Genomic DNA, 72,089 nt, shown 5'->3' with positions numbered 1-72,089 from the left:
TCAGATCTTATTGCACAAAGATTTTGCTAGGCACACACAAATAAATTGCCTACTGTGTCCATGAACTGCAGCATTTTTTTCAAAACATGACTATCTTTCTGTAAAAGGAAATGGAAAAATGCCAGTGATGTTATTTTATCGTGTTACTATAAAGAATTATCTTAAAGTTAAGCTGGTCGTTGTTGAGCTGATCATATTAATTCAGTTTGTTTACACTATACAAGTCTATTAGATTAGGATAGTGTTGTATATTTTATTTTTAGAAAGACTATTGACATTAAGTTGATAACAGGAATATTGTTTATTGAGAAAGGAGGTGTACAAAATAGTACTGAAACACATACATATATGTCTATAACAGATCCAAACATTACAAATCTACTACTAATTCTGTTTGAGACTCATAATTTTTGTAGGCATCAATTCTTAAGGGCTAAGTAGAATTCAGGGGAAAATGGAACACTCTTCAAACAGGTATATTTTAACAACGCATGCTAGTGTTACAAGCCATTGGCTTATCAAGACACTCGTGAGACAGTCAGTTGGTTAGAAGAAGTATTATGTGTCTTTTTGGAACAAACTTGAAAATGCTTGGTTGATACCCAAAGATCCGTTTAATGTCATTGAAATGAAATTGTGTGGATTTGTATGATTTGACATATTTACTGGACAATTTTTTGTGTGTCTTATACAATACCTCAGATATAAGCGGTCATTGAACATTTGATTTCGTGGTTGAGCAATAATACCCACACAAATTAATAGTATATAACAAAGCGCTAAAAGCACAAAAGTTGTTCACTGTTGTCGTCCTTGATTAGCTTGTGCACATTGCACAGGCTAATCAGTGTGCACAGGCTAATCTTATGTGACGTGCATTAAGCCCCGTTTTCCCTGAAAGCAGCCAATATGTACAGATTTCAATGATAAACACTAGACTGGCTTATGTCGTCTTACAATCTGGTATATACACTCGTTGCTAGAGCAGAATCATTTGTCGTCTGCTGCAGACAGGCAGCAGTAATCGTTCCTAGCAGAGTGAGTTGCGGTTCTTACCGTACTTAAGGCTTCTAAGCACATACTGATTTGCAAAATATGCTCTGTAAATTTAGTCGGCCGCTAACGCGACCAACTAATAACAAGGAACCTTTCTCTTTTTTTCCTCCTGTTCTTCCCAATCAATGAATTTTCTCTTCTGTTCAAAGTTTGCTGGCAGTTTCTTACGCCTGTCTTCCTCAACAACCTCTTGGTGGTTCATCTTGCGAGCTTCATTCTGATAAAACAAGGACCAGATAGTACTAACAATCTATGTAATGATGTATTGTAATAATTACTACCAGTATACACTGTAACTCCAATATAACGTGCTCCATTATAACGCAAGTATCCAATATAACGCAAGGGTGCTTGGATCCTGTTTTTTTCCAACCTTCCATTTCTGATTCAAATCGGGGTAAATCCATGTTATGCAACTTCATGTATTTTCAGAAAATTGGTGGTGATCACATCTTGATTGCTTTATTCAACCGTTCGTTTAACTGATTTCAATCGCTAAGAGGTTAAACGACATCGACAGCTAATTGGTGTTAATCTGTTGTGTAATGTCAATTAAGGTGTACAAAACTCGTATGTCAGTGCTTATTACATATATTCCTATCAGAGCCATTCGGTGCACTAATTTCAATAAGTAAGTGCAAGCGAAATAATTATCAAATTAAAGTTATTCAAAATGATTAAAACATTTTCTGTAACACTTAATGTAGTCTAATGGTACTTCAGTTAAAGATGCAATGCTGGATTGTTGGTGCTTCTATTGGTCAGTTCACCATATCATAAGCTCTCAAGTCTTGTTATGGATTCATTGATAAATTATTGCCTTATGATAATTGCTAATTTTTGTTGTTGTTATATACATAAGTGTTTTATGGATAAAATGCAAATCTTAAAAAAAAAACTGATAAGAAAAAAAACATGACATTTTCCACCCATGAAATTATATACAACAAAAATGCATATTTTTAATGAGCAAATCAATCAACATTTCTTACCATCTTCAACTCCAGATTTTTAAATCTATCCAGTCGACTCTTCTTCTTGTGAGGGTCATCATGAGATGTACTTGCTTCTGTAGACTGAAAGATATTAAATAATTAACACATGTAATTTCCTTCACTAAGCAAGGATTGTGAAAATCTGAAACCATTTCTCTCAAATGTTAAAGCTCAATTCCAATTTTTTACATTATACAATATTTTTTTAGAAATTGTTTCAGAACCCCTCCAGTTTTTATTTGTATACAAACATACAGTATAATTTTTCATCTATAGACCAGTTGAATGTTATTGTTAGCATTCGGGATTTTCTGCGCATGCACACTCACTGGTTGGCAAAAACACTGGTTACAGAAACGTAAAACATGTATAAAGGGCTCTCGTTAAGTCAATAAATTGGTAATAAGATCGAACTAAACATTAAAACTATTAAAATATAGTGCAAATAGATCATATTTAGTACCAAATAGATGTATACCCGGTATTCACAAATCAAATTTCCTCGTCATAAAAATACGAAGTAGTTATAACCATAGGGTAAATGTGATCGGCGGCCAATTGTATAAATCAATAAATCTGGATAACTCTTATCCAGCGGATATATTTTGGTTATCTTCAATTTTATGATAAGATAACCAAAAGGTATCCACTGGATAAGAGTTATCCAGATTTATACAATTGGCCACAGAAGACTAAATACTGACAATTCCACAAAACAAAACAATAAATTAGCTGTATTTTTTCTGATAGTAAGACTTTAATAAATTATATTTCAACAATAATAAAAATGTATTAATTTCATTATACTTGTAGCTGTTTGTGTGGATAATGTTATTTTTCATCAGCGATCGATAGTGTCAGAGGTGCATTTAATCAATTATAAAACAAAGCCCTAAAAAGCGTAATACATTACAATTTTTAAATATTGTGGTGATTTTCTTTTACATTAAATGACAATATTAATACAATTTAGCATACAAACGGAAAAACCCTGCATATTATGCAAATTAAACTGTCTTTGCATGTATATTGAAATCGCTTTACTAGTAATAGGGAGTGATAAAAATAGCATGTTCTAATAAATGTATATATTTTGTGTTTTTTTTAACGCAATAATGTTTTACCCTATTGTGATTGATTTTGTTCATGATTGGCGTTTCTTACACTGCAGTAATGTACAATATCTTTACACGTAATAGATGAGTTTACTTTTGCTGGTACCCGTAAAATACCTTATTTGCGTATTATCAGCGTATATAGCAGTAAAATGTCACAATATTTTAAATGTATAGTTATTAAACAATGTATTATTATGATTAAAATGCCGAATATATATATATAGTTCCTGTTAATCCATTTCCGACAAATGTCTTCATTTTTTTAATGTTCACATATTTTCTTGAAGCAACTGTTCAGTATTTTAGCTTTAAAATTTGGCTTAAATGACTGCTCAATATGCCAATAGAGCATGTAGATGGCATGGAGGTATCGTAACTTGTGTTTAATGACCAGACACTCGTCTGCCACATGTGGTTTATTCAGGGACCCAAGTTGTGGTCCCTGGGTTTTACTTTATGACACCATGTTTTCTTTGTAATTGTCTGGACAGTATCCGATCATAACGAGATAATCGGTTTGTGATGAACAGAGGTGCAATTAAACACCAGGATATAAAAGCTGCAACTAAGAGTGTCAAAATAAGTGTGAACAATTAAATAAAACAATTACATTTGTCAAGAGAATTTATTTAATGTGTAACGAGGTAAGTTTTTTCAGACATAAAGGTTCAAATCAGTTACCCTATGTTGCGTACAGAAAAAAGACCTATTGGTTGTTTGTTTTCATCCTTATTTGTTTTGGTTCATTAAATTTAATTTATTCTGAAAGAATTTCAATGTCCGAGATTTTTTTTAACTAAAAATGGTCGCGAAGAAGTGCCAAGTAGAGAGATTTTTGTGGTAACCACATATCAAGCTCTTAGATTGTGTTCCACTCCCGAGTTCGTTTAACCATTCCAAAGATGCATTCCCTTGCATGCTAATGTTTTATATAGACATAATTAGTAAAATTATATTTGATATTGTGCATGATTATCATTAAAAACGATGATTTTGTCAACCTTCTCTATATGCGCTTATATGAATTCCACCTCTTTTTGCCAACCAGTGGGCGGAGTCTAAACTGTGCAGGTGCGCGTGACGTCAATTGTCAGTTTTTCTATTACATAAATTCCTCTGGAAATATTGATCAAAATACAAAGAAATAGGTTAAATAATAATTATTTGGTAATTTGTAATCCACATATTATGTACGTGTTTGTAGATAAAATGTATAACATGTTTCCAAGTTGACTGACTATACTGGGATTGTTCCATATCTAAAAAGTGTATTTTGGGGGGAACTGCATGTCTTAAGATACAGTCAGAGATCTCCGGATTTATTACCAATAAAGTTATTTCAGAGGTTTTTCGATGTAATTAACAATAGCCAAATTAGTACTTTCTGTTGTTTCCCTCCGACGTCTGAATGTTCTTGATTTTGGACTGCCTGATTTGCCTTGTTATGACATTTTTTTAATGATTAAGTAAGTGTAGGGAAATATCTAATGTGAAAAAAAACAGGGTGCAGCACACTTCTCTTTTATGGTAATCCCATCCTGTTTCTCTATGTGGTCAATAAAAAAGGGAAAATCGATTGAAATGTATTTTTGCAAATATTTAATTACAAGGGAATAGACTATTATCTCAAAGTCAAACCCCTAAATTGAAGGTGTTGGAATTATCTTCTACTGGGGTATGTGCAACTTTTAGCGGATTAAAATTATTTTGAAAAACTGGATTGACCTTTTATTTACCATTTTCATGTTACATTCATGCCAAATTACATTAGCTGAACATGAAAAGGACAACTAATCGAATCATTTCCATATTTGCTCCAATCCATGTAGTTAACATGAATAAATACTATACGAATATGTGAATATGTAATATTCATTAAGAAATTGAATAATGGACATTTAACGACAAAATCAATTATTATTATACAATATTAAAAGTTACTGTCCGAAAACTCTATCCGAATTTCATACAAATAACAAAACAAGCTGCAATTCAAATTAATCAAACGGTAAATTTGTAATTAATAATGGTTAATATTAGAATAAAATATGGATAACAAATCTTACATACATGATTTATTTGTTTTATATATAACATCAAAGAAACCTTACTTATTTGTAAAATAATAACAATTTACTCACTGTCGACGCCATTTTCTAATTTCCAAGATGGCGGCACCCATTGACGTTAGCAATGAAATATTTTCGACAGATGTTCACACAAATCTTGAAAATAAAGGCAACAATTGTCATTTTATTAAAGGCCATTATGACTATATTCATTATGGTTGCAATATGTTTGATGATAGGGTACGTGTAAGCGATTCAAACCATTAAACTTATTTTAACGGTGCAACTGTTTACATATGTCGTGCGATTTGTCCTGTGTATGTGTGTTATGACATTTGGTGCATCAAGTTGTTCGTGTGATATCATTTTCGGCTGATTTGAGTGAAATTATTAAACATTTGCAGATGATATATATTCAAGATTTTACCATTACTTAATAGGATTAGGATCGTTTTAATAGGATTTTGTTAAACAATTGCCAAATATGTTCAAAAGACACACCAGTAAGGCTGAATTGGTCATTGTCGGCTCGAGTACAACTTAAATTTAACCGCGGGTACTCTTAAGTATGCTTACATGTACCCCGGTATGGTAAATATACTTTAACGTACCCTAGAAATTTAACGCTAAATCGGTTGTTGTCGGCTATTTTTTTAAATTAATAATATTTACATTTATGTCAATTTTCTGTAAAATGGCCTCTATATTATCGAAACTCATACTCAAAAAGCATGTTGATGCAGGTTTTTTTTTTATAGAAGTTTGTTTTGGGTAATCGTTAGCGCGTTTTATCACATCGGATTTTGGATGGGAATACAACTCAGGTACAGTCTAATATTGACCGGGTACGATTAAGTATATTTACCGTACCCGGGGTACATGTAAGTATACTTAAGAGTAACTGGGTACATGTAAGTTTAAAGTAGTACCCGAGCCGACAATGACCAATCGAGCACCAGTAAGCGATGATATTCTCATATATGTTCATAAGACATTGTTGATGTCATGGCCAAATATGCCCGCAAGACAATACGGATGGCGATCCCAAAAATGATGTCTGTCAATAAGATATTGCTGATGACATTTAAAAAAAAAATATTAAAAAATTGTGGATGCCATTTGCGAATATCCTCATAAAATATTGCTTATGTTATTCCCACATATGTTCACAAAACGTTGGTTATGACATTTTCAACCTGTTCATAAGACATTGCTTATGGCATTTCCAACATGTTCAAACGGCATTGCTGATGTCAATCCCAAATAAATTCATAAGATATTAATTGTTGACAACATTTCCAGAGTGTTTATCAGAAATTGCTGATGTCATACCCAAATTATATGTTCATTAGACGGTGCTTATTACATTCCCAAATAGCTTCATCATACATTATTTTATATATGTCCCAAATATGATCATTAGTTAGACATTGCTGATGTAAGTCTCAAAGAAGTTTATAATACATTGCTGATGTTGTTCCCCAAATATTTTCATAAGTTTGCAAATATATATTCTTAAGACATTTTTAATATTATTCCCTCTAAAATAAGTTTTCAAACCTTAAAACATTCTAATGCCTTTCTAACTTTGTTCATGACAAATGTTGGATTTTTATAGCAAAACAATGTTTTGATAAAATATTGTAAACATTTCCAAAATATTTTCATAAAACATAAACAGAATCTGGTCTCGGTTACTTTACTCTAGGGATGGGGTTGTGGATACCGAACTCTACAGACACTTTGCTCTTGGGTGAAACACCAGAGGACCTCAACTGGTCAGGCTGCCTGGGAGGTTCCCTCTATTCTGGACATTCAGCAAGCTCTAGTCACAATGGGGGATAAGCCTGCCAGATTTTTAAACTCTCGAGAATGGATTGGGTCTTTTGAAGTGTGCCTGTGTTTAGACTATTTTTACGACGTATGTTGAAGATTTAGTTGTTGGAAATTGCGCATTTTATATTTTGAATCTTCCAAAATATTCTGCTTGCGTAATACTTACATGTTATCTTGTTTTGCTCTAAGTGATTGTTCTTCTGCAGATAGAGTAATAAAACAAAATATGTTTTTGCTTAACACATCTTGAGCACTTGTTTGATTGAGAAACCACCAAATATTCTCAAAACCTTTAGGGATCCAATTTCCCGGTAAGATTAAGGTCAGGTTATGCCAGTGGTCACTGCAGTGATGCACTAATCCAATAAATTATAATAAAGTGTTTCTTCAAAATATAAACAATTTTATTTGGTTACCCAATTAATATGTCTTCAGAACTTGTTTATCCTATTACCTACCAAAATTTGTTTTTACTCCAATTTCAGGTCCCATGCAAAATCATTCACATCAACTCAGGTTCAGAGTTACCTCAATATTTAAATGAAATTGCTGAGCACTTCAAACAATTTGGATCTCCTATTATGATGGGCAAGTAGTTTTAGCAGTATTTAAATGTGGTGTTAAAGCACACGATTTCATACATGTTTCATAGTGCCGAACAGTGCATGTTTGTATTAACTGTAATTTTATAATGTATTCACAGAATTGTGTAAATGGTCTTTATATTTGATTACAATGCAAACTTGTAAATTCTTTTTACCACTATGATAAATGATACATTTATGAACCTTTCTTTGAGGTCAGCCAACATATACTTATTCTATATTAGGTTCAGCTGTAAATAAGCCTTTTTGAAAAATTAAACATTTAAGAATTTTTTATGCGTATACCTTCACAGGTGGTGAGAGTGACGCTTCTTCTAAAGGAATATTTGGAGTCTGTTTGGATCGTCCAGCTCTACTTATACTGGTATGGTGTAAAACATTAGCATATACTGGTATGGTGTAAAACATTAGCATATACTGGTATGGTGTAAAACATTAGCATATACTTCACTTGTTTCTTTAAATATGCAATCTTTATTCTTTGGCAGTAGACACATTTGTATGAAATGTAGCTGTCCAGGAAATCCTTGTCTTATTTTTAAGCTGCCTATGGGACTTTGATGAATGTTTCATATGTTTTAAGATTGTGATACAGTTTTTGAATGTTTCTAACAATAATAAAAAGGAAATAAGTTTAATTTTGATTTTTTTTCGGGTAAAAAACAAAGTACCTTTATAATTTGGCATTCTGATAAAAAATAAACAGTGATTACTGATAAAGAAACAAGAGATGATAGTAAAACATGTATGCTTTCCTGCTCGCAGCAAAGACGTCCTTTTGACATTGACCTTAGATCTCTTTATTTGAAAATCAAGTGTCATCCTTGTATCAGGCGATCCCAATACTAATTTACATGATTTGTGACATTCTGTAGATATTGTGTGGAAGTAAAGTTTATGTTACAACTTACAATTGACCTTAATTTTTGGCCTGTTGACCTCAAATTCTAAAGGCATCTTTCTTTCCTACCAATTAAACAGCATATGAGATGATATAGGTCAACACGTTCTCTATTTATTATGTGGAAACCAATTTCACTACATGTAAACAAGCCCTTGTGACTTTGGCATTTGGTCTGATGTCCTCAAACTTGTTAAGCATCTATCTTTGTACTCATGTTACTGCTTTACCATTTGTATGATTGAGGTCAAAGTATTCTCACGATATTGTGCAGAAATGAATTTCCTGTTACCAGCTCCTGTGACCTCGACCTTTGACCTAAAAAATCGACTCTTTCCTCCCAAGTAACCAGTAGACCAATTTAGAAATCTGAGAAGATGACATCTGATTTGTTAGATTGAAATAAAAAGGTGTCTTCTTTTTCTCCCATGTTATCACTTTACCAAGTTGCAAGTTCATAAATTAAAGTGTTCGTAAGATACAGTATCGTGCTGACCCAAGCCTCTGTGACCTTGACCTTTTACCTGTAACCTCAAAAAAGTCTTAAAAGATAGGTGTCTAACTTTCCTCCAAAGTAACATTCATACAAGCACTTGCATGATTATAGGTAAAATGTTCACATGATAGTTTGTGGGAAATACATCCTGTTAAAAGCCCTTGTGACATTGGCCTAAAATAGGCCTCTTCTATCCCCCCCTTCCCAAGTATCAATCATACAATCATGTGCATGGTTGTAGGTTAAAGTGTTCTATAGATATAGTGCAGAAAGAAACGGTCTATAGACCAACATACTGACCTTCCCATGGACAGGTTCCAAGCAATTTACCCCTGACTTGTTCAGAGTGACACAAATAAATTATCACTCCTAGCTGCAGAGGTTTCATTAAGACCTTTGAAGCGTGCAAATCACTGACACTTTGACCGACAATTTTTTTTAAACAAACAGCTGCTTTTTTAAGCTTCTGTAAAAATAAACTCACAATTCTCGTCTACTGTTTTAAATCGCTGGTTACTTGAAAACTCAATTACTGTAAACCACTATCATTAGCAATACAACAATTGTGATTGTTCATCTGTGCCTATAAATTACTTTTAATTGAATAAATAACATCTTGAGCTAAGCCATCTAGACTAAATGTATACATTTATTTATAAGGAACCTTAACTTAACTTGACATGAATTTCCTGTTCTAAACACATTTTGTGGGTACAAGTTTACATAGCTGCCATTTAAAGGGGCCTTTTCACAGATTTTTGCATTTTTTAACTTATTCATTAAATGCTTTATATTGATAAATGTAAACATTGGATCGTAAAAGCTCCAGTAAAAAATCAAGAATAAAATTTAAAAAAGGAAAAGAACATTGCCCGGAGCAGGTTTCGAACCAGTAACCCCTGGAGTCCTGCCAGAGTCCTGAAGTAAAAACGCTTTAGCCTACTGAGCTATTCCGCCGAGTACACATTCGCTACGTATTTTATACCTTATATAAGCAATCTTCGTAGTTATACAAAATTTAACGACAAAAACAGAACTCTCCAAATTATTCAATCGTTTCGCGTTGCAACGCTTTATAATTTTCAGGTTTTATAATCGTCAAAAGATGCATATAATGGCTATATTAAAGCATGGTAAATGTTCAGTATTACTGTTTCCTCACAAATATCATAACTAACACGATAATTTGCGAATCTGAAACAACTTTTTTCAATTTTGTCAATTTACCAAAGCGTGAAAAGATCCCTTTAAGTATCACAAAATACCAGTGTATTTTTATCAAAGCGTGCAAACTTTATTTCCTTCAGGATCCCCACTATTATGGTCCCACACAGAGCCGAAATTTCCTGCAGCAAAATGGTTGGGTGGCATGGCATCCCATGGAGATATTTTCACATCACACATTCTACAATCTGTGTCTACCACAATTAAAAGCAAACATGTTAACATAATGACAACATTACTTTAGTTGTTGAATATATTATGTTAGATGTTTTATTGTTATAATAAATTTACTATGCAAAACTGCATATTTGTTTTTTGTACCCTGCCTTTTGGTGCAGTTTATTTAACAGTTAAAACTAAGATTGGGATAAGTATTGTATAGACTACCGTACTTTACTATGTATAACATACAGTTTGTATCCTCCAAAGTTGAATTAAAAGAGTTGGTCCGCATATGTTACAGTACACACAGGAATCACGATTAACAACTACCAATAGTTCTTAAGTAACTGTCACAAGATGTAAAGCGAAATGGCAGGACAGCTGCTTAGCACCAGGTTAATCAGGGACCGCACTTTCATCCTTAACCCTTTCAGTGCGGGAACCGAATTTTGAAGGCCTTTGCAAACAGTTTGGATCCAGATGAGACGCCACAGAACATGGCGTCTCATCAGGATCCAAACTGTTTGCTATTCTGATAATATTCTTTGAAAAAAATCGAAGAAAATGCTAATTTTAGAAATTCAGCAGACGACATTTTAGCAGACGACCAATTTCCCAGCATGCAAAGAGTTAACTTGATTTTGGCTAAGAAGATACTTGCTTTAAACAATAAAGTGGAAAGTGATGTGCCTGACTAGCCTGTGCGGACTGCAAAATTTAATGCATTTAGCCCTGTTTTCCAGGAGCGCTGCTCATGCATCTTGAAAAACTCTTAGTTTTCTGATACTTGAAAATAATTTTTAGCTCATCTATTTTTTGAAAAAAAATTATGAGCTATTGTCATCACCTTGGCGTCGGCGTCGGCGTTGGCGTCCGGTTAAGTTTTTCGTTTAGGTCCACTTTTCTCAGAAAGTATCAATGCTATTGCATTCAAACTTGGTACACTTACTTACTATCATGAGGGGACTGGGCAGGCAAAGTTAGATAACTCTGGCGTGCATTTTGACAGAATTATGTGCCCTTTTTATACTTAAAAAATTGAAAATTTTGGTTAAGTTTTTCGTTTAGTTCCACTTTTCTCAGTAAGTATCAATGCTATTGCATTCAAACTTGGTACACTTACTTACTATCATGAGGGGACTGGGCAGGCAAAGTTAGATAACTCTGGCATGCATTTTGACAGAATTATGTGCCCTTTTTATACTTAGAAAATTGACAATTTTGGTTAAGTTTTGGGTTTAGGTCCATTTTATTCCTTAAGCATCAAAGCTATTGCTTTCATACTTGCAACACTTACTAACTATCATAAGGGGACTGTGCAGGCAAAGTAATGTAACTCTGACTGGCATTTTGACAGAATTATGTGCCCTTTTTATACTTAGAAAATTGAAAATTTGATTAAGTTTTGTGTTTAGGTCCACTTTATTCCTACAGTATCAAAGCTATTGCTTTCATACTTGCAAGAATTATGAACTATCATAAGGGGACCATGCAGGCAAAGTTATGTAACTCTGACTGGCATTTGGACGGAATTATGGGCCCTTTATACTTAGAAAATTGAAAATTTTGTTAAGATTTATGTTTTGGTCCACTTTACCCCTAAAGTATCATAGATATTGCTTTCATACTTGGAACACTCACAAACTATCATAAGGGTACAGTAAAAGGACAAGTTGCATAACTCTGGTTGTCATTGTTACGGAATTATGGCCCTTTTTTGACTTAGTAACTTTTAATATATGGTTAAATTTTGTGTTTCGATCCACTTTACTTCTTAAGTATCAAGGCTATTGCTTTCAAACTTCAAATACTTACATGCTATCATGAGGTTACTGTACCTGGCAACTTGAATTTTACTTTGACCTTTGAATGACCTTGACTCTCAAGGTCAAATTATTAAATTTTGCTAAAATTGCCATAACTTCTTTATTTATGATTAGATTTGATTGATACTTTGATGAAACTACTCTTACCTGACATACCACAATAGACTCCACCCAAACCATCCCCCGTGCCCTCCCCTGTGCCCTCCCCCCTCCCCCCCCTATTTTTTTTTTATTTTATTTATTTTTTTTTTTAAAGATCATCTCACAAATGACCACCACACCCTCACACTATACCCCCCCCCCCACCCCACCCCCCCCCCCCAATTTTTTTTTTTTTTTTAAGATCATCTCACTAATTACCATCACACCCTCACACTATACCCCCCCCCCTCCCATTTTTTTTTCAAACTGTTATATTTGAAATACCGTCCAACCATCGCACCCAAACCCCCCCCCCCCCCCCCCCATCGCCCCCCCCCCAAACCCCCCCCCCCCGATTTTTTTTTTTTTTTTTTTTTTCGCTTTTTGGAAGATAATGTAATAAATGTCCACAACCCCACACTATACACCCCTCTTCACTCCACTCCTCCCTCCTTTGTGATTGAAAATGAGAGTCCCTTCACCTTTAAAAAGAAAATAGATGAGCGGTCTGCACCCGCAAGGCGGTGCTCTTGTTATAAATTTGTGTCACAAAATTTTGCTAAAATTTTTTTTTTTTAAATACAGATGTCAGAAAATTTAGAGACACGTATGGTTGTTTGTCAATTATTATATTGAAATAAGACAATAAATCCATGTGCAATTTCTTCATTGTTTTGTACTATTCTTTCTTTGCTTTGAAATACATGCAACTTCATATCTTTGCAATCTCTTTCCTTGAATGATATTTTATTTTAACATTAAACACACTTCTTCCATAATCAATGTGAATTCTGTTGGCTGAACCTATTGTTTATAACTGGAAAACATAGTAATTTACCCGATAAAGCAAATGTTACAGTCCATTGCCCACAGGCATTCATCCATCAGGTTTTATGACCTTAATCCAGTTGTAAAAACCCTTCATCGAAGGGTCTTCTGTGAAAACTGTGCAGAAATCAGGTAAAATAGCGCTGTAAAATATATGATGTCCCAAAATTTTGTCATTACATATGGACCAAAACCTGTATGTCCGAAAATTTAGTGTCGTGAAATATAATTATTTAGGCTAAAAAAGGGGCTGTCCGAAAATTTAAATTTCCGAAAACATGAGTAATTACGGTAATGCTTAACAAGAGCACCGCCTTGCAGGTGCAGACCGCTCATCTATTTTCTTTTTAAAGGTGTAGGGACCTATCTCAATTTCAATCACAAAGGAGGGAGGGGTGGAGTGGAGAGGGGTGTATAGTGTGGGGGTTGGTCATTTATTACATTATCTTCCAAAAATGAAAAAAAAATGAAAAAAAAAAACAATATTTTTTTTTTGGGGGGGGGATTCTTTGGTGGGATGGTTGGACGGTATTTCAAAAATAAAATAATAAAAATAAATGTATGTGTTTTTTTAACCATGTTTGAAAAAAACAAGAGAAGTGTTTGTCAGAAACACAATGCCCCCTATTGCGCTGCTTTGAATTTTTTTACCTTTGACCTTGAAGGATGACCTTGACCTTGAACTTCCACCACTGAAAATGTGCAGCTTTATGAGAACGCCGCTTTGAAATATATTTTTTTTTACCTTTGACCTTGAAGGATGACCTTGACCTTGAAGGATGACCTTGACCTTGAACTTCCACCACTCAAAATGTGCAGCTTCATGATAACGCCGCTTTGAATTATTTTTTTTTGACCTTTGACATTGAAGGATGACCTTGACCTTGAAGAATAAACTTGACCTTGAACTTCCACCACTCAAAATGTGCAGCTTCATGAGAACGCCGCTTTGAAATATTATTTTTTTTACCTTTGACCTTGAAGGATGACCTTGACCTTGAAGGATGACCTGGACCTTGACCTTCCACCACTCAAAATGTGCAGCTTCATGAGAATGCCGATTTGAAATTATTATTATTTTTTTGACCTTGAAGGATGACCTTGACCTTGAACTTCCACCACTCAAAATGTGCAGCTTCATGAGAACGCTGCTTTGAAATTATTATTATATTATTTTTTTACCGTGAAGGATGACCTTGACCTTGAACTTCCACCACTCAAAATGTGCAGCTTCATGATAACGCCACTTTGAATTTTTGTATATTTTTTTTTTACCTTTGACCTTGAAGGATGACCTTGACCTTGAAGGATGACCTTGACCTTCCACCACTCAAAATGTGCAGCTTCATGATAACGCCACTTTGAACTTTTTTTTTTACCATTGACCTTGAAGGATGACCTTGACCTTGAAGAATGACCTTGACCTTCCACCACTCAAAATGTGCAGCTTCATGAGAACGCCCCTTTGATTTTTTTTTGACCTTGAAGGATATCCTTGACGGATGACCTTGACGGATGACCTTGACCTTCCACCACTCAAAATGTGCAGCTTCATGAGAACGCCGCTTTGAATTTATTTTTTTTTACCTTGAAGGATGACCTTGACCTTGAACTTCCACCACTCAAGATGTGCAGCTTCATGAGATACACATGCATGCCAAATATCAAGTTGATATCTTCAATATTTAAAAAGTTATGGCCAACGTTAAAGTTTTCGGCAGACAGACGCCATATATTTGATATTTAACCTTGAAGGATGACCTTGACCTTCACCTTTCACCACTCAAAATGTTCAGCTCCACGAGATACACATGCATGCCAAATATTAAGTTGCTATCTCCAATATTGAAAAGTTATGGCCAATGTTAAAGTTTTTGGACGGACAGACAGACACCATAAATTTGACATTTGACCTTGAAGGATGACCTTGACCTTTCACCACTCAAAATGTGCAGCTCCATGAGATACACATGCATGCAAAATATCAAGTTGCTATCTTCAAAAGTGAAAAAGTTATGGCCAATGTTAAAGTTTTTTTCAGACGGACGGACAGACTGACTGACATACTGACGGACAGTTCAACTGCTATATGCCACCCTACTGGGGGCATAAGAAGTATTTTTTTGGGATGGGGGAAGGGGGCGGGTATAGTGTAAGGGTGTGGTGGTCATTTACTAGATGATCTTTAATGAAAAAAAATAATGGGGGGGGGGGATTGAGGGGGGGGGCGTGGGGGATGGTTTTGGTGGAGTCTATTGTGGTATGTTAGGTAAGAGTTGTTTTGTCAAAGTATCAATCGAATCTAATCATAAGTAAAGAAGTTATGGCAATTTTAGCAAAATTTAATAGTTTGACCTTGAGAGTCAAGGTCATTCAAAGGTCAAGCTAAAATTCAACTTGCCAGGTACAGTACCCTTATGATAGCATGAAAGTATTTGAAGTTTAAAAGCAATAGCCTTGATACTTTAGAAGTAAAGTGGATCTAAGTGGATCTAAACACAAAATGTAACCATATATTCAAAGTAACTAAGTCAAAAAAGGGCCATAATTCCGTAAAAATGACAACCAGGGTTTTGGGTCACTGTGACCTTGACCTTTGACCTAGTGACCTCAAAATCAATAGGGGTCATCTGCGAGTCATGATCAATCTACCCATGAAGTTTCATGATCCTAGGCGTATGCGTTCTTGAGTTATCATCCTGAAACCATTTTACTATTTTGGATCACCGTGACCTTGACCTTTGACCTAGTGACCTCAAAATCAATAGGGGTCATCTGCGAGTCATGATCAATCTACCCATGAAGTTTCATGATCCTAGGCGTATGCGTTCTTGAGTTATCATCCGGAAACCATTTTACTATTTCGGGTCACCGTGACCTTGACCTTTGACCTAGTGACCTCAAAATCAATAGGGGTCATCTTCGAGTCATGATCAATGTACCTATGAAGTTTCATGATCCTAGGCCCAAGCGTTCTTGAGTTATCATCTGACAACCACCTGGTGGACGGACCGACAGACCGACCGACAGACCGACCGACCGACATGAGCAAAGCAATATACCCCCTCTTCTTCGAAGGGGGGCATAAAAAGTGGACCTAAACACAAAACTTAACCAAATTTTCAATTTTCTAAGTATAAAAAGGGCACATAATTCTGTCAAAATGTCAGTCAGAGTTACATAACTTTGCCTGCACAGTCCCCTTATGATAGTTAGTAAGTGTTGCAAGTATGAAAGCAATAGCTTTGATACTTAAGGAATAAAATGGACCTTAACACAAACTTAACAAAAAATTTCAATTTTCTAGGTATAAAAAGGGCACATAATTCTGTCAAAATGCAAGCCAGAGTTATCTAACTTTGCCTGCCCAGTCCCCTCATGATAGTAAGTAAGTGTACCAAGTTTGAATGCAATAGCATTGATACTTTATCAGAAAAGTGGACCTAAACGCAAATCTAAACCGGACGCCGACGCCAAGGTGATGACATTAGCTCATAATTTAAAAAAAAATAATAGATGAGCTAAAAACCTAAAATAGGGGCACTTTTTGATGAAAGCAAGCCAATGGCTAAACCATTATCTATTCATGAAGAAATGTCAATAGAACTTGTCCTTTTTTTCTCTAATTTTGAACTGAACGTTGGCAATTAATTTTGTTATCTTAACTTTTACTTTACAATGCCTCACTTTAAGTGGCTACAATCAAAACCGTATTAACTCTGATTAGTGTAAAATACATGTACAGTAGTTTTGTGCTCAGTATTGACAATGTTGGCTGCCTAGCTGCTAATGCCACAATTCTTCTTCAAAGCAAAAATAGCAAACAATGCAATGTTTTTGGAAACACTAGAAAATATAAAGCACTTATCTTTACCTTTTATTACATACAAAACAACACAATTATCCAATTCAAAATATATCAGCATTAATCAAATAAAAATCATGTCCTTTGAAAAAAGGCATTGAAAACATTTATAATTAAGTTGTTATCCTACAAAGCTACCCACAGGAAATCTAGTATTTCAAAATGTGAATACTATTGAATTCATGTTTATCTCATAATGTTTGTACGAAGGTGGTAAATCACAGATACCCCTAATGCCACATACTTTGTCAACCTATATATCACCAATTACATTCATCATGTACACAAGCAAAGGAAGAAACTATGGCAACTGCTTGACCTCCCTACATAAGATACAATATTTTCAAACTCAACACTTCATAAGGAACTAGGCTGAATATATCAATTCTGCTTCCACCGCATGTGTAGAACAAGTTCCACTGCCATCCCTTTATTAATGTTGGTAACTCATTTGGCTTACATCTTATTCATAACCCTTTTAGACACTAGTTCTGTTTCATTCAATTGATAGCCACCTGTTATTTTCTATTGAACTGCCGAGCACAAGATACATTCCTGCAACTTTTTAGACACCAATCCCTCTCCATTTCTTAGTCACACTTTCCCGTGACTGTCTAGACAACAGTTTAGTTAATTTTTTTTACACATCTTCCATTCCTATCAGCACAAGTTTGACCCTTTAAGCATGAGTTCCATTCCTATCAGAATAATTCCATTCCAATCGGCACAAGTTCCATTCCAAACGGCAGACATTCCATTCCAATCAGTAACAAGTTCCATTTCTACCATTTGTAAGGCACAGGTCATTGCCAATCCTATAGCTGGTTGGGCACCATCTCTGTTCGTGGTATGAGCCCCAGGATCTGCAGACACACAGAGGCCGCCTGAGCCTTGGCCAGCTTCTTGTTGTTGCTTGTGATGGAGGGCTGATAGTCTGTGCCATTCACATGCACCTGTAACATCATGGGATATACATTTGTAATGATAGTCTGTGCCATTCACGTGCACCTGTAACATCATGGGATATACATTTGTAATGATAGTCTGTGCCATTCACATGCACCTGTAACATGGGATATACATTTGTAATGATAGTCTGTGCCATTCACGTGCACCTGTAACATCATGGGATATACATTTGTAATGATAGTCTGTGCCATTCACTTGCACCTGTAACATCATGGGATATACATTTGTAATGATAGTCTGTGCCATTCACGTGCACCTGTAACACCATGGGATATACATTTGTAATGATAGTCTGTGCCATTCACATGCACCTGTAACATCATGGGATATACATTTGTAATGATAGTCTGTGCCATTCACATGCACCTGTAACACCATGGGATATACATTTGTAATGATAGTCTGTGCCATTCACATGCACCTGTAACACCATGGGATATACATTTGTAATGATAGTCTGTGCCATTCACGTGCACCTGTAACACCATGGGATATACATTTGTAATGATAGTCTGTGCCATTCACGTGCACCTGTAACATCATGGGATATACATTTGTAATGATAGTCTGTGCCATTCACATGCACCTGTAACATCATGGGATATACATTTGTAATGATAGTCTGTGCCATTCACATGCACCTGTAACATCATGGGATATACATTTGTAATGATAGTCTGTGCCATTCACATGCACCTGTAACATCATGGGATATACATTTGTAATGATAGTCTGTGCCATTCACATGCACCTGTAACATCATGGGATATACATTTGTAATGATAGTCTGTGCCATTCACGTGCACCTGTAACATCATGGGATATACATTTGTAATGATAGTCTGTGCCATTCACATGCACCTGTAACATCATGGGATATACATTTGTAATGATAGTCTGTGCCATTCACATGCACCTGTAACATCATGGGATATACATTTGTAATGATAGTCTGTGCCATTCACATGCACCTGTAACATCATGGGATATACATTTGTAATGAACTTTTCACTATGGTACACTTTGTTTTGAAAAAAATAATTAAGCTGCAATATTGTATTTACAAGAAAGTCGTTTTTCAGCCCTGAAAAACCAATATTGCCAGTTATTTTCAAAATAATCTGAAAACTAAATGCAATGTGTGTGTGTGGTTTGGTCTTTCCTTTCATATCAGTGGCATCATTAAGGTGTACTTGCCTCAGGAATATCAGTTCACATCTTGAACAGACCTTACTACATGATTTTCATTTTACTGCTTTGTTTTTTCACCAATTGACCACAATAGCCCAACAGTTCACCAAACGGAATGCAAAAGAATCTGCCCCTTGAGGTGAATCCAAGCCTTGGGTAGCCCAGCATACCTTAAATAGAAAGTCCCTCATATGCGAGGGCCCACTCTCGTGTATCATGTCGTATCTCGGAGCTCCCCACTTCCTCTTGTTACACAGTTCCCCCAATGCAGACACAGGGTGTTTGCCTGCAATGAAACCCATACCAAGTGTTAATAGGAGATATGTGGACTTAGTTTAAGTCAAATATTATTGGTGTGTGGTTGTACCAATTTTGATTATTTAGTACCATATACTTCTGCAATTAATTAGCATAATCCTGAAGTCTGTAAATGGTTGTTTAGTTAACTCCACAATGGTAAGGAATTAATATGAGCATACATATAAGTGGTTTCCTATCTATGTCTAGTAGAATGTGTTGTTTACTGTATGCACATTATATTAACATCAAACAAACAAAATATGAAGTCCACAGGTCAATCATATGTTTCTAAATTACTTATATAAATTAATACATCTTGTCTAAAAAATCTATATAATTCTTTACGAAATCTATAGAAAGCACTAAGACCCAATTTTTCCCCCGGACATTTTGAAAATCTGCAAAAAAGTTATCACAATTTATACATCCATCTTTCAAATGATTCATACCACAAGAATCATGCATATACACGTACAATTAACCTGAATGTCTGTACCTGAGAGGTCTTTAACCACTGGAGCCTTGGCAGCTGGCTTCTTTCCTTCTCCTTCTGTTACCAAGCCTAAAAAAAGTGAATTTGGGGTCCTGGTAAATCGAAGACCTTTCGACATATTTAAGTGTGGATTTTTTTTTTAAACAAATCAGACATTCCAAAACTTAACAAAACACCTGAAATAACTTAAACATAAAAGTTAATGCTAACCACTTGCATTCCTTCTTAAAATGTTATGCAATTCTACAGTATTGAGTAGGACTGGCCCCTGGACCTTTATTTAGCAATAAAACAGGTCCCTAGACCTTTATTCACCAAAATGTTCCTCAGACTACAGAATATTCTTAAAATCCTGATTATTCTATACTGTTTAATGCACATTTGTTGATGCTTACTTGTCATTCACCACCTCTAATTAAAATATTTTTCATTGCAAACAATTTGATGCAAAGATAAGAAACATTTGTACAATTGTAATATGCAAACTCTGATGTCATTTTCCTCGAGTCTAAGTCTATTGTTTATACTTACATCCAAGTTTGTGTTTGGGAATACGGACCTAGTGCAACTAATCTGAATGTGGCATACAAGTAGTTTAAAAAAAACAACATTTTGTACCAACACTTTTTGTTAATAAACGTAACTACCACATAAAATATAAATTTTGAAAAAAAAGGTTGTCCTGACTATGGCTATGACTTAACATAGCAGATCTCGTTATTAAAGTAGCAATCTAAAACAGACACCAAGGCAAGGCAAAGCATGTTTTTCTGACTGGTCAATTGTCTGATAGTACCATCAGCCCCCGCCCAATTGTTTAAAATTTGACCTCCTCTGAGAAAACTGGGCTTAATGCATGTGCATGACCTGTTGTCACAGTTTAGCCTGTGCAGTTTGCACTGGCTTATCAGGGACGACACTTTCCAGTTTAATGGTATTTTCCCCTTAAAACTTGGTCTCTTCTTAGCGAAAATCAAATTCATGTGAAAAGTATCATCCCTGATTAGCATGTGCAGACTGCACAGGCTAATCTGGGACGACACGTTACGCTCAAGCATGAAAAACCGATTTTCCCACAATGAAGCTAAAATGTCTACCCTTGGCAACTGCTATACCTTTTCTGTCAACCTTGAAGTCCAGCATGAGTGGTTCCTTCTGCCCCTCGTTGTTCTTGCCAAGTCCCTCTCCCTGCTTCCAACCCATCTTCTGCAGCAGGTACATCCCTATCCCTCCCCTCACGGGCGCTGCGCTCGTGAACACGTCCTGAAGATATCCATGAACTCTGTCATAGGCTTGAGCTTAGAATTTTACTCTGACAAAAACTGGAAATCCTTGCGACAGTTTTATTTCATTTGAGGTAAATATTTACATGCCAAAATGCAATCGATTTTTCCACACCCAAAAAATGATTGCTACGTACAGTAAATATTTTTGTATGTTTATTTACATGCATAATTACAATAGAAACCTTCTATTACAACTTGTTGTTTTTTTTATTGATATAAGCATGTTTAAATACTATGTGTGGCATAAAATGTACAATGGATTTAAATTTTCTATGATTTCAATAACAACACTGTTAGAATATTAAATACTTCACATGCCTTTTGAAATTGAGATTGATCATAGACCTTTAATCAATTCACTCAACAGGCCCAATAATAATGCACAATATCGAATTTAAGAAGAGTTTCAACCAAAACCTCTTTTTACCCAGAAATAGCAGATATACCCTAAGAAAACTTTTTAAATTAAAGGCTTAAGTTGACTTTTTCTTAATTTTTTTTTTAACTAAGAGCTCCACTGTACCCAAGAAACTTTTAATCCAATCTTATTTCAAATTTAAAACAAAATATTTTGCCTGACAAACCAGCAGAAAACGCAATAACACTTTGTACATGTTTATAAGAGTAGATTTTTGAAAGAAGTGTAATCAAGGGTATATACTGCTATTTCCACTTACCCCTCTGTGTGTTCCGGACAGATCAGACATGGGGAATTATGTCTGCTGCTAATGCGCCCTGTCCATGAAGCCGGACATGCTCAACTGTACAAAGTCATCAAGGGCCTACAAGGTCAGGAGCAGAAGCAATACTGAACTAAGTGCACTTGATACTTGGTTACACTTAGATCAGTTTTGCTGCCAGCCCTGAGGTTTGTGATCTCTAAGACAATGTATGGTCAGAAGGTTCTGCCATGTGCTTGCAATTGTTTGGCTTTCTTAGAAACAGGTGCAATTTAAATTATTATGCTTAGCTCTTTTTAACCCTTTCAGTGCGGGAACCGAAATTTGAAGGCCTTTGCAAACAGTTTGGATCAAGATGAGACGCCACAGAACATGGTGTCTCATCTGGATCCAAACTGTTTGCTATTCTGATAGTATTTTTTGAAAAAAAATCAAAGAAATGCTAATTGTAGAAATTCAGCAGACGACATTTTAGCAGACGACAAATTTCCCAGCATGCAAAGGGTTATGATTGTAAAGGCAATAAAAAATATCAGCATCACATGGCAAGACAAGCTGTATACATTATCTTAGAATCACTTAAATCAGCCTCATGTTGCATGTTCATGTACCAATCGATTGTTAAAAATGGAATTTGGTTGTACGCCTGTAATTTTTTAAGAGCTCCTGAAATAAAAGAACTCCATAAAGAGCCCACATTATCTCTCAAGAAACTGACATCATTCCCGTACAGATGTAACATGTATTTTTATTTGATTCATGCTCTAACTAAATCAATGTGTGTGTATTGTGTCAATTATAAACAAGAGTACCATGCTGGACCTGAGTTGCTCACCTAAGTTTGAGGTAAACCTATAATCAAAACTGGACTAAGTGACATAGTTTTTGGACACACATGACTTGGCTTAAGTATTGTCAAAATTAATATTTTATCAAAATTGTGTTACAAATGTAGCTTCTGTAGTAGTCACGAGTTTTTTTTATAAAATTTAAACAGATGGCCTAGTTTTAGAACGCACTTGACCCTGATTTGAACTGAGCCACATTTTGTCAAGATTGAGTCATGAAACAGAAAGCATGAATTAGCTTCGTTTCAGGACTAGTATTAGACCAGGAGTTCAGACCAAGTTTCTTGTAGATTGGGGGTAAAAATAAGACTTCTAACAGGTAGCCATATATAAAACAATGCCCTGGCCCCTGGTGGCCATCTTTTCAATGAAACAAACCATTTTCAAATTTAACTGAGCTATCATTAGATAAAATGTCCTGACCAAGTTTCATGAAGATTGGATCACAAATATGACTTGTAGAGTAATCCTAGGTGTCGCTATAGCCATGTAAGGAAACAAAGTTTTAGACACTTAATAAACTATTAACAAGCATGAATCAAGCACAAATAAATGTTACATATGTACGGTAAATTGAAGCTGTATGTTTAGAGATAATAAGGCTCTTGTCACAAACTGATCGGAGTGTCTCGACAGTTGTTCTGGGAATGCCTCGAATTCTGCAAATAAAATGCAAGTGATTCCAATTTAGAGATGTCTGCTTGTATATACAAGATTAATGAAATTATTCAGATGATACGAGTCCAGTAGGAAAATCAAAGATGGAGAATTGGGAAGAAACTGCAGTTTCGGAAAATGAATTATACGTATGGATTATCTCTGATAAAATTTTAGTACAAACATAATCAAAGGACAAAAAAATAATGAATTTCATTGTTCTAACAAGAAACAGTCGGAGACAGGTGATGCTCCCCAAAGTTTTTTTTGTCACAATATTGCACTTTATATTCAGGCCCCGTGTTCACAAAACGATTTTGCAATCAAAAATCGATTTTAACTGACATCGATTTTCATTTTTGCCTATCAACTACAATGGAAATCCATTTTCTATGACAAGCAAAATCGATTTTCGATTGCAAAAAATGTTTTGTGAACACGGGGCCAGATAAAAGAAAACGTCTTGAGGGGCATAACTTTGGGCAAAATAATACAATTGATGGTTTAACAACTTAAAAATTTCAAAGGGGCCATAACTCTCTAAATAAATAAACTAACCATAACCCACAAATAACATGCGCATCTCCTCAAGGTAGTTAAGCTTCCCATAAAGCTTAATTGAATTCCAGTCAGTAGTTGGGGAGAAATAGCCCGGACAAGAATTGCACTATATGTACAGTTTATAGAAAATTTCAAAGGGCCATAACTCTGTGAAAAATCATCCGACCATAACCGTCTTATAATATGCACATCTCCTCTTGGTAGTGAAGCTTCCCATAAAGTTTCATTGAATTCCGGTCATTAATTGCTGAGAAATTGCCCGGACAAAAATTGTGCATGGACGTACACACGGACGGACGGACGAAGCGGCGACTATATGCTCCCCCCAATTTTTTTTTGGGGTAAGCATAATAAAGGAGTAAGAGTTATGGTTCTAGTGCACTAAACATACTCCTTCATGAGATCTACCTTCCTATTAAATTTCAAGTTGATAACTCTTTTAGTTGTTGCCATGTGCTCCAATAAATTCAAGCACACAAATTAGCAAAGGGCAATAACTATACAAATAGTGTAGCTAGAGTTTTTTTTTGTTCACTGCACTTTTCCTGATTGAGATCTACATAACAATGAAATTCCTATTAGTCAAGCATTCTTCATATTCCAACAGAGATTATCAGCTGTTTGGGGAAATCATACCCATGTGATATTATAGACTTTTCTATATCCTTGCGACTTTAAAAATGTATTTACAAGCAGGCAAGTCTAAACAAGAATCACAAATAGATTCACATAAGTTAATACCACAGCACCTTGCCCCACACAGTACCTTTTTCACCCAGGCCTGTCGCTTCTTGTCACCCATGAGCTCTTCAGGAGACAGGATATTGGCCCCTGTGCTCCCTATAAACTTCCCCGGAAGGTTCTTTGACTGGGCCCACTGGCTTGCCTTATAATTAACACGGCATATTGTTAATACAGATGCCACAAAACTCTTCAGACAATCTAACAATTTTTTTTTTAAGTTGTGCAAACATTTGAGATATTCTCACCTAAAAGCATGTGTTTCTCATAAGATAGACCAAACAATTGACAAGATTATTACAAAGTCAGACAATTTCACCATGTTTCTGACAGATTCTCAGCAGTAATTACAGAATTTTTATTTACACCTTGCATTTTTTTACACTACATATTTAATAAAACAAACTAAGAACTGTATTGATTTCATTGACAATCTATTGTATCGACAGCATACATTTAAAGATCAAGGTTTTCATTTTTTATATAAAGCACACATTTTATTTCCTCACCTTACTTAAGTAAAGTTTGTTTCATAATTTGAAGATCCGGCCATAAATAATATTATAGATATAAATTTAATTGATCATAAACAAATACATGTATTAACAAAGTGCAAGTTCAGCTGCCGCAGCAGGAGATAAACGTTTTTTATACCATAAAATTGTTTTTTGTGTGCAAAGAACCAATTGCAAACAAGATGTGTTTGTGAAACACTATGTCCCCATATATTTGACCTTTGACCTTGAAGGATGACTTTGAGCTTTCACCACTCAAAATTTTCACCACTCAAAATGTGCAGCTCCATAAGATACACATGCATGCCAAATATCAAGTTGCTATCTTCAATATTGCAAAAGTGTACATTAAATGAGCGACTTTGACCCATGTATTTGACCTTGAAGGATGACCTTGACCTTTCACCTCTCAAAATGTGCAGCTCCATGAGATACACATGCATGCCAATTATGATGTTGCTATCTTCAATATTGTAAAAGATATGGCAAATGTTCAAGTTTGACGCAAACAAACAACACACATACCACACTTTCTAATACACATATTTTACTGGGGTGAAAATCCTGCCAGAGGACTGTAAACAACACTTATGCTTTATCCCAAAGGTATGTAAATCCTTGAGAATATTGTACATCTGCAACTGGTGCAGGCGCAAAACTGCTCCATTTGCAGATGCATTATTTTGAAACCAAATGACAGTTGACTGTCTAAAAATTTTAATAGTATATGATCTCAATATTATGAACAGAGATAATATATAAGAATAGCAGATTGAGCTGGTTTACCTTGCTTTGAGCCTGGCTCAAAATCATTTTAGCCCTGATATCATTCGGATTCTCCTGTAGTTTCCTCACTGCATTCAACCGTTCAGACACAATAGCACTAATATCTACTGGCTGAAAAACAAAACAAAATATAGTTAACAAATACATGTCTCCTTCTGGTCTGTATTAACATTATTATAACCACCGGATTTACACTGAATGATCATCTCACAATGTTTATGTTCCTTTCATGTTAAGAAGCATTCCTGCACATGGAAATGTTATGGCTAATGAACTGAATAGACATTTTAAGTGCTTCAAAAGCTATCTATCCAGCTGTATGAGATGAAAAATTTGAAAATATAAGGTAAAAACACACACAATTATTATCAATTTTAAAATATTTGTAACAAAAATAAAATAAACATTTCAAAATTTTAGGATAAGGGCCCTATCAATAGAATAATGGAAACATAGCTAAAGTATACATGATGATCATAATTTACACTTGGATATCAAAACATTATGCATAGTTGGATAATGGAACAGATACATTTGACTATAATCAGATTAACTAATATGAAAATAAAAATCATAATCATCAAAAAAACTGACATATCACCTCAACAGGTGGTTCTTCAAACACTTTGACTTCAGGAGGCGGGGGTGGGGGAGGCAGAATTGCCGCAAATCCACCAACAGAGGGAGGAGGGACACCAACAGGCATTGGAGTGACCTTGGGTTCAGGCTCTACTGGTACCCACTCTTTGTCTCTATGCTGGGAACCGCTGGAGACAGGAAATGTTAGGCGGAGCGTGGCAGCATTCGTAAGCCTCTCCTGAGGAGTCACCACTGGTAGGGTCTTGGCATTCTGGCAATGGACAGATATGGAAACTGTCTTATCAAAAGCTTACAACAAATTTTAATAATGACTGAAATTTTAAGCTCACAACAATAATACAATGAAGAGAATATGTTTTTTATACAAAGGCCAAGTGAAGGAATAACATAAAATGAACAGAACAAGACTATTATCAAGCAATATTGTCCCCTACCGGTGAAACTCCACCATTGTCAGATTTTTTTATATTTGTTGCCATAGCAACCAGAATTTTTGACGTAGGAACAAAATGAAATGATGTGCATAATCTCCATATTGCCATCTAACCATGTTTCAAGTTTCATGAAAAAATATTAAGAACTTTTAAAGTTATCGATCCAGAAAAGTGTGACAGACTGACTGACTGACTAACTGACTGACCTACTGACGGACACACAGAGTGCAAACCATAAGTCCCCTCCGGTTTCACCGGTAGGGGACAATAACTAAACAAGACCTGTTTTTGTGAAACACAATTCCCCCTACTGCATAAAAAACCTCCGGCAAACGGTAATTATAGAGAAAATGTCTAAGTACAAGGACAATAACTTTGCCAAAAAAAGAATGGACCTGAATAAAACTCACACTTCATCTGTAACTCATGTAGGTTGACTCACATACCTAAAATCAGCTCAATATCTTAAAGCATTTCTTAAAAAAAATAATCCGGAAAACAGAATGCCAGACAGACAGATGGCTTTATGCCATCCTACCCGGGGCATAAAAAACACTTATCATATAGTTCTTATCACATATTTAGGGATTAAACTTTGTCTTAAAGTGAATTGAAATTTGAATTTGTCTTAAAATGTTTTACAAAATGACTCCAGAGTTTTTACACAGAATGTGTGGGATCACTAGCAAATAGCCTATTAATTTTGCTCAGGGCACCTGTAATTTTCAACAATTTCTGTCCTCAGTATTAAAAGTTTTCAATTAACAAGGTGACTAACATGAGGTAAAAAATGTAAGTTTTAACCCTGATTTTGAAGGGGCAAGATCTCTTAGCCACTTCGTATATGAATAATGCCCCTTTTCTTAAAATGTGACACATCTGGGCTTAGTTTTAAACTGCCACTATCATGAGAGAATGTTTGGTTAATACCAGTAAAACTATCATAGTTTCCAATTCAAAATTAACATAACAATTTCTCTCAGGAGCAAAGTGAAAAAGGGCTATATGCAACCAACAAAACCAGAGTAACTTGCAGTCTGTTTAGGTTTTAACCCTTTCAGTGCGGGAACCGAATTTTGAAGGCCTTTGCAAACAGTTTGGATCCAGATGAGACGCAACAGAACGTGGCGTCTCATCAGGATCCATACTGTTTTCTATTCTGATAATATTCTTTGAAAAAAATCGAAGAAAATGCTTATTTTAGAAATTCAGCAGACGACATTTTAGCAGACGACAAATTTCCCAGCATGCAAAGGGTTAATCTTTTTGCTGCTCATTAATACTTTACAATTGGAAATAAAGCTTTATAAAGTTTATTTTAGTAAGAAAGGTCTTAAATTAGATTTTCTAAAGGACTACAAACTGGGTCAAAGTGCGTTTCTGAGCAGTAAAGAGTTAATGTATAAGATAGCTTGCCACTCACTGGAATATCAAACTTGATAGCAGGCCCCGCCTCCTTGACCTTGAAGGGGTGGTGAAAGTCATCTTCATCCCCTGAGCGCGCAGGCTCCTCTGAGGACGATGACTCGTATCCCTGGTCGTAGCGGAACTTCTTACGCTCCTGCTCCTTCTGCTGGATCTTCTTGCAGTATTCTGGGGGCAGAGATTCAGGAAAAAACCATGAGTGATGTAAAACAATAAGCACCACCAATACAAGACATGTGTTCGTCAGAAACACAATGCCCCCTACTGCGCCGCTTTGAAATAAAATTTCTATTTATCATTTGGCAGGTATAGAAATAATCTCCCTTTAAAGCTTATTACTTCCTTTGGATTTTTGTCCAATCCATCGGGGGGGGGGACATAAGTCCACAGGTATGTAATGAACCCTACCATTCACAAATTAGTACAGGAAAGAAATGATAATTATATTATAAAAAAAAAACTTTGACAAATCATTTGAGTTATAAATAATCAAAATAGACAAGAAAAATGTGTTTGTCAGAAACACTATGTCCCCTTCTGCGCCGCTTTGTTTTTTTTATTTGTTTGACCTTTGACCTTGAAGGATGACCTTGAACTTTCACCACTCAAAATGTGCGGCTCCATGAGATACACATGCATGCCAAATATCAAGTTGGTATCTTCAATACTTCATGAGATACACATGCATGACAAATATAAGGTTGGTATCTTCAATATTGCCAAAGTATTCATAAAATGAGCAGTTTTGGCCACATATATATAACCTCTGACCTTGAAGGATGACCTTGACCTTTCACCACTCAAAATGTGCGGCTCCATGAGATACACATGCATGCCAAATATCAAGTTGGTATCTTCAATACTTCATGAGATACACATGCATGACAAATATAAGGTTGGTATCTTCAATATTGCCAAAGTATTCATAAAATGAGCAGTTTTGGCCACATATATTTAACCTCTGACCTTGAAGGATGACCTTGACCTTTCACCACTCAAAATGTGCCGCTCCATGAGATACAGATGCATGCCAAATATCAAGTTGCTATCTTGAATATTGAAAAAGTTATTGCAAATGTTATAGTTGGAGCAAACAGACCAACGTACAGACCAACAGACAGGGCAAAAACTATATGTCCCCCACTATAGTGGGTGGGGGACATAAAAATCTGTACAGTAACTGTGAACAGAACTTAAATTCTTGGTAAGGAAATATATAATCTGAGATTTATATTTATATAAATTACTACACTTGAAAATAATTGTCTCTAACAAATCTCTATTTTTAGAAGCAAATAATTAAAAGCCACTACCGTGACTGTAGATTCACCACTCAAAATGTGCAGCCCATGACATACACATGCATACCAAATATCAAGTTGCTATGTTCAATATTGAATAATTATCTTCCTTTAAAGCTTATTACTTCCCTTGGATTTGTATTTTTGACCTTAGACCTAGAAGGATGACCTTGAGCTTTTACCACGATGTGTTTGTCAGAAATACAATGCCGCCTACTGCGCCGCTTTGATTTATTTAACAAAAATATATAATTTGGCGGTCAGATAATTATGTCCATTTAAAGCTTATTACTTCCCTTGGATTTGTTTTTTCAACCCCGTGACCTAGTTTTTGACCCGGCATGGCCCGTATTCGAACTTGACCTAGATATTGTCTAGATACAACTTCTCACCAAGTTTGGTAAAGATCGGATGAAAACTATTTGAAATAGAGAATAAACGAAAAGTGTGACAGACTGACAGACAGACTTACAGACAGACTAACAGACGGACAGTGGGAAAACTATATACCCCCTTTTCTTCGAAAGAGGGCATAAAAAGGCCACCAGCCGTTCACTTGTAAATTTAAGCCCAGCTCTGCAAAAACAGGGCTTACTGCATCCCAAACAACACAGGCCAATCTGGGACAACACTTTACGCACATGCAGTACACCATGTTATCCTAAAGAGTTGCTCATTTTTGTGCTCAATTCATTTGAAAATTTTGGCTTGCTGAGTCAAGTGCAAATTTGATTAATATAGCAGAGCTCCAGATAAGGGTCGCATTTTTGTAATTACGAATTATTTTCAAGTCCGTTACGCTTTTATTTTAAAAGCTTGTCGTACCATTAAGAATGACACAATCAAGTTACGAATATTATTTAACATCTGTTCGAATTGATTTTTATTGAGTTCTTTTCGCGTATTAAAAAAAATATTTTCAGTACTCATATAGAATGGTTATCGGGTTTGTTTAACAAAACGCATTTTTTCCAATAAAAGCGGCGTGTTCTGTCAAAAAACAATGGCGGCGCCCAGAGAGCGTCCTAAAAAACTGCAAAGCGTGCAAAAACACATTTTAAGATATTGTACTCAAAGTTAGCCAAAGTTAAATGTTAAGAAAGACATTACAGAAAAGATCTTTTACCATGATCATGTTGTATGTTAAGTTGCCCACACAGTCGGAAAAGCTAAAAAAATGCGACACGACGGGTCCAAACTTAAACAAAAAAAAACATTGAACGAGTGGAAGGGACAATTCCCGTGGCTAATCGTTGAAAAGATTGAAGGGGAGACCAGTTTTAATTGTGAAATATGTAAAAATTCATCGAAGGCATGCAATCTAAGTACAGTTTGGGCATATGAAGGTATTTGAAAAATAAAATTGTATAATACTGAATAGACACTGTTGAACTCGTATAAATAAAGTTGCTAGTATGTTTATTTTGATTTTTTGCATGAAAGTAACCATTATTATTTATTTTTAGGTCATTTAGAAAAGTTAAGAATTATTTTCCAAAACTTGTATTAAGTTATTAGTCTATTCCAACAGTACTTCTTTTAAAAAACAATTAAAGGATAATTGTGATGATATTATGTCTTCTGGTAACCTTCCTTGTGGGTTCTGTTCGGCAAAACACAAATACAAAAGAGTCCATATAAATTCTTCTTTTTTTTCAGAAATGTGTTAAAAGAACCAACCCAAGTGGCCAATTGGTTACAGAGTAGTTAAAGTGAATTGTAAACTATAACAATAACAGACTATGATGTCCAATGCCAACTCATCAGAGAATCTTAATCTTGAACACAAAATGCTCAAGGGAGCTATTAGCTGAACAATCTTTTGAGCTCTGAACAATCTGTATTAGTGGTGTGAAAATGTTGTGATGGTCCTACCTGTTAACTCTTCCACTGACTTCCCCCCAGCCTTGACTGTGACATCCAGCTTGACTCCCACTGCTTGGGCATTGTTCAGTGCATTTGCCCTGAAAAATCAATGGGTTAAAAATTACTATGGATTATATTGAGAACTAGCAATTACTAGAACTGCACCATATCAAAAATTCTATATTAATTTGCTTTGGCCAAATTTTATCTAAATTTGTTTAAATCATGAATACTTTCAAAAGCGAAGAATGTAGCAGTTAAAATGTATTTATTGTACACAAGTTATTCTGATTTGCAAAGCTGGCAAACAAGTGAGATCACGGATATCTTTAAGACATAAGACGTTAAATTAATCAGCCAAAAGTGTTTGTTTACAGATACTAAAGCTTTTGATAATGCTTTTTGAAGATATGGGCTCTGGATTAACTAACTTACATGGCAATCTCCCGCAGTTTAGCCTTGTCAATCTTCAAACGAAGATCTTCCTTTCGTTTCTTTTCCTTGTCTGGACTTTTGCTTCGAGAACGGTGACGATTCCTTAAATTAGCAAAATATGCAGCATCAATGCCACTGTTGCATGGCAAACTGAATATGTTAGCCCCCCCCCTCCCCTCTCCCCTATAAAGTTGCATAATCAACTCAGTTTATTGTAAATCTGTAGAAGACAAAAAATTCGAATTATTATACAGAATTATAAATTATAAAATAATACAGTTTTGATATGAGCTTTTTTAAACAGGTACGTTTCAACTAATGATCAACTAAGCCAAATAATATTTTTATTAGCACGTAATGCTTTGATTTGTAAATAAATACCATATCCTTCTTTATTAATACTTTTCCCATGTGTGCAGTGCTTTTCCTGAATAGACCTTCATCAAATGAATTATGTTTAACACTCACTTTTCTTTTGAAAACTTGAAGGCATCAAAATCTCCATATTTACTTCGCCAAAATCGGTCAGGGCTTTTGCTCTTTGATCTTTTACTTTTTGACCGTGACCTGCGATGTCGTGATTTATCTTTTGACTTTGACCTGTGATCTCTTGACTTTGCTGATCTAGATCTACGACTTCTTGACCTGGAACGCTGACCCTTTGACCTTGACCTTCTACCTCTTGATTTTGACCTCTTATCCCTGGATTTTGACCTCCTCTTTTCTCTGGATTTTGACCTCCTCTTATCCCTGGATTTTGACCGTCTAGACCCTGTCCCTCTACCGTGTGACCTTGATCGTTTCGACCTTGACCTTTCCTTGGATCCTGATCTATGTCGTGACCTTTCTTTGGAACGTGACCGTGACCTTTTGCTTCGCTTAGGCGATCGAGATCTACAAACAAACAGTGTAATTAAACAAGAGGGCCAAGATGGCCCTAGTTCGCTCACCTGAGAGGAGTCGTTTCATTCAATCTTTACCAAATGTCAAACTTGACCTAGATATTGTCCAGACAAACATTCTGGTCAAGTTTCATCATTATTTCATCTGCGAGTCATGATCAATGTACCTATGAAGTTTCATGATCCTAGGCGTAAGCATTCTTGAGTTATCATCCGGAAACCATTTTTCTAAGTTAAGTCATCGTGACCTTGACAGCCATTGTGTGAATACGTTTTTTGGCACTGTGACCTTGACCTTTGACCTAGTGACCTGATTATCAATAGGGGTCATCTGCAAGTCATGATCAATATACCTATAAAGTTTCATGAACCTAGGCATAAGCTTGATTTATCCTCCAGAAACCATTTTACTATTTCAGGTCACAGTGACCTTGACCTTTGACCTAGTGACCTCAAAATCAATAGGGGTCATCTGCGAGTCATGATCATTGTACCTATGAAGTTTCATGATCTTAGGCATAAGCGTTCTTGAGTTATCATCCATAAACAATTTTACTATTTCAGGTCACCGTGACCTTTGACCTAGTGACCTGAAAATCAATAGGGGTCATCTTCGAGTCATGATCAATGTATCTATGAAGTTTCATGATCCTAGGCATAAGCCTTCTTGAGTTATCATCTGGAAACCATTTTACTATTTTGGGTCACCGTGACCTTGACCTTTAACCTAGTGACCTGAAAATCAATAGGGGTCATCTACAAGTCATGATCAATGTACCTATGAAGTTTTATGATCCTAGGCCTAAGCGTTCTTGAGTTATCATACGGAAACCATTTTAGTTACTATTTCAGGTCATCGTGACCTTGACCTTTGACCTAGTGACCAGAAAATCAATAGGGGTCATCTACGAGTTATGATCAATGTACCTATGAAGTTTAATGATCCTAGGCCTAAGCGTTCTTGAGTTATCATACGGAAACCATTTTACTATTTTGGGTCACCGGTACCTTGACCTTTGACCAAGTGACCTGAAAATCAATAGGGGTTATCTGCGAGTCATGATCAATGTATCTATGAAGTTTCATGATCCTGGGCATAAGCGTTCTTGAGTTATCATCTGGAAACCATTTTACTATTTTGGGTCACCATGACCTTGACCTTTGACCTGGTGACCTGAAAATCAATAGGGGTTATCTACAAGTCATGATCAATGTACCTATGAAGTTTCATAATCCTAGGCCTAAGCGTTCTTGAGTTATGATCCGGACACCATTTTACTATTTCAGGTCATCGTGACCTTGACCTTTGACCTAGTGACTTGAATATAAATAGGGGTCATCTACGAGTTATGATCAATGTACTTATGAAGTTTAATGATCCTAGGCCAAAGCGTTCTTGAGTTATCATCCCGAAACCATTTTACTATTTCGGGTCATCATGACCTTGACCTTTGACCTAGTGACCTGAAAATCAATAGGGATTATCTGCGAGTCATGATCAATGTATCTATGAAGTTTCATGATCCTAGGCATAAGCATTCTTGAGTTATCATCCGGAAACCATTTTACTGCTTTGGGTCACCGTGACCTTGACCTTTGACCTAGTGACCTGAAAATCAATAGGGGTAATCTGCGAGTCATGATAAATGTATCTATGAAGTTTCATGATCCTAGGCATAAGTGTTCTTGAGTTATCATCTGGAAACCATTTTACTATTTCGGGTCATCGTGACCTTGACCTTTGACCTAGTGACCTGAAAATCAATAGGGGTCATCTGCGAGTCATGATCAATGTACCTATGAAGTTTCATGATCCTTGGCCTAAGTGCTCTTGAGTTATCATCCGGAAACCATCTGGTGGACAGACCGACATGAGCAAAACAATATACCCCCTCTTCTTCAAAATGGGGGGGGAGGGGGGGGGGGGGGCGGGGCATAATGAGAAAACTGCCCCCCTCCCAGCAGCCATGTTATTCAACTGACCTGAACCAATTTTGAACTCAACTCTCTTATCAAGGAAACAAATGTTCTGAGCAAATTTCATGAAAATTGGGCCAAAAATGTGACCTACTGTGTTCACATGTTTTCACTAAATACATATAGAGAAAAATGCCCCGCCCACTGGCGGCCATGTTTTTTCACCGATCCCGACCATTTTGAAACTCGTCCGAGATATCAATAAAAGTATTAAAACCAATGTTTTGACCAACTTTCATGATGATTGGGCAAAAATTGTGACTTCTAGAGTGTTTACAAGGTTTCTCTATAGCCAAATAGGGAAAACTGCCACTATATACATATAGAGAAAAATGCCCTGCCCACTGGTGGCCATGTTTTTTCATTGATCTCGACCATTTTCGAACTCGTCTGAGACATCAATTGAACCAATGTTTTGACCAACTTTCATGATGATTGGGCAAAAATTGTGACTTCTAGAGTGTTTACAAGGTTTCTCAATAGCCAAATAAGGCAAACTGCCCCGCCCACTGGCAGCCATGTTTTTCAACGGATCGAAACCACTTTTGAACTCAACCAAGATAACATTAAGACAAACATTTTGACAAAGTGACATAAAGATGGGGCATGCAATGTGACTTCTACAGTGTTTACAAGGTTTTTCTTTTTTTGTACCTAGTGACCCAGTTTTTGACCCCGCACAACCCAGTTTCGAACTCGGCCGAGATTTCATTGGGACAAAGCAACTGACCAAGTTTCATGAAGATGGGACAAGAAATGTGGTCTCTAGAGTGTTTACGAGCAAATGTGTATGGACGGACGGCCGGACGGACATACAACGGACAAAGACTGGTCACAAAAGCTCAACTGAGCAATCAGGTGAGCTAAAAAAGCTATTGGTGTTCAAGTATGTTTGTTTTCAAGAATCATAATAAGTATACAGATGAAAGAATACAAATTCTTTGAATCAGTGTTTGTTTTTATGCCATAAATGTATCTTATCATGCTATTATTGAGCTAGGGACACATACAATTCTTTGCCTGTGGTGTCATTGAGATACAGCAAAAATTTCAATCAAAAAATGACTTTCATTCAAATGTCTTTTCTGCCTAAGAAAATAGAAATAGAAATGAACATATTCATGTGATTTCATTTTATCATGTTACTATGATATTGCAAGTTTGAGCTAATCAAAGAAGTCAGAGTATTTGATTTTTTTGTTTTTGTTTAACACAACAAAATATTCAATTTTTGGAAAGTATTTATTACATTTTCAGCTTTACTTTTAACATTTATTTGATATAGGAAGTATAATTATTAAAGAGATATTTAAGTACTAAACCACATACAAAGATGCCTATTATAAAATTCAAATATTGCAGGGCCCTCAATCTATCAAATCTGCAGCCGAATTTCGGCGGCAGTCCCCCACCTGAAAAGCATACTTTTTTCCCCTTTGGGGGGGGGGGGGGGGGGAAATTCCCCCTAAAAAAAAAAAATTTTTTTTTTTAATAGAAAGATGTGTCTCATCTCATGGTTATTATATCTCAATTCTATTTCAATCTAATCTTTTCAAACATACTAAATAATGAAAAATGCAATGAATTTAGTGCAAACATGTACAAATGTAATAATGAGAGAGTAAGTAAAAAAATCCCCAAAAAAGGGAAACGCCGCGAATATTCCCCCTCCTAAGGGCTGCGGACCCCTTCCCCCATAGTAGTGTGAGGGCGCTGTATTGTAATTCAAGCAAATCTGATTGGGACTAGTCATTTTTGTAGGGCTTTGGTGCAATATTGGGGAAACCCCATTGCTGTTTTGATTCAAGTGCTAAAACAATTTTAAGACATCAATCATGAACATAATTCTATCAAACATCGTTTACATAGGGGTAAATAGCTTAACAGTATTAAAACCATGTTTGCTAGTAGAGTTGTAAATGAACATAAAAAGATAAACAAATGATTTGCAAACCTAACACTCTTAGCCTTAAATCACGATTATTTTGTTTGAAATTGAAGCTGGTTTTAACAATGAACATGATAAAACAACTTACTTTGAGCGACCAGAATCTTTTCTTTTATTTCGAGAGCTTTCTCTCTCCTTTTCTTTAGAAGAGTCTTTCTTGTCTTTGCTTTTACGTTTCTTTTTTAGCGTGTCTCTCGATCGCGTACTTTTCTCTCGTGGCTCGGAAGTGAGACCCTGCAGTGAATCCTGGATGGAACCGGTTCCCGACACTTCACTTCCGCCATCAGAGTCCTGGGAGTGAGTCTCTGCTCCTGAGGATGACGACACAACCTCACCTGCAGTTGGACACATTACACAGTTTAACCCTTTGCATGCTGGGTAATTTGTCTTCTGCTAAAATGTCGTCTGCTGAATTTCTAAAATTAGCATTTCTTCGATTTTTTTCAAAGAAATCAGAATAGCAAACAGTTTGGATCCTGATGAGACGCCACGTTCTGTGGCGTCTCATCAGGATCCAAACTGTTTGCAAAGGCCTTCAAAATTCGGTTCCCGCACTGAAAGGGTTAAGAAGAAATGCATAACATGAAGATGGCTGGTTCCCTTCAGTTAAACAGCATACCCATTACTAGGTCTTGAGATGTATTTCATGACCCAAATACAGGTTGAAATTCATACAAAAACGAAAAATCTACTTACTTTATCTGTAAAGTCTGACTTTTCAATAGAAGGCAAAGGGCTGTTATTCTAAAGCTACTGATATCTTATAAATAGTTTATTGCACTTATACATGTAGCAGACTATTGAAAGAATTATTATGTAGATAAAGCATTCCACTAAAAAACGAAAATATCGCAAAAATTCCCCTCATCACATTTCTATTGATGGCTTCACCTCACCCCCAAAAGAGAGTGAAGGCCATCTGAGGTGTGCGAAAGTACACTTCTGTCACAGTCACATAAGATGAGCTTGTGGATGGAGTCCTATCACATTAATGGGTTTACTGGGTTATTGTGTATTTTCAATAATATGGTATTTAAAAAACTTAAGGGGGTGATTGTGTATTTTCAATGTTAGTTGGTATTAAAAAAAAACACTAAAGGAACTATCAGTTTCCGTTATACTTGTGATTATTTATACCTAAAAACATGTAAAAATATTGTATACAAGATATTTATAGTTGCTGATATAATATTACTACATTGTATATCACTTTTGACAACAAATTTGTATAGTGACAAAAAGAAACCTACCATCTTCTAAACGCTTTCCCTTTTTGATAATTTCACCAGATTGAATAAGCTCAGCACTTGTAGCTGTTAGTTTTATACCAAAGTTTTTAAAACCAAGTTTAGGTTTCTTCGCATCTGCTTTGGTATCTGGTTTTGAATCTGGCTCAGGAATGGTTGGGGGCAACATTGGCCCAAATACTGGAAGATTACTGTCTGCTTGAGACATTTTAGTATCGTCTTTATAAGATGGATTTGTTGAATTTTTTAGATATTCAGTGCTGTCGGTTGCCTGCTTTATTGTATTCAGCAGGCTAGCCTGACTAGACTCTAACTTTTGAGCAGGGTTAGATACTTCAGAAAGGCGATTTGGGAGACCAATAGCTGATACATAGTCATCTGGTGTGGAAATAGGTTGAGTTTCACTATTAAAAAATTTACCAATATTCACACTTTTTGTGTTCACCCTTTTATCTGTATTTTCTTTCCATAAATCTTTAGTTTCCTCATTTTTGCTCTGCTTCATGGATTGCACTGGAACCTCAATGGTACTGATTTCTGCGTCCAGAACTCTGCTCATTTCATCATTGAGTTTATCTTTAGCAGACAGCTTGGACTTCTTTTCCTCCCTGTCTGCACTTTCATTCTCTATTTGTCTCATTTTGGATGCTATAAACTCTTTAAATAAATCATCAACAACTTGTCCCTCATCTTTCTTAATAGCCTCTCGCTGCTTTTTAAACTGCTTTTTAAACATGTTGAATTTTTCTATGGCAGACAGTGCCCCTTCATTTTCTGACTCCTCTGTTTTAGCAGTAAATTTCTCTTCGCCGTCATCTCTATACTTGTCCTTGTCTTTGGATTTGTGTTTTTGTTTGCTGCTTTTCTTGGACTTTTTATGTTTCTTTTTATCTTTGTGATCATCAGAATCGGAGTTGCTGTCTCTGCGATGTTTGCTGTCCATAGTTGTGTCTAATCAAGGAATCTGAATGAAACAGTAAAATGTAGATGACCATCACTGATAATTGTAAGTTCATAACATAAAAACTCTAGGAAATGAAGCATGTTTTGTTAAAAGGACATCTTTAAATTTGAATAATATAATTGTAACAGGGTATCAATAATTATTCTTCTGCTGTTTTAATGACTACAAATCACAATAAGTGGCAATATTTTGACAAACTACTGGCTCCCCATAGTAACCTTGATAATACCTCTATGCTGATATTGGAATCATACAAAGATACCTGATATATACTGGAATATCCTATTATTTAGCAAAAATAAATATCTGCACAATCTGTGAAACAATTTTAATCTTTGGCTGAACTTGGGAGGAGTGGAATGAAAAAAAAGTTTGTTGAAATTGTTTTGAAGTTGTTGAAAGAAAAAATGTAATTTCTGATCAAAAGGTTTACAAGCCGCAGAAGGTTATAGAATAAAAAGGCCAATTAACAAATTTTGAACCAAATTGTTGAATAGAAACAGTAGTGTTCAATAAGTTGTACAACGTTATTGAGAAGTTATTTTCATCCTTTTGGGAATTGGCAGGGCCCTCGTTTGGCCGTTTTTACCGCCGAATATCGGCGGCTTCCCCCATGAAAAAAGTATACTTTTTTCCCCTTTTTCAGCAAAAAATTCCACCTCTAAAAAAAAAATGTTTTTTTTATGTTGTTTTTTTTACTTGTATACCTATGTTACCAGCTGGTATGGTGCTACTAACCTTTGATTAAATGTATATTTATGTAAATCACATTAAAATATAGCACTTTTAGGTGTTGAATGGTTGGTGAAAAGATCTTCTAAAATTCCCCTTTTCGCCCAAAACGACGCGAAATTCCCCCTCATGAGGGTGGGGGTGGCTTCCCCTAGCAGCAAGATAGGGCCCTGATTGGGAAAAATCACATAGTTTTGGCTATAATTGGGAAATTAGTATGGCTGTCTTTTTTTTAATCTTAAAAATTTAAAATTAAAGTGGGGACGATTGAAGTTTACCGGTGCGTAAAAATTAAGTATGGACTCGATAAAACAAAGACCAGTGTGTGTGGAGGTGTTCCAACAGGGCCTGTAGCAAAAAGTCATCAATCAGAGAGGGTAGTTGGTTCAGTGGCAAACACCTAACCCACTAGTGATAAACAACTGCGTACCAGTAAAGTTCAATCTAGCCTAAAAGTGATTTGAATAAATTACAAGTACATGTAACTAATGTTTAACTTCTAGAGATTGATGGGAGATTAACTAAATGTCTAGTGTGTTTTTTTTCAAACCTTCCATTGGGAATTTTTATGTTTAATTTGGGAAAAATATATACTTTTTTCATTAGGAATGGGAGCCGCTACAGACCCCAAATTTGAACAAAAAAACACTTTGTTCACAGGGCTTTTTTTCCTTCTTTGTGACCCGTCGAAAACCGGCCCTTTCTTCTCGATTTTATCCCCCTCAGCAGGTAAATTTTTCCCCAGACTTCATTTTTTTCCCCTTAAAAAATAAATAAATATTTTTTATTTATTTTTTTTAACTTTCAATACATGAGTTCACCCGATCCAGTGACTGTGTAGAAAATAAAACATATTGCATAATTAAATTATCTGTTGCCTTGAATTTGTTTTATGGTGGACGAACCAGTTATCGAACACCTAAGAAATTACGTTAAATTACCTTAAAATTGAAACACTTAAAATGACAAAAACATTTTGTTTTATCAAATGACTAACAGTTCAATCATTGAATGATTTATCTGTAACGTTTTCCAGCAAACTACCTTCAAAAATTCATAACAATGATTCCCTGATTATTGTCACCTCTAGCAGCCAAAACAAAATGGCGGCGGATGTAAACATGAACTATTACCCGACACTTCATTAATACTACTCCAGTATATACAAAGTCATATGACTATCACGTGACCCGGACTCAGTGAAAAACTCTGCGTCTGCTGCAATCAAAATTGCAAACGGAAATATGCTTATTGGTGTGTAAATGCACGTTTTGATAAATGCATTCAAAAAGTAATAGCAAACAAGAGGGCCATGATGGCCCTGAATCGCTCACCTGACTCATTAAGATCAGATGAAAACTATGACCTCTATTGTCTACACAATGTTTTTCTATGATTTGACCTAGTGACCTAGTTCCTGACTCTAGATGACCCAAATACAATCCCAATCCAGATTTCATCAAGATAAACATTCTGACAACAGTTCATAAATATTGGATGAAAACTGTGACCTCTATTGTCAACACAAGGTTTTTCTATTTATTTGACCTAGATTTTTACCCCAGATGACCCAAATACAATCCCACCCAGATTTCATCAAGAATTCTGACCAAATTTCATAAAGGTTGGATGAAAACTGTGATCTCTAATGTCTACACATGGTTTTTCTATTATTTGACCTAGTGACCTAGTTTTTGACCCCAGATGACCCAAATAAAATCCCAACCCAGATTTCATCAAGATAAACATTTTGACCAAATTTCATAAAGATTGGATGAAAACTGTGACCTCTATTGTCTACAAAAGGTTGTTCTATTATTTGACCTAGTGACCTTGTTTTTGACCCCAGATGACCCAAATACAATCCCAAACCGGATTTCATCAAGATAAACATTTTGACCAAATTTCATCAAGATTGGATGCAAACTGTGACCTCTACTGTCTACACAAACAAATTGTTGACGGACGGACGCACGTACACACGCAGGCACGCACAACGGACGCCGGACATCACACGATCACATAAGCTCACCGTGTCACTTCATGACAGGTGCCCTAAAAATATGTGTCGGAGATAAACATGAACAGTTGTGGTAAAAATCCCATAGAAACAAGGGCTGTTTGTAAAACATGCATGCCCCCCTATATGGGCTTTAAGTTGTAGTAGCAGCCATTGTGTGAATACGTTTGTTGTCACTGTGAATGGTGGTGGTGGTTGTGGTTGTGGTGGTGGTGGTGGCGTAGTAGTAGTAGTAATAGTAGTAGTAGTAGTAGTAGTAGTAGTAGTAGTAGTAGTAGTAATAGTAGTTGTAGTAGTAGTAGTAGTAGTAGTAGTAGTAGAAGTAGAAGTAGTAGTAGTAGAAGTAGTAGTAGTAGTAGTAGTAGTAGTAGTAGTAGTAGTAGTAGTAGTGGTAGTAGTAGTAGTAGTAGTAGTAGTAGTAGTGGTAAAAGTAGTAGTAGTGGCAGTAGTAGTAGAAGGTGGTGGCGGTGGTGGTGGTGGTGGTGGTGGTTGTGGTGGTAAAGATGGTGGTGGTGGTGGTGGTGGTGGTGGCAGTAGTAGTAGTAGTACTAGTAGTAGTAGTAGTAGTAGTAGTAGTAGTAGTAGTAGTAGTAGTAGTAGTAGTAGTAGTGGTAGTAGTAGTAGAAGTAGAAGTAGTAGTAGTAGTAGAAGTAGTAGTAGTAGAAGAAGTAGTAGTAGTAGTAGTAGTAGTAGTAGTAGTAGTAGTAGTAGTAGTAGTAGTAGGAGTAGTAGTAATAGTAGCAGTAGCAGAAGTAGTAGCAGCATTACAAGACCAATACTTAAGAATGATCAAATGGGAAAAGGTAACCTAGCACTGGCAGTAAATATGGGGCTCATTTACAGGTCAGATTTGGAATCTCTGCTGTAAAATGAGATGTTGAATGAATTAAAGGGAGGCAATTCTGTAATAAAAAGAACATGCATAAACCGTAGTTGTTTCCTTTGTTTGAACCATGCTAAATCCTTACAAGTTTGGAAAGAATTGGATGAAAAATTTGGACTTTATTGCATAAACACCATTTTCTCAATTCAAGGGGAGGTAATTCTGTACTTCATGGACCAATAATGCTCATTTTTTGTAGGGTTTGTGTCCTCATTGATATAAAGACACTGTGCAAATTTGGAAAGGATCGGACAAAAAATATGGAAGATTTTTTAAAGTTTTCACAAAATAGGCAAAAACGAATAAACATGCAAAGTTCAACGAGCTCCTGCGGCCATGTTTTTTGACGAATCAAATTTCTTTGAACAACTTTTTCAGGGGAGCCTTCAAAGGTCATCCCTGTGAAATTTTTTGAAAATCTGATGAGCGGTTTCTGACAAGAAGATTTTTTAAGGTTTTTACCATATATGGTCATGGCGGCCATCTTGGTTATGCGATCAAATTTTTTTTAACAATTCTTTTGTCCCATGACCTAGGGATGCTCCACATGAAATTTAGTTGAAATTGGCTCAATGGTTTAGTAGAAGAAGATGTTTACAAATTGTTTACAGACAGACAGACGGACGGACGGACGGCCGGCCGGACGCCGGACGCTGAGTGATCACAAAAGCTCACCTCGAGCTATCGCTCAGGTGAGCTAAAAACACACAACACGGTGTAAATAACAATAAATGTATTTCTTTAACCTGTTTTCGGCGCATTTGTTTCAAGCCAAGTAGGCAAGTAGGTCATGGACTTCATGTGCGACAATTTATTTATCAATGTGACGTCATGCACACTTTTGCGCATGTGCACACAGAACCAAAACAAAACGTCCAATAATAGGTGCTGTTCGATAACAGGTACTTACACGATAAAAACAGCAAAATATGTTAAATTGATTATTATAGACTTTCCTCAGTCTCCCCAAAATCCGACGTTTTGCGTGTTTTTCCCCCCCAAAATCCGGCATTTCGCGTGATTTTTTTCCCCTCAAAAAAGGCCAGGCCCTTTCCCCAAAATCAGATAAAAACCCCTGGTTCATGTTAAACAAAGACCTATAGATAACACAGATTGGAAACTCTCTTCTTCGCGATTGCGATATGCGATCATATCTAACGGCGGACGCGGGTCACGTGACATCGATTTTGGAGATTCCGGTGTACCTGTAGATTCTTCCCTGTTCCAGCTACTGTTGGCCATTTTGTTTTAAAGCAATCAATTATGGGCAAAGTCGGTCGCCGCAAACAGACATATTGAATATTTTTTTGTGTAAATAAAAATAAGTTTTTATTTTCTTTGTTGATAATGCTTCAGGTCTTGGTAGTTATTATTCTTATGTATTATTAATTTATCGGAATTTGAAAGAGAACAATGGATTTGTTCATTTTCGAAAATTTTTGAAAAATTGAAAGGCCCAAACGATTTTTTTCAAAAACTTCTTCATTTCTCATCACAGATTGATTAAGTAAGATGGTTATGCTAGAAGAGATGTTAATCTAGGTATGATTAATAAAAAGTAGACGAAAATAAGGCATTTTAAAGGATTTTGCCTTTGTACAATTTTATACTGTTATTTCATTCAATCATTTTCACACCTGTCGCCAAAGTGGTTTGTTTCTTTTTTAAAAACTTTTCTATTTCTCATCCCAAATCGTTGAAGTATGATTTTTATGCTAGGAGAGATGTAAATCTAAGTATAAATTACAAAAACGTAGAAGATAATGTTCAATTTAAAGGATTTGGCCTTATTCAATGTTGGTACAATTTTAAGCTCTTTTCCTCTGTTGTACACGATTGCTGTCAAACATGTTTTTGTTCTTTTTGATAAACTTTTTCATTTTTCATCCCAAATAGATAAAGTCAGATTTTTACGCTTGGTGATATGTTTATCTAGGTTTAAATTAAACAAACTGGAGGAAAATGTTCATTTCAAAGGATTTTTGCCTTGTACAAACTTGGTACAATGTTTAGCTCTTATACCCTATTGTACACACCTGTCGTCAAACGTGCTTTGTTTCATTGTGAAAACCTTTGTCATTTTTCATACAAACATAACATCTTCAGTTCGCTAATTTATCCGACAATTAACACGCGCGTGAAATGTTTGTTTTTTTCTTTTCGCGAAATCCTAGTCCATGACACTTAGAGCTTTTATTAATTACCAATACAAACAAAACTTTAATAACCTTTAACTCATGAATAAGATCTAAATAAAAAATAGAGAATTAAAACATTGAAAAAATCCACAGAATCAATATTGAAATAAGACTAACTGAAACCGTTTTTGGATCGAACGATCATAGCATTTATTATACTGTAATGTTGTTTTTATCAGAGACCTAGATCTATGTGTCCACATATATCTATCCGTTTTGAAATAATATTATTTTATAAGGTTTTTAATGTTTGAATTAAAAATGTATAGATCTACAAGAAAATTTTATCAGCAAAAGCCTTTCAAATAAATTATTCATTGGCATTCTCGCCGCGATTTGGAAATTCTTATAGCGCTATTACTTCAACGATCGCGGCATTATAAATTCTTATTTTAGGTTAATAGAATCGAGATTTTGTAAAAGCATAATTACTCATGTTTCTATGAAACTTTATTTTATAAAAATCGGATAATTATTGACCAAGTTACAGCCGCCTTTCTTTAGCGCCGTAACATTTTCGCATAACTTTGCTCGATAATTGTAGCCTATAATACTCGAAAGAGCGGTTGGCAGTATACAGAGATAGATAGATAGCCGTTGCTACTGGACATGTCGCCATACATGCCATACGTCCCGATCTCGGCGGGACAGTCCCGCTTTTGGGCCCTTTGTCCCGCCGTCCCGATATGCGACGATTTGTCCCGACATTCGTAAAAAATGATGTAAGGTCTATAGATTCCCAATAAAATTCGCTCTGTTTCGCTAACACTTACCCCCGCTAATCCCTTTATTGCCCCCAATTAACAATCCGATTCTACTTATCGTGTGTACCAGTGTTGTTTATGACACCTTATCAGCGATTTATCGGCTAATAATTGATTTTATCAGGCATTCACACCATGGTGGTCTTCAAGATAGTGGTCGCTTATTGCTATCGATAGTTGTATTATAATGAAATAAATGTTTAAAATGTGTTTATTTTTGTATTTGTTTGAAACGGTTTACAAAACAATTGTTTTGTAAAATTAACTCTACGTCATTAATGAGTCTTTTACATTCAATGTTTAGTTCATAAATAGCGGGATAATCCGAATGTGCAATATACCAAAATCGCAACAAACAGTCCAATAAGTGATACCAATCCTGTCTAGTGTAATTGGGTGTAATTGTAATAAAAACAACGAGGTGCTATGTATGACAGTTTGACCCTACTCCAATTAAGCTAAAAACCACGAGGTGCTATGTATGACAGTTTGACCCTACTCCAATTAAGCCGCGACAATTGACAAGTAACAAACTGCGCATGGATACATGCTTAAAAAAACATCGCAACAAACAGTAAAAGTGGTACCCATCTTGTCTTGTGTTATTGTAATAAAAACAACGTGTTGTTATTCATGACAGTTTGACACTACCCCAATACAGCGCCTGACAATTCACAATTCAGTTTAATATGTGTATATAAGAAGAAAACAAAATATGATTATTAACATTAGAGAAAAATAATTCGAGTAAAGCATCCATAGACTTCTTTAATTTGTCCTTTTGTTTTTGTTGGTGTAAAAACGGTTGAGGCGTTGTTGACAGTTAAAATGAACACAAAGACGGTTTGCTTCCACCAAAAACCTACCTCGGAAATGTGTACGGCCGCGCATTCTGTGTGTAACTGATGTAACTGTTCGGTAGATAGTTTACTGTAACCCGTACTTTCAGTGTACGGGATAGCCTCCCCTGCGTTAATGTTTGCCATTGAATTTAATATAATGAGTATTGTTATCATAATGTTCTAGATTTTGTACTATAAAAAGATGAATATTATCTTCGTTGAATATTATCTTCGTTGTTTGCTATTGTTTTATTTTATAAAACTGTTATTATGTTTTAGATTCCATGCTTCATATCAGATGTTTTATGTCTTGAATAAAAGTATCAAGAGTATTTGTTAGTACTATACTGACTACAGTAAAGGTGGAATGATAAATCGTTTTAGGTGTCCCGCTTTTTGGTCAAATGTCCCGACAATTTTTTATGGAATGTCCAGCTTTGGACCTAAAAAATTATGGCATTTATGCATGTCGCTACCTTATCGCAATCGTGATACATCGGCTATCTTCGGACTCCTCCGATTGATTTATGGAATAAATCGTCTGCTGATCCAAAGTGTTCTTATCAGTTTCTCGACCACGTGATCCCGCCGCGAGATAGCCCGATAAGGCGCTTAGTTTCCAATCTGTGTATTCTATAGGTCTTTGTGTTGAACAAATTCATTATTTTTTAAAATAGAATACCAATCATTTTAATAACACTCTTATATCCTTATGCTATTTAGCCTATCTGTGTAAGGCACTGACATTCATAAAACGACTTTAGCCATAGCGGCCGTCAATTATTTGATTGCCATTTTCTGTATTTTTACTTTTGGAGAATCTTTACCCAGGAATACCCCACCCACTAGCAAAAAGAACTCAAATTTTTAAAGTGCATTATGTCTGATGCATCACATTTGCAATTAATTATAAATTAAACCGACGCATTAAGTCGAGATAAAAATAACAAAGCGAACATTGACTGATAATACATACATATTCTTTAAAAATAATTCATCCGTTCATTTTCGTGTCGTTTACGGTGCACTTCAGAAATTTTACTTGAGTAAATAGTCCCCAGGTAAACAACACGTGTGACAGAATGGTGATGCAAAGAATTGTGTAAGTTCCGCGATACTTTTTGTGTTGCACATATTGCCATTGTTTGGTTGATCATGATATAAATATTTGTTTCTGGTTGCTAGCTCTATTCTTAAAGATATTTATATGACATATTTTCTTGAAAATACTGAAATGTCATATATTTTCGCGATGTCAACTATCAAATTAGGTTTGGTGCAGTGTCACTGCCTGTCTGGTTACTTGTTATTAGCTTTGTGATATTTTAAAAGCAACATATATACAATATGACACTGTTCAGATATCTGGTAATATATTTCAAAAAGAAAGTAACCATTAAATGAATTTATGTAAAAATTTGGAGTAACAGTACTCCTATAAATATGAGGTCGATTTACATCGAGCTTACGTCTAATTATTTGGACTAGAGTAACAGTACTAACACATTACAAAGAAAAATATGTAGTCAATATAATTTGCAGCCATAGAGCCTTTTGATGATTTTTGCTTTGGCAGACTCTTGTAGATTTATTCTGAATGTGAATTATTTCAGCTAGAAAAATATTATACAAATTTATGTAATGTAACATGTACACAAAATTGTCTTGCCTTTTCTTCACACAGACTACAGTTCTTATTTGTAATATTTACTTTTACTTACAGTAACATTTTTTGTGTTAACAATTACAGTAAGCCCAAAACCCAAAGGGGTAAGAGATTCCTGGAGTCCAGAGAACCAAAGATTTTTGAGAATTGCAAGCAGTGCATGTTTGTGAAGGGAGGCAACACGAGTCAAACTGTTTCACAGCTTCTCAAAGAATTGGTAAGGAATGGAATACAGACATTTAGTGTTAAATTCTTTAACTTGTTTTAAAAAATCAATTTATTATTGTGTCAATATTATATAAACCTTTTTCTGTGATTTTCTCATTTATACTTGAGAGTTATTGTTCTAAATAGTACCAAATCTGTTGGCTTGGTTAAAATAAATACTCATAAATTGAAGGAGTTTTGTTCAATTCATATAGATTTTAGGCGAGTGTTGAATGCCAACAAATTTATGTAGGGGGGCTTAGAAAACCTAAACTATTAGCCATGGAGAGTGTGGTACAGGTTTTTATGCCAAGCAAATTAAGTTATAATATGTGATATGTGAAATTTACCTATTTGTTCCATCATTTTTGCCTTTTTTGACTTCACTATGAAAGTTCTGACACAAAAAGTAATGAGAACAACACAAACAAAATAAAAAATCATTTTTTAAATAAAAAAAATGACTTCACGTTTATTTGTTGCTGTGGTGAAAAACATTGAAATAGACAATCATTTATCAGATGGGATGTTTTTTAATTAATGCAGATAAAATCCATTAAGATTAACATTTTGATTACCTTATTGGCCAAAACTATTATTTCAGTACTTTACAAGGAGGATATTATCCTCTAAGTAAAGTACTGTAAGAACAAATATTATAGAAGTTTTCTCTTACAATCAACAGGCCCAGCTAAAATTTTAGGGTCCAATGGCTTTTGGACTCATGCCAATTCTTATTGCTGTGGTGGGATAAAATTACTGTTGTAACATTGATGAACTTTGTAGCATTTCAATAGGTTAATACATATCCACAGAAATTATGGAATTTGCACCCATTATAAAAATGAGTCATTTTGTCAGTAAACATTTTAAAATGCCAGATTAAAAAGAGAAAAAGAAAATTAATATATTTTATAATATACAAATACAAATACATGGTTACTTAACACTGCGAATATTTTTTTTATATAAAATAATGGCTATATTATTCTTATTTTTCAGTACACATTGAAGAAAGGAAATGCCATTATGTATAAAAGGTAGGTACCAATTAAACCATTTTTTCATCGTTCCCCATGTGTCAATCATTCATAGATGTAAAACATAAATGAAGTAATTATTTTGGGCAATTAAGGAGATTTAATATCCCCAACATTTCTACTGGTAATTTGTTGTTATAATGACTAGCATTTGTTTATTGAATACATGTGGTATTATCTGACATTGTATTATGCACATTTAGTTTTGAATGATAAAAAGGTAATATCCTGTGCGTTTTTTTTCAGAAAGAACATCATGCGACCTTTTGAAGATGAAACGCAAATGGTTTGTATACGCACATTCTCAGTTTCTGATAGGTTCAAATGTTTTCCAAAAAACACAGCAAGGCAAATTGTAGCTGCCAAAATAAAAAGAAACAGCTTATAAGAAAATAAAGATTCAAAGTATATGTCTACTAGTTGATGGTTTGTTTTAATACAGATGAGTACCGGTATTTCTAACAATACACTTTCAGTTTTTTCTGATGTTTTATGAATATTATAACAAATCATAAAAATTACATATTGACCAGTTTATTCTGACTTGTATTTATTTCTTTAAAATCATAAAAGCTACTTTGCATGTTTAAATGGTTTGAATCGAGGCAAATTGTGTGGAATAAAATAGATTTCCAATAAAGTCACCATACTTACACCCTATATGAAATGGAAACTGTCACATTTTTAATAATGACAGTGTAATTTCTACTTAAGTTGAGCAGTCACAACACTTACATCAAGCATGGATGATTTTACAACTATTGGTTTTGTTCCGGTTTTTCTCATGATCTGATCTGGTTTATCTTTCAGGAATTTTTCTCTCAGAAGTCGGATTCATCCTTGTTTGTATTCGGTAGTCACTCCAAAAAACGACCCAATAATATTGTAGTGGGTGAGTGCATGTCCGTATCCGTTATTTAACATTTTTCTGTCTTATTCAGTGTGATTAACTTTGAAAGCCATTTGTTGTCCCTTACCGGTTTCACTGGAGAGGGGACTTATGGTTTGCGCTCTGTTTGTCCATCAGTCTGTGAGTCTGTCACACTTTTCTGGATGCTGCAATAACTTTTAAAGTTCTAAATATTTTTTCATGAAACTTGAAACATGGATAGATGGCAATATGGACATTATGCACGTCATTTCATTTGTTCCTATGTCAAAAATTCTGGTTGCTATGGCAACAAATAATTTTTTTTTCTTACAATGGTGGAGCTGGTAGGGGACATATATTGCTTGGCAATAGTCTTGTTGTTGATGTTGTTTCATGCTATGTTGTTAATTTATAGTTTGTGTATTGTTACATGTTTTAAGAAGGCATTGAAAAACAATTATAGCTTCAGCCTACAGAAAATATTTAAACGGATTTTAAGATAGTTTTAATGTTTCTAAATAACATTTATTTGACTGATCTTGGTGGATAAACAAAAGCATTTTCATTATGTTTACCCTTGAAAATGCTTGCTGGGAATGGAATATGTAGTGTACTGTTTTACTGCTATAAATGGGAGAATACCTTAATTTGCTTCTGACTCATCACCTGTAATGGTGCTAACTAAAACTGTATGATTTTTGTTACATAATTGTTGTAAGTGTACATAATCCAAAGTAGTTTTCTTTGTTTTTTTATCTGTAAAGTATAGTTTTATATTGATATTTTGAAAGTTGGTTTAATTGGTGATTCATACATAAGATGATATGTTTTTCACTTTTTATTAGGGTAATAAGCTGCCTTAGGGGAAGTCTAAACTCTTTCAGTGCGGGAACCGAATTTTGAAGGCCTTTGCAAACAGTTTGGATCCAGATGAGACGCCACAAAACGTGGCGTCTCATCTGGATCCAAACTGTTTGCTATTCTGATAGTATTTTTTGAAAAAAAATCGAAGAAATGTTAATTGTAGAAATTCAGCAGACGACATTTTAGCAGACGATAAATTTCCCCAGCATGCAAAGGGTTAACACTTGTTATGTTTTCTAGTTTAATTGACGTGTTCAAATGTCTGTTGCAGGACGCATGTTTGATCATCACATCTTGGATATGATAGAGCTTGGCGTAGATGATTTCAAATCCATGTTTGACATACAGGTAACAATAGTGCCAATTTGTCATTATTAGATCACCTGAGCTCTGAAGTACTCATGGTGAACTGGTGTGTAAGATGATTATCCAGCATCTTTTGTCAACAATTTGCTTTATAGCACATTTTCTGAACCACTTGCATTGAAATTAACATAAATGATTCTTGGGTAATCCTTTTTCAAAGTTGTCCGACACATATGTAGGTCACCAGGTATGGTCTTATAAAATCCTGGTCATGTGAATTTGAAAATGAGGTCACGTAAATTTTTGACAATAGCTGTACCTGATCTCTGAGGACTGCTTAATGGCCATCATGACACTCTTGTGTTACTTAAGTGGAATTGAAACATAAGTGGAATGTGGTTGCACTTGTGTGCTAAGGAAAACATGTCTAGTTAATTATATGTTATATCAGCATATGTGTGTGTTCCAAAGGTAGGGAGGCCTTGCTTAAAGGGCCTAGTATAGGGTCACTCTTAACATAACTGCTAATTGGATGTCCATTTTCGGCTTTATAATCTAACCTTGATACATAAAAACTTTTATGATATACAGGGTCCCAAATGTTCACTCGGAACGAAGCCATGTCTGATGTTTGCTGGAGAACAATTTGACTCCTCGCCGGAGTACAGCAGACTCAAAAACCTCCTTATAGGTAAGGCAAAAGATTTAGTGGCAATAAAAAAGAGATACATTGCACTATATCATCTTATAATGTCATGGTAACCGTCCTTAAATTAAGACGAGCACAATATTTTAAGCAAAACACATTTTAGGCTGTATTTAAGTAATATGGTGGCCACCTGGAAACAGGGACTTCTTGAATGTAATCTCCTATCAGGGAGCTTTCTTAGAATTTTTCAAGAGGTACCAAGTACTGTTTTTTTCCATAAAGCACAGTCTTAAGTTTTGCTTTTAGGCCCAAAGCTTTTGATGTAATCAAAGTTTTATAAAAATGTTACAACTTACCTGTCGTTCATCATTGAGACAGATGAAATTCCACTGAATGTAAATTTCATTTTTACATAAAATGTACACTACTATTAAAAACTGAAGGAAATGAAGCCTTTGTCATAATTTAGATTGAAGATTTTAAAATATTTTATTTATTTGGCATTTTGTTGACAGCAATATGTAACACATTTTATAACACACTTTTGGTCATATTATTGTGCAATGTTTGCCATTTGGTTGTTTCTGTAATATCTAGTGTTTATTTTATGCTTTGATATGACTGTTCCAATATGAGGTTTGACATTGCATTTCAACCAGTTTAGACCCGCTATGCTTTGATATGACTGTTCCAATATGAGGTTTGACATTGCATTTCAACCAGTTTAGACCTGCTATGCTTTGATATGACTGTTCCAAGATGAGGTTTGGCATTGTATTTTTACAAGTTTAAACCCCCTATGCTTTGTATTACCCTGTCCAGTTTGAAATTTGGCATTGCCTCTCAACCAGTTTAAATCTGGCTATGCATTCATATGACTGTTTCACGATGAGGTTTGGCATTACATTTTATCCAGTCTAAACCCTTTACGCATTGCATAGACTGTTCAAAGATGGAAATCCAATAATTTTATGTTGAGTACTGTACTGTGTGTATTGACCAGTATTGTGAATAGAACTGGTCACTTGCCTTAATTAAAAGAGTAGAGTATGGTAACAAGATTTTCTCTCCTAACAATTGTTCTTTTATTTCATCAGTTTCCTATTTTACTGTTCCAGATTTTTTCCGCGGTGAGGTGATCACAAGAGTACGTCTGCAGGGTCTGGAGCATGTTATACAGGTCACAGCAGCAGACGGCAAGATATTGGTTAGGAATTACAGGTACCTAGGGCACATAACTGCAAATATCTAAGGACGTGGTGAAGTTATTAATGAATTTTTTAAGTTTTAGAAATGTTGGTATCAAAGGTTGTGTGATAATCTTAAGTAAAGACAGAATTTCTGAATTGTATAAACATTGATCAAAGGCCTTTTAAAAAGCTTAAATTATGAATGAACTTCCAAATTATATAAAAAATAATTAAATGCATATTCCTGCGATAAAGGACATGTGAAAGAAAAAGATAAGATATCATGAAAACACAAAAATTGCTGGAAAATAAGTATTCATCCATATAGGTGCTATGCACTAATACTTCTTTAAATTGTGGATTAGAATGTAAACATGCTGTATTATTTTTAATAAGACAAGTCCCTATACAGTACAAAGTGGCAAAGCTGTGTTAATTGTGCAATAATATAGTGTCTGTACCTTTTGTGGTTGGAAGTTTGTTGTATGATAGATCTCAAATGATGGCCGTCAATTGACACCAAGTACAATGTTACAGTTCTATCCACCAGAAACAAGTCTTAACAAGGTCTCAAACAGCCAAAATCCCTCTTGCTTTGGGTACAATGAAGCTTTAGTAAATAGGGTTGTAAGCACTTTTTTTAATAAATAAAAAATTGAAAGGTTGTCACTTGTTGTTGTTGAGCCCACGTGTCCCACCAATGTTCACCATTAATAGGCTATGTGTCACTGTAAGGTCCAACTCCCTACCTCAAAGGTCAGAGGTTAAATTTGAGCATATACTAGTACAGCTTGTCAAGACTGTAGCTTTGTTATTTGTGATGCAGTTTTAAAATAACTTACCACAAATGATCACCATTAGAAGGCAGTTGATGTGTGTAACCTTGTCTTCCTACATCAAGGTCAAGGTCATTGCTGGCTTAATGATTGCTCAATTTACTTTGCACATGTAGACAAAAATACATATTTTATTTGATAGTTCCATTCTTAGTATAACCTCAGTCATCCCCCTTTACAGGATTGCACTGAAAAAGTCTGGGGGTAGGGTGCCTCGTGTGGAGCTCCAGGAAATGGGTCCCTCCGTAGACTTTACGATGCGCAGGACGAAAATAGCTTCCGATGATCTCTACAAGAGAAGTCTGAAAAAACCTAAAGAGGCTACAGTGAGTCCTAGCTTCTGTTGTAGCTTTTTGTTTTGGGGGTTTTCGTGGCCTAAGTTTAGGTTGTTTCAGATTAATATCTATTATTTCTTTCATTTTTGTTGGGCTACCAATATTAGTGTTGAGGAGATGCAGCTAAGTGAGATTTATATTGCTTATTATAACTAACATTTGTTTGTAAACACTCTAGAGGCCACATTTATTGTCAGATCTTCTCTAGAATTCACATTTTAGCCCAATTTTCATGAAATTTGGTCAGAAAATTTGTTTCTTTGATATGAGAGTTGAGTTTGAAAATGGTTCCGGTCAGTTGAATAACATGGGGGGGGGGCCATAATTCTTGCCCTTAGATTGTCCAAATTTTCATTATATTATACAAAATCCTTGTAAACACTCTAGAGGTCACAATTTTGTTTCAGATTTTATGAATCTTGGTCATAATATCTATTTTTGTATGCAAAGTTTGATGTTTGGTAAGAGGGGTCAACTCAAAATATAGGCCACCAGGTCAAATCTTACAAAAACAAAATTACTCCATATGCCAGAGTTTTGGTTCAATAATGATGAAACTTGACCAGGATGTTTGTCTGGACAATATCTAGGTCAAGTTTGATGTTTGGTAAAGATTGAATGAACTGACTCCTCTCAGGTGAGCGAACTAGGGCAATCTTGGCCCTCTTGTTTATAATTTTATTACGTTGTGAACTAAGATTGGACATTTAAATTAAGAGATTTTAGAGGAAGATGCCTATTTTTGTTGAGGCCAATAGGTCACATATCATGGTTACAGGGGCTTATAACATGATATAATATGGAAACAATAGCTAGTCATAACACTCCCTTAAGCAGACACTAAATCAACATTGGACACTGTGTGGATATTTCACAGTACCACCGCCATTAAACGCACCAAACAATTAAATACTTTGATTTTGATGGCTGGCTGACCTCCTTTTTGATTTGTTATTTTAGATTAAGAAGAAGAAGAACATCTCAAAGGATCCATTCGGTTCCAAGCTTGGCAGAATCCACATGCAGAAACAGGATCTCGGCAATCTACAGACGCGCAAACTGAAGGCCTTGAAACGGAAACCAGACGCCAAGGCAAACCATTCTGAGGGCAGTCCCAAAAAATCTAAGACATCAAACGAGGAGGCCACTTGATGTAAAAATACGTGCATGTGCTTATATGAACTTTTTTCGGCAATTTGCAAAGAGGGAAAACCAGGCACAGGAGCGGGGTTTATAACTTTAGCTCACCATCAGTACCCTGATACTTATCAATTCTTTTAGGATGAATTACATGGTTGAATGGTGTCCTTTATTCATACTATGTTTTGTTTTGGCAAATGTTTCACATGACAATTTTATCAGTGTTGTGGTGTTATTGTATCTATTTAACCCTTTTTCAGTACAAAATTTGATGTATTAATCATACACTTGTACTTCAATAGATTCATGCATTAAGGAGAGGTTGATGTTGGCAGGTCACATCTGATAAAAAAATAATGTTAACATTTAGTGTAAAATATAATGTTATATGAACTCCCATGAACAAATTTTGTGCAACTTAACCTTTTTAATAATCAAAGAAATGAAGTCAAGAATTTAGTTTGTGAAAGGTAATTTTGGAAGATCGTCTTCTGTAGTTCCCAGCCATAAGGGCAATCAGGAAGTAAGCAAAATATTTAAACTTGGTATTGTGTAGATTTTTGCAAGATTTGTAATAATGCATTCATAAATATCAATCTTTTGGAATACAAATAACACGCATGTTTGTGGAATGAAGAGTTATGTGGTTCCTTTAAGACATGAACACCAGATACTGTTTGTTTCAGAGTACATGTACATGTATTTGACATTTTGTGTATATGTACATAAAACCTTCTAAATGATTTCATCAATAAAACGTTATTTCTTTAAATATTGTTAAATAAAAATAATGTTTTGTTGCCTGTTAGTTTTATATGCTCCCCAACTTTGAACTGTGTGTGTAAGTTGCTTCTACAAATGTTTAACATATGTTAATAACCAGTTGCCAGCAAGATTATTCCATCGTCCTAATTGGAAAGTAAATGCATTTTGTTTTGATATTCGAAATCGCCCATGGCAAATCAATTCTTTAGCGATAGCTGGCGATTAGTAGGAAGTCAAACCTTTATCGGTCACTCATAGTTGCACCTGCTTGTGTACATCATTCATATTGACCGGTTGTGTTAAACCAAAATTAATTTCAATCCTTATATTAAGAATATATAATGGATTATCATGCCATAATTATTTAAGCTGGTGAAACATGCATTTCAATGCCTGTTTAAGATAACTCACACACAAAGCAGTTTTCTTTCCGCCCTTTAACCTTATTGCCTCAAATTACAGTACTAGCTGTGATTAATGAAATAATAAATTTATCATATGCTATTTTTAGTACTAGCTATGATTAATGAAATAATAAATTAATCATATGCTATTTTTAGCTCACCTGCTCATAGTTACCTATTATGGTCGGTCTATATCTGGCATCATGTACCATGTATTGCGGTTCTCAATTTTTAGTTCATTACTACCTTAGAAGCCACATTTCTCATCCAATTTTGATGAAACTTGGTTAGAACAATTTATTTAGGCTAGAATGTTTATTGTAACAATGTCTTGGCTAAGTTTTAAGCTTGATCATGTGCATCTAAAAACTAGTTCAAATCGAGGTCATGTCTTGAAAAAAATAGGTCACTAGGTCAAAACTGAGAAAACCACATTTCAACTTCAGAAACCACATTTATGTCTCAATCTGGATGTAACTGGGTCAAAATGTCCATCTTGACAATATCAAGGCCTTTTTATGCCCCCGGTAGGGTGGCATATAGCAGTTGAACTGTCTGTCAGTCAGTTTGTCTGTCCGTCCGAAAACTTTAACCTTGGTCATAACTTTTGCTATATTGAAGATAGCAACTTGATATTTGGCATGCATGTGTATCTCATGGAGCTGCACAATAAGTGGTGAAAGGTCAAGGCCATCCTTCAAGGTAAAAGGTCAAATATATGGCTTCAAAGCAGAGCAGTAGCGGGCATTGTGTTTCTGACAAACACATCTCTTGTTTGAATCTGGGTCAGGTGGTGACACAAATATTATGTCACAAGGTCTAGTCCTTGACAACTGTTATAGCTTGAACTCAGATGTGTGCTTCAGTGCAATAATTGCCCTCTTGTTCTTTTAACTCTTTCAGTGCGGGAACCGAATTTTGAAGGCCTTTGCAAACAGTTTGGATCCAGATGAGACGCCACAGAACGTGGCGTCTCATCTGGATCCAAACTGTTTGCTATTCTGATAGTATTCTTTGGAGAAAAAAAATCGAAGAAAATGCTAATTTTAGAAATTCAGCAGACGACATTTTAGCAGATGACAAATTTCCCAGCATTCAAAGGGTTAAACTGATGCCCACCTGAGCACAAAGTGCCCCTATGCTCTTTTGGTCAAGTCATAATTGGGTCATGTGTGGTCAAAACCTTGGTCACAATGTCAAATAAAAGAAAAAGCTTGTGAAAACTCAAGAGGCCACTTTAATTGTCCAATCTTGATCAAAGTTTATCAGAACACTTGTCCAAATGATATCTCGGCGGAGTTAGAAACTTGATCAAGTCGGGTCATAAATAAGTTCACTAGGTAAAACAAAAGAGGAAGGTAGTTAACACTCTTCTTTTTTTTATTTATAATGGAAATATTAATAAACCTTATGTTTAATTTGAAAGTTCAGTGTATGTTCTTCAAAATATTGAATTGAAATTTAATGCCAACCGCATAATTATTTCTCAATTCACATTGACTTCAAACTATGATATGCAGATGAGTATTCAATAAGGTTTGGAAAGCCCTTGATAAAACAGCATGGGATGACTTGACTGTCTGATATGTGACAGTTGGTAGTTTTATTCAAGTTTTAACTGTAACTTAACACTTTACCATTTAGATACGTATTGTCACGCATTTGCAGTCCCTTAGAAAGTTACATTTTATTTAAGACCTTTCTAACTGTTTTTTAGGCTTCATTTCCAACCCTTAGATACTGATGAGCAGGCTGTTCGGGTTTTATGCTGTTTGCACACAGCCATTTTCACTTTGCTTCCAAATGGGAAAGGTTTAAAGGTAAATCAGAAGATTTGTAACAAGTTATTTCTGAGGCATGCATGTTAGATTAATATCATGTTTTACCATTTTTTCAGAAAATGGATTTTCCCTGTGTTATCAGATAAACGTTCAGCCAAATATTATATACATGGTCTTTATTGGACCATGGACTCTGTACTTCAGTGTGTCCTAAAGTAGGGTTGTGGGCTTAAACAGTCAATAAAATGCTGCTATTTGTAGGTTGAAGTTTAGTGCACCGGTTAATATACTAACTAAAAACTGCGGGTATCGTCATAAATACTCATTCTATTCACATTGAAGGGACCATAATAATAGTGAATACGTAGCTTTAAAAAAAAAAGCAGTTCACAATATCTATTGCAAAATGACAACTTCTGTAGGTTCAGTTCATAACAGTTCAGATTTAGTGAAGGACTATGTTTGTGACGCCTGTGAAGGTAAAAAAATTGTAGAATGTGCCGATTATTTTTGCGCACAGTGTCAGAAGTTGTTCTGCGGAAAATGCATTTATCAACATGATCAATTATATGTAAACCATGACAAATATGGAAGAGGAGAAACAAGTAAATGGCCTCTTACAAAGACTATGGAGGACGTGTTACTGAAATGTGATGTCCACAAGGTGAAGAAACTGAAAACTTTCTGTGAGGACCACAGTCAGCTATGTTGCAGTGATTGTGTTTTACTGAATCACAGGTAAGTTACACAACAGTCACATAAAAGATGGGGAAAATACCACCACTCTCAAACTTTACAAGCAAAGCTGGTGCATTTCAAATCCTTTTTTAACAACATTCCATATCAATATGGTCGTTTTCATGACGTTACAACATCATAATTTTTACAAAAATTCAAAAAAATATTTGTAAGCATAAAATAAAAACAAAAATTGTTGGAATTGGTGGAGTATTGATTTAAATACACAAGTTTGTGATCATTGCATTTTTAACTCACCTGATTGCTCAGGTGAGCTTTTGTGACTGGTCTTTGTCCGTTGTATGTCCGTCCGTCCGTTGACATTTGCTCGTTAACACTCTAGAGGCCACATTTCTTGTCCCATCTTCATGAAACTTGGTCAGAAGCTTTGTCCCAATGAAATTTCGGCCAAGTTTGAAACTGGGTTGTGCCGGGTCAAAAACTAGGTCACTAGGTCAAAAAAAGAAAAACCTTGTTAACACTGTAGAAGTCACATTTCATGCCCAATCTTCATGTAACTTTGTCAAAATGTTTGTCTTAATGATATCTTGGTTGATTTCAAAAGTGGTTCCGATCCGTTGAAAAACATGGCCGCCAGTGGGCGGGGCAGTTTTCCTTATTTGGCTTTATAGAAACCTTATATACACTCTAGAAGTCACAATTTTTGCCCAATCATAATGAAAGTTGGTCAAAACATTGGTTCAATTGATGTCTCGGACGAGTTCGAAAATGGTCGAGATCGGTGAAAAAACATGGCCGCCAGTGTGCGGGGCATTTTTCTCTATATGTATATAGTGGCAGTTTTCCCTATTTGGCTATAGAGAAACCTTGTAAACACTCTAGAAGTCACAATTTTTGCCCAATCATCATGAAAGTTGGTCAAAACATTGGTTTAATTGATATCTCGGACGAGTTTGAAAATGGTTGGGATCGGTTAAAAAACATGGCCGCCAGTGGGCGGGGAATTTTTCTCTATATGTATATAGTGAAAACATGTGAACACAGTAGAAGTCACATTTTTGGCCCAATTTTCATGAAATTTGCTCAGAACATTTGTTTCCTTGATACAAGAGTTGAGTTAAAAAATGGTCCCGGTCAGTTGAATAACATGGCTGCTGGGAGGGGGGAAGTTTTCTCATTATGCCCCCCCCTTTCAAAGAAGAGGGGGGATATTGTTTTGCTCATGTCCGTTCGTCCACCAGATGGTTTCCGGATGATAACTCAAGAGCGCTTATGCCAAGGATCATGAAACTTCATAGGTACATTGATCATGACTCGCAGATGACCCCTATTGATTTTCAGGTCACTAGGTCAAAGTCACGATGACCCGAAATAGTAAAATGGTTTCCGGATGATAACTCAAGAACACTTATGCCTATGATCATGAAACTTCATAGATACATTGATCATAACACGCAGATGACCCCTATTGATTTTCAGGTCACTAGGTCAAAGGTCAAGGTCACGGTGACCCAAAGCAGTAAAACGGTTTCCGGATGATAACTCAAGAACACTTATGCCTAGGATCATGAAACTTCATAGATACATTGATCATGACTCGCAGATAAACCCTATTGATTTTCAGGTCACTAGGTCAAAGGTCAAGGTCACGATGACCTGAAATAGTAAAATGGTTTCCGGATGATAACTCAAGAATGCTTAGGCATAGGATCATGAAACTTCATAGGTACATTCATCATAACTCGTAGATGACCCCTATTAATTTTCAGGTCACTAGGTCAAAGTCATGATGACCCGAAATAGTAAAATGGTTTCCAGATGATAACTCAAGAACCCTTAGGCCTAGGATCATGAAACTTCATAGGTACATTGATCATGACTCGTAGATGACCCCTATTGATTTTCAGGTCACTAGGTCAAAGGTCAAGGTCACGGTGACCCGAAATAGTAAAATGGTTTCCAGATGATAACTCAAGAACGCTTATGCCTAGGATCATGAAACTTCATAGGTACATCGATCATGACTGGCAGATGACCCCTATTGATTTTCAGGTCACTGGGTCAAAGGTCAAGGTCATGGTGACCTGAAATACCGGTAGTAAAATGGTTTCTGGATGATTACTCAAGAACACTTATGCCTAGGTTCATGAAACTTCATAGGTATATTGATCAATCATGACTCGCAGATGACCTCTATTGGTTATCAGGTCACTTGGTCAAAGTTCAAGGTCACAGTGCCAAAAAAATGTATTCACACAATGGCTGTCAAGGTCACGGTGACTCAACTTAGAAAAATGGTTTCCGTATGATAACTCAAGAATGCTTACGCCTAGGATCATGAAACTTCATAGGTACATTGATCATGACTCGCAGATGAAATAATGATGAAACTTGACCAGGATGTTTGTCTGGACAATATCTGGGTCAAGTTTGAATTTGGTAAAGATTGAATGAACCGACTCCTCAGGTGAGCGAACTAGGGCCATCTTGGCCCTCTTGTTTTTCTATGATCACTTGTGAATTAAAATTGATATTTCAGCACAGCAAATCCGACAAATATCGTCTATATCTGTAATTTGTATCTAACAAAGTATGAATGTATTTCTATATTGTCACTGACCAAAGGCCTAAACTCTGACCTGCCATTTAGCGAAATATAAATACCCCTTTTGTACTTATTAAGGGTTGTGGTTGGTACCCCCCGTAATTAAAGACTTAAGTTTGCATTTACTTACCTTAAGAAACTTTCCATGTAGTCAGGTTTTGGCGATATTTGAATGAAATTTTATGTGTAGGTAACTTACATGCCAATTTAGCGTTGGTTTGCTTTTGGGGCCATTTGGGTCAAGTTCAATGTTACTAAAAATTGCTAATGATTTTCTTTGATTGGCTGTAGTTTTAATTTATTTATTCCTCTGTAAGTTTGTGTGAAGTCATTGTTCTTTCCGACATATCCAAGAATTGCATTAAGGGCCAGTTGTTTGAAGGTCACTGTTACCAAAGTAGGAAAAATGTTTTGACTCAATAACTTGACCTTGCATTAAGTATAGTGCTGCAATTTGTCATTATATCAGGTGAATAACAGAAACTGCACATCACATTATCAAAGCAGAGTTTAAAATTTAGACTCAAATCGTTTGGCAAGACATGCCCTGTTTTAAGTATTATAAATGATGTACTTTTACAGTTTTATTTTCAGTTAGGTTTTATATAGTTGTAAAAAACAAACATCTATCATACATGTGGCAATTGTGTTTTAAGTTGCTGTTTCAGACAGTGCACCAATGTGACCCTTATATCTGAGGCAATAAGAAAGATTTCATTTGATATGGGATGGTTGTCAATCAATATTCATACTATTCTTGATGAATTAAATAAGTTTAAGAGATTACAAGAGGCCAGCATTCAGTCTTTGGAGGTATCATATAGTAAAAATTTGCAAGAAATATGAAATATGAGGCAAAAATTAAATGCTGCTTTGGATGTGCTAGAAAATGCAACCTTGAAAGAACTGGATGAAATGAGGGCTACATTGCAAACCTTACTCAAGAATGATGTTGACAACTCTAGAAAAATGACAGATAAACTGAAAAAAATCATTGAAGCTGTAACTGTCCTTAGTCATAAGAGCGAGAAAGAAATGGAGTTTGTAGCCAGCAGAAAATGCCTGGACAAAATATGAGAATCTTGAGTCATATCTGAAGGAGAACCCTGCGCATTTGCAGGGTTCAATATTATTCAAAGCAAACATTGATATTGAGAAGTACCTGTCTCAACAGGCAAGCTTTGGAAGGATTGTAGATGGTATTCTCAGGATGAATCCAGACCATGTGATGACTGTGAAGAGTAAATGTGAGTATATGGTGAGAATATCGAGTGACGGAAATCAGACAAACAGAATCAGTGGCATTTGCTGTCTGCCTAGTGGCCAAGTCATTGTTACAGATGAAATAAACAGAAAAGTAAAGCTGTTGGACCAGCATTACAATGTGTGCACTCACTGTGATGTGTCTAATAATCCAAGCGGCATTTGCCAAATCACATCAACTGAGGTGGCTGTATCTCTTAATTCCGAAGTGCAGTTTATCTCTGTGAGCAATGGGAAGCTTGTAAAAGGGAGGAAGTTCAAGTTACCACATGATGCAAGTTGTATAGCCCACCATCAGGGAGTGTTGTATGTCACTGGCTTGAATGCCTTGTACCAATACACTCTGACTGGATCACTTGTGAAAAAGCTGTACGAAGATAACAATTATAGAGGTAAATGTTTTTTTCATTAATACCAATACAAGAAGATCTCTATTATTGATATTTGTTACCATTAATGATCATATGTGAAAATTATGCTTAATACCAAACATATATGAAAGGAACAACAGTGTAAATGCATATATTATAATCCTGAATTACTTAAATATAACGTGTTCCGTGTTTTGCAGTGTGGAAATGTGCAGTGAATCCTGCTGGGGACCGTATCTATGTCACCACCTCAGAGATATTTTGGGCGCACTTGACCCTCCACGGCAAGGACAGGCTCATCACTCTGTCTACAGATGGCACCCTGATAATCCACTTTCTGTGACCATGAACTACAAAGCCCATATGGCGTTCATATCACACCTTCAGGACAAGTCCTGGTCTGTGAAAACTACTCCCAAACTGTCGTACAGATGGATCGTGAGGGAAGAAAGAAACTGGCAATTTTTCACAGAAAGAAGGAGTGAGTTCCGCAGTGTCTGTCTGCTACAACACCAACGTTCACCAGATCATTTTGGGACTAAATAATAACAATAAAATCAATGTTATGGAATTGCAATAGCTCTTTTATTGGAAACAAAATAAAATTGATATTAGCAGGTTACAAATGTTATTTCCTTTTTTAATGGTACCTTTTAGTAAAGGGTGAAAAAAAATTCATACAGCTGACATTTTGTTAAAAATCTTTATTTCAAATTTGAGAATTGTTAATTCTCTGAAGATTATAGCATTGAAAACAGGCATGTATGATAACTGTATATAATATTGATACTCATTAGTTCTCAAGTTTTAGGCCAACAATAAAAAATATGTTTGTTTGCAATTGTCAACCTTACCACTAATAGTCCTTACTCAAAATATATTTTGGGGTGAAATAAAATAGTTTTTTTTCTGATTACCAGTAATCTTTTATTTTTAATTGACCTTTTAGACATTAAATTAACTACATGTATATCCACAGGAAACCTGCTTATAATTTTTCATATAGAACAGAACAAATATTTTATTCACTTAAGCATATTGCAGCTCATGGTGATTCATATTATAAGGCATTAATACATGTGTGAAAAAAAATTAATACTAGTAATCAAGATAATAATACAGTATGCATGAGAGTGTTGTGTGTTCATATAAACAATGAATTGAGTATATGAACCACATGTTAACAAAAATTGGTGGAAACAGGCAAAAAAAAATGAGTACATTCATTTCATAATAAAATGTTCATGTTAACAAAAATCAGCATTATCAGAAATAATGGTAACTAAATGACACTAATAAATGTTGAGTTGAGGAATAATACAATTATCTCTTTTGTTAAAGCATGTTATATATAGTAAATTGCTATTTTCCTAAGGGTCCATTTATTTTTACTATTTAAAAGTTTCAACAATTCATGCATCCTTGGTCTTATTGAGAAGTGTTTTAATATGTATTTGGATTTTTCTTATCAATAAAACTGAAATTTAAGTATAAAGTGATATGATAGTAAGTCTTATAAATCATTAAGATTACATAAAGTGAACATTCTTTTGTTTTTGATCATTTTATAATGTCTGCCAATTTCAATTAACAACTTATGTGACAATAGATGTATTTTAGCAATGATATTTCTATGTTTTCTATGTATAGAAATTAAACTTTCTTATGTGTCTTAGACCATCCTTTCAAAATTTGCAAGATTGAACATGCACTTATGTTTGCAAAAAAACAACATTTTACTACCTACTGTAACCCATTACCAGTAACTCTGGGTAGGCTATTATGGCAAACAGCAACTTAGTTAATTATCTTAGGTGTTGTTTGTTACAAAACAAATGTCATAATCAATATACAGAAAAATATGTACCTGTATTATGTTAAGTAATTATTTTGATGTATTAATATTTGATTATTGATATATTCTGATAACAATTTGTTTCATTGTCAATAAGTAATTAGTTTAACACTGATACAACTATTTATTTCTTTTTATGAACAGATATTATTTGGCATATGTGTCATATGTGTCATTTACATATGTGTGCCTTTGGTTGCATATTGCATACATTATACTTCAAAATTTATGTTTTGTGTGAACATCTATCTAGAAATAAATTATTGTTACGATTAGTTGAAAGCGTTTCTTTGACAATTCAACTACTTCAGGCTTAGATTTTTCCCGTGGTAGACGTATAGCCCACCAAAATCAATTTTACCTGTTAAAAAATATAACAACTCTGCTGCAATATACTTTATGCAAAGTATCCACAAACTGCTGCTGATTTCCATTATGCTGGAATAGTTATAAGAATTATGAATGATATTTAAAAGAAATTTACCACATAACTTCACCACTTGGAGTAGGTGTTTCAAAAGCAAAACCTGAGCCTCTTGAGCAAAGTAAAGATCTCACTAAAGGTCATAGATGTATATGGTGCTGCTAGTTAAATAATTGCAAGTTTTTTTTTCGTAGCTCTTGAACCCAGCTTTCCACCTTTAATGACCTATAACATAACGCCAGCAGACCCGAATTAATACATTTCATTTATTCCATTGGCTAATTTGAGCATAATCCCCCAGAACATTGGCAACATAACCAATCTTTTTAGTATATAATGTAACACTGTTCAGTGTAGGGGTATGCAGTTAAGTCTATGAATTTTCATATGTAACAGAGACACACATTTTTTGTCCAGTTAAAAATATGCATTGACAGTAAAATCCATCCCCAAGATTTTCAGGGTCAGTGCTGGGTCAGTCAATCGTCAGGGGGAAGACAAAATGTCTATCAATAAATGCTTTATGTTGATAATACAGTATTGCTTTTAAGATATCAAATAATACGAATTTTAGGGAAAGATTTAAATGAAAATCCTTAAATACCACATTTCTTGTATTGTGAGAAACACCTCCCAAAAAAGTATAGTGTCCACGATAGAAGGGAAATTGTTTAAATATCTAGCCAAAATGAATGACACCATGGGATTTTTAAAGACCCTCATCATGTGAAAATGGGTCTCGTGCAATATGCTTCTAGCGTAACTCTAGCCAAGCCTGCGAATCCGCGCAGACTTGTCAGGATATGCATACTTAATAGGCTACTCTTGAGATACCATGAAACCTTGTATGCTTTTTTATAGCGGAAAGCATAGCCCCTTACCAGACGGCGCAAGTGTGCAGGCTGGACTTGAGCTATGCTAAGCACATATGACATAAGACCAATATTTGCATGACGTGAAAATACGGACTTAAAATAGGTATGAAACAAACTTTTGAAATTTACAAAAATATAATTAAATCAGAAGAATTAAAAATATGTTTCTCTGGTTAAAATATTTACTGACATCTCATATAATGACATAACCAATCATAACACATAATATAAATAATGCTTATAACATATTTATTTGTTGTCGTTGTTGTAAACTCTGCATTATCAGTTTTCATATACAATGCAATTCAGCACTTACTATTTAATTTTCTTATGTGCAATATTTTATGTTAAATGATATACATACTTTTATTCAACATTAATTTAGTTTGTATTGTACAAACTTGTGTTTTTTGTGTGTTGTAAAATACTTGAACTATAACACAATTATAATATGATATGAATGTATGTTGTATACAATATTCTACATATGTAATATCATACAGAGTTAATACAATTTTGCACTGAAAATGTAACAGTGCTATTTGAATATGTGGAAGAAAAAATTGAATTGTGTAAGAAAGGTCTTTAACTAAATTTAACTTTCTGAGGACTACAAATGCTTCCAAATACCTATCTAAGTGGTAAAGGGTTAAGAGAAAACAAGAGATGTGTTTGTCAGAAACACAATGCCCCCTATTGCGCCGCTTTGAAAAAAATAATTATTTTTTAGACCTTGAAGGATGACCTTGATCTTGAACTTCCACCACTCAAAATGTGCAGCTTCATGAGAACACCGCTTTGAATTTTTTTGTGACCTTTGACCTTGAAGGATGACATTGACCTTGAACTTCCACCACTCAAAATGTGCAGCCTCATGAGAATGCCGCTTTGAATTTTTTATTATTTTTTTTGACCTTTGACCTTGAAGGATGACCTTGACCTTGAACTTTCACCACTCAAAATGTGCAGCTTCATGAGAACACCGCTTTAAAAGATTTTTTTGTTGACCTTTGACCTTGAAGGATGACCTTGAACTTTTACCACTTAAAATGTGCAGCTTCATGAGAATGCCGCTTTGATTTTTAAAATATTTTTTATATATTTTTTTTGTTGACTTTTGACCTTAAAGGATGACCTTGACTTTGAACTTCCACCACTCAAAATGTGCAGCTTCATGAGATACACATGCATGACAAGTTGCTATCTTCAATATTAAACAAGAAGTTATGAGCATTTTTCCAAACCTAAACGCAGATTTCGAAACCTACACGCGGACCCTAAGTTGAAGGTCAAGGTCACAGGTGTAAAAATTTTTGTGCATATGAAAAGGCCCTGTCCATATACACATGCATACCAAATATGAAGGTTATATCTCAAGGGACATAGAAGTTATGAGCATTTTTCGAAACCTAAACGCAGATTTCGAAACCTAAACGCGAACCCTAAGTTCAAGGTCAAGGTCACAGGGGTAAAAAATTGTGTGCGTATGGAAAGGCCTTGTCCATATACACATGGATACCAAATATGAAGGTTATATCTCAAGGGACATAGAAGTTATGAGCATTTTTCGAAACCTAAACGCAGATTTCGAAACTTAAACGCGGACCCTAAGTTCAAGGTCACAGGGGTAAAAAATTGTGTGCGTATGGAAAAGCCTTGTCCATATACACATGGATACCAAATATGAAGGTTATATCTCAAGGGACATAGAAGTTATTAGCATTTTTCAAAAAACTTAAACACAGATATCGAAACCTAAACGCGGACCCTAAGTTCAAGGTAAGGTCACAGGGGTAAAAACATTTTTGTGTCCAGAAGCATATTGGCGGGGAATATCAATTCAACGAATTTGCTTGTTTTTTAATAGGTTTGAAAGGTTACCAAGATACATAATTATAGCTTAATAAAAGTTAATTTGTATCATCTGAATATGTGGAAAAACTGGTGTGTTTTTAACATCTTGTAGTCTGATAAATCTGAAAGACTCCACAATTATTTCACAGATGTGTTCAATGTCTGACCTTGTACCAAATGTTTGCAGCTTATTTTTAGCTCGGCTGTTTTCTGAGAAAACCTGATGTATTGTCATAGCCAGCTCGTAGTCCGCCGTCGTGCTAAAACCTTCACATTGGCTCTAAAATCAAAGTGCTTCTACCTAAAACTTTGAAACTTCATATGTAGCTGCACATTGATGAGTTCTACACGCCACACCCATTTTTGGGTCACTAGGTCAAAAGTCAAGGTTACTGTTACCTCTCAAAAACAAAATAAATTCTTCTGATAAGCTCTCAATTATTCAAAACTGCATCAACTGCGAAAAATGGCAAATGTTTTCGGATTGATGCGAATTGTTCGCACTCAAATATTGCGAGTGTTTACGGTTTGGATAATACGGTGGTTTCATATTTGGTCAGCATTACTCAGAACACGGCATTCAATATGAGTTAGGCAAAGTTTCAAATAAAAAATATAGATAACACTTCTGTTACAAGCGATCACTTCATTGTGTACAACAAAAGGGCAAACAGTGAACAACAATGCACGTTTGTCGACATGCGATCAAAGACCATTTCAATCGACAAATGCGAAAAAGGACTCACAATTTGCGAGGTATTGTTTGGTAAAAGTGCATAGAATAACGAACCTGGACTTAAAAAACTAACGTTATGGGAAACTGTAGCTGTTAGTGTTGGTGGATTTATTGTGCTCGTGATAGCTGCTATTTGCTTCATAATTGTACTACACAGCATAGCTCGTCATAACGATACTGTTGTAAAGAGTTAACATATATCAAAGCGTTTGAATCCGTTATTGTCATAACTCACAATGACTTCTCATGACGACATGTATACCGTTGAAAGCGAGAGCATTGGTAACACTCAAGAATTTTCCATTCACGTTTTTAAATGCATCAGCGTTTCAATCCATGAACAAGAACTGCTCGAAAGCATTTTTGAAACCATACTAGACGATATTGGAGACGAAAACGTGCTCATATTTGACTTAACAATCGAGTTTTGTTTCACAAAAGTTAGTAAAACTCTACATATCAGTCAGCTAAATTCGCAAAACTGTTCGTGTTTTGACATAACTTGTGCTATGCAAGAACAAGGAATCAATTTCCCTTTACAGCTGATCTTCATGTTTTTGTAACAAAAAACGCATAAACACATTTTCAGTCATAATTTCACTATATCGAGTTGTTGATGGACTACAAAGTTAAACCATGTAACGGTGAGCGCTGCATGTTCTCAAATTAAGAGTGGAAATAGTTTTCAGTTTAATTGTGGTTTTGTGTATAAGGTGGAAGATGGAGAGAACTTGACTTGTAAATCAAAAGATGTAATATATGTTCTGAAGTGCAACACTTGCTGCAGTGAGTATATTGGCGAGACCGTTAATCTGAGAAAACGCATTCACAGTGTGACACCCACAACTCTCATATTCGAACAGAGCAGCATTCTTGTCGAGCTACTGATCATTTGAAAGAATGTGGGAAACACTTGTGCGATGTTCAAGAACGTTACACTGTATTCGTTTTGGAGACAGAGCGAGACAAGCATGTGCGTAAAGCAAAAGAGGCGTACTACATTCGTTTATTCCAGCCAATGATGAACAAGTAAGACGTGCATTATTTTTCACGCGTATATATATAGCTGCAGTTAACAAAAGCACACTCGCAATCACTTTCTACGATGGCACAATAAATGCTGAACTCGAGCTACCCAGCAAACATGGCCATATCGGCCCGATATCGGCTAAATGATGGAATATCGGCAGAGGTTTGCCGATGTTGGGCCGACATCGGACCGACATTTATGTTAAACAAAAACTATTTTGTTAAGAGATGAGAACTTTTTGCAATTTTCCATTATAGTGAATCCATCTGGTTTAATAACGTTTGATTAGGTCGCATATTATTCAATTTATATTTATAGGACAATGTCGGCCCGATGTCGGCCCGTTGTTATAAAAATACTTATAACTCCACAGTTCAAAGTATGATATCGGCCCAACATAGACCCGATATCATAATTAACACTCAAGAGAAAAGGTAACTTTGATTATTTTCTTTTTAATTTCTTGTTGCGTTAAATTTAATTGTCTATGTCTCTTTTAAAAACCGTGAAAAATAGGTCGCATATTATACAATTTATATTTATAGGACAATGTCGGCCCGATGTCGGCCCGTTGTTATAAAAATACTTATAACTCAACAGTTCAAAGTATGATATCGGTCCAACATAGGCCCGATATCATAATTAACACTCAAGAGAAAAGGTAACTTTGATTATTTTCTTTTTAATTTCTTGTTATTAAATTTAATTATTATGTCTCTTTTAAAAACCGTGTAAGATACTTGATATAAAATCAATATTATCATGTCCAGGAAGAGTAACCGTTGTTAAAAGGAAATACACAGGTTGCTTCCCTTGGCTCTTGTGCAGTGAATCTGCCCAGGCTTTGGAAGTAAACAAAATAAAGTATGTCAACTAAATTTATATTACATAATGTTATAAAATACCTTTCATTTAATAAATATATTTGTCATATTACTTTTTATGTAAATATGCGTTTGAAATATTTGACTTTAAAATATATTCAGTCCTGTATGATCATACGGGTTATGGAGGTTTCGGTAAATGACAAGTTCGGTAAATTGATTTATATAGTAAATGCCGTGGAGGTTTCGGTAAATTGGTATAAATAGGGATTATCGCACCTTTTGTCGATAAGCGTGCACATAAATTGAGTATTTATTTATAGAAATGTTCATACACAGATGAGTCCATGGGAGAATATACCACTTTAAAATAACATTTTAATTAACTAATATCATCTTTTGCAACGTATAACCAGTATGTTCAAAGGCCAACGCGTTTGTAGTTTTACCGCAACATTGCACAATCATTTAAAGTTTTGAAACAAGTTCACTTTTCAAATAAACAACTTGATGTACCGTATTGCGAAAGGATTTATTTGACATATAACGAAAGGATTCGTAGTCGAAATAGATGCTTTGCGTATTTTCACTGCTACAGTATAATTACCTCCCTTAGTTTTAAATTTGCCAGGTAAACAATATGAAATTGTAACTTGTTCTTCATAAAGTAAGTTAATTGTATGGCTAAAAATAAGGTATTAAGCATTTAAAGAGTATTTGATATTTAAGGAATGTTTCTAGTAAAATCATGCGTATATATTCGGCTTGTTTCCGTGTTAGTGAAGGAGAAATGCTGATCGGTAATCTCCGTA

General features: G+C 35.3%; 5 protein-coding genes across 7 annotated transcripts in view; 3 read left to right on the top strand and 2 right to left on the bottom strand.

Moving 5' to 3' along the window:
* The window catches only part of LOC127850497 (pre-mRNA-splicing factor syf2-like), a 10,156-nt gene extending 4,766 nt beyond the window's left edge, over window positions 1–5,390 (bottom strand). The window contains exons 1-3 of the mRNA XM_052383586.1: window positions 5,311–5,390; window positions 2,049–2,132; window positions 1,148–1,273 (exon numbers count right to left, since the gene is read on the bottom strand). Coding sequence (XP_052239546.1) covers window positions 1,148–1,273; window positions 2,049–2,132; window positions 5,311–5,322 — 222 coding nt within the window. The 5' untranslated portion in view covers window positions 5,323–5,390. The remainder of the gene's footprint in view (window positions 1–1,147; window positions 1,274–2,048; window positions 2,133–5,310) is intronic.
* LOC127850498 (ufm1-specific protease 1-like) lies at window positions 5,324–12,332 on the top strand. Its single transcript, XM_052383587.1, has 5 exons — window positions 5,324–5,478; window positions 6,947–7,159; window positions 7,560–7,662; window positions 7,973–8,043; window positions 10,384–12,332. The coding sequence occupies exons 1-5, from the start codon at window positions 5,338–5,340 to the stop codon at window positions 10,525–10,527; spliced, it is 672 nt and encodes a 223-aa protein (XP_052239547.1). The 5' UTR covers window positions 5,324–5,337; the 3' UTR covers window positions 10,528–12,332.
* Window positions 12,333–17,121: 4,789 nt separating this feature from the next.
* Window positions 17,122–47,775, bottom strand: LOC127850313 (protein Son-like). Of its 3 annotated transcripts, XM_052383268.1 has the most exons (14): window positions 47,664–47,775; window positions 38,288–39,248; window positions 37,126–37,372; window positions 32,679–33,104; window positions 32,211–32,312; window positions 31,785–31,873; window positions 28,607–28,776; window positions 26,751–26,999; window positions 26,150–26,260; window positions 24,874–24,993; window positions 21,191–21,338; window positions 20,079–20,144; window positions 19,453–19,568; window positions 17,122–18,075 (listed from the first exon to the last, which is right to left on the bottom strand). In XM_052383268.1, exons 2-14 carry the CDS (start codon window positions 39,225–39,227, stop codon window positions 17,938–17,940), a joined length of 2,922 nt encoding a protein of 973 aa, XP_052239228.1. In that variant the 5' UTR covers window positions 39,228–39,248; window positions 47,664–47,775; the 3' UTR covers window positions 17,122–17,937. The 3 variants fall into 3 exon arrangements, with proteins under 3 accessions (XP_052239228.1, XP_052239229.1, XP_052239230.1); XM_052383269.1 differs by lacking the exons at window positions 17,122–18,075; window positions 19,453–19,568; window positions 20,079–20,144 and adding an exon at window positions 22,039–22,143; XM_052383270.1 differs by lacking the exons at window positions 17,122–18,075; window positions 19,453–19,568; window positions 20,079–20,144 and adding an exon at window positions 22,039–22,122.
* On the top strand, window positions 47,632–56,588 carry LOC127850314 (ribosome production factor 2 homolog). Its single transcript, XM_052383271.1, has 10 exons — window positions 47,632–47,789; window positions 48,438–48,570; window positions 49,563–49,600; window positions 49,847–49,886; window positions 50,411–50,492; window positions 51,607–51,683; window positions 52,233–52,332; window positions 53,409–53,511; window positions 54,498–54,642; window positions 55,612–56,588. Exons 1-10 carry the CDS (start codon window positions 47,770–47,772, stop codon window positions 55,801–55,803), a joined length of 930 nt encoding a protein of 309 aa, XP_052239231.1. The 5' UTR covers window positions 47,632–47,769; the 3' UTR covers window positions 55,804–56,588.
* A 2,369-nt stretch (window positions 56,589–58,957) lies between these two features.
* Window positions 58,958–64,115, top strand: LOC127851600 (uncharacterized). Its single transcript, XM_052385432.1, has 3 exons — window positions 58,958–59,479; window positions 62,714–63,700; window positions 63,880–64,115. The coding sequence occupies exons 2-3, from the start codon at window positions 63,256–63,258 to the stop codon at window positions 64,020–64,022; spliced, it is 588 nt and encodes a 195-aa protein (XP_052241392.1). The 5' UTR covers window positions 58,958–59,479; window positions 62,714–63,255; the 3' UTR covers window positions 64,023–64,115.
* Window positions 64,116–72,089: the final 7,974 nt, after the last annotated feature.

Source organism: Dreissena polymorpha, chromosome 11, assembly GCF_020536995.1.
Source record: "Dreissena polymorpha isolate Duluth1 chromosome 11, UMN_Dpol_1.0, whole genome shotgun sequence".
NCBI classification, from domain to species: Eukaryota; Metazoa; Mollusca; class Bivalvia; order Myida; family Dreissenidae; genus Dreissena; species Dreissena polymorpha.
The sequence above is the reverse complement of the archived record's forward strand: the minus strand, read 5'-3'. Positions and strand labels throughout refer to the sequence as shown.

What these genes read in the sequence shown, in the direction of transcription:
- LOC127850313 (XM_052383268.1), bottom strand. Translation starts at nt 39,227, where the DNA reads ATGGACAGCAAACATCGCAGAGACAGCAACTCCGATTCTGATGATCAC. An exon ending in GACAGGCCTGGGTGAAAAAG is followed by an intron (nt 21,339 to 24,873) that starts GTACTGTGTGGG and finishes GGATATCTTCAG; the next exon opens with GACGTGTTCACGAGCGCAGC. An exon ending in CTTCAAGGTTGACAGAAAAG is followed by an intron (nt 20,145 to 21,190) that starts GTATAGCAGTTG and finishes CACTTTTTTTAG; the next exon opens with GCTTGGTAACAGAAGGAGAA.
- LOC127850314 (XM_052383271.1), top strand. Translation starts at nt 47,770, where the DNA reads ATGGTGATGCAAAGAATTGT. An exon ending in TTGAAGATGAAACGCAAATG is followed by an intron (nt 49,887 to 50,410) that starts GTTTGTATACGC and finishes TTTATCTTTCAG; the next exon opens with GAATTTTTCTCTCAGAAGTC. An exon ending in AATCCATGTTTGACATACAG is followed by an intron (nt 51,684 to 52,232) that starts GTAACAATAGTG and finishes TATGATATACAG; the next exon opens with GGTCCCAAATGTTCACTCGG.
- LOC127850498 (XM_052383587.1), top strand. Translation starts at nt 5,338, where the DNA reads ATGGCGGCACCCATTGACGTTAGCAATGAAATATTTTCGACAGATGTT. An exon ending in TGGATCTCCTATTATGATGG is followed by an intron (nt 7,663 to 7,972) that starts GCAAGTAGTTTT and finishes ATACCTTCACAG; the next exon opens with GTGGTGAGAGTGACGCTTCT. An exon ending in GTCCAGCTCTACTTATACTG is followed by an intron (nt 8,044 to 10,383) that starts GTATGGTGTAAA and finishes TATTTCCTTCAG; the next exon opens with GATCCCCACTATTATGGTCC.
- LOC127851600 (XM_052385432.1), top strand. Translation starts at nt 63,256, where the DNA reads ATGAATCCAGACCATGTGATGACTGTGAAGAGTAAATGTGAGTATATG. An exon ending in CGAAGATAACAATTATAGAG is followed by an intron (nt 63,701 to 63,879) that starts GTAAATGTTTTT and finishes CGTGTTTTGCAG; the next exon opens with TGTGGAAATGTGCAGTGAAT.